General features: G+C 32.6%; 5 protein-coding genes across 5 annotated transcripts; 1 reads left to right on the top strand and 4 right to left on the bottom strand.

The window, feature by feature from the left end:
• Window positions 1-5,671: 5,671 nt before the first annotated feature.
• Window positions 5,672-15,225, bottom strand: LOC134275574 (uncharacterized). Its single transcript, XM_062757842.1, has 5 exons — window positions 14,862-15,225; window positions 11,983-12,115; window positions 10,701-10,886; window positions 8,950-9,147; window positions 5,672-6,893 (listed from the first exon to the last, which is right to left on the bottom strand). Exons 1-5 carry the CDS (start codon window positions 15,036-15,038, stop codon window positions 6,010-6,012), a joined length of 1,578 nt encoding a protein of 525 aa, XP_062613826.1. The 5' UTR covers window positions 15,039-15,225; the 3' UTR covers window positions 5,672-6,009.
• Window positions 15,226-16,822: 1,597 nt separating this feature from the next.
• Window positions 16,823-21,414, bottom strand: LOC134275567 (uncharacterized). Its single transcript, XM_062757836.1, has 5 exons — window positions 21,153-21,414; window positions 19,448-19,580; window positions 18,416-18,604; window positions 17,994-18,152; window positions 16,823-17,844 (listed from the first exon to the last, which is right to left on the bottom strand). Exons 1-5 carry the CDS (start codon window positions 21,354-21,356, stop codon window positions 16,928-16,930), a joined length of 1,602 nt encoding a protein of 533 aa, XP_062613820.1. The 5' UTR covers window positions 21,357-21,414; the 3' UTR covers window positions 16,823-16,927.
• Window positions 21,415-23,665: 2,251 nt separating this feature from the next.
• On the top strand, window positions 23,666-26,420 carry LOC134275581 (glycosyl hydrolase YngK-like). Its single transcript, XM_062757847.1, has 3 exons — window positions 23,666-23,790; window positions 24,281-24,339; window positions 24,443-26,420. Exons 1-3 carry the CDS (start codon window positions 23,732-23,734, stop codon window positions 25,858-25,860), a joined length of 1,536 nt encoding a protein of 511 aa, XP_062613831.1. The 5' UTR covers window positions 23,666-23,731; the 3' UTR covers window positions 25,861-26,420.
• Window positions 26,421-30,209: 3,789 nt separating this feature from the next.
• LOC134275580 (serine/arginine repetitive matrix protein 1-like) lies at window positions 30,210-34,111 on the bottom strand. The gene is made up of 2 exons (XM_062757846.1): window positions 33,806-34,111; window positions 30,210-32,725 (listed from the first exon to the last, which is right to left on the bottom strand). Exons 1-2 carry the CDS (start codon window positions 33,855-33,857, stop codon window positions 30,594-30,596), a joined length of 2,184 nt encoding a protein of 727 aa, XP_062613830.1. The 5' UTR covers window positions 33,858-34,111; the 3' UTR covers window positions 30,210-30,593.
• A 13,235-nt stretch (window positions 34,112-47,346) lies between these two features.
• Window positions 47,347-48,851, bottom strand: LOC134275566 (uncharacterized). The gene is made up of 2 exons (XM_062757835.1): window positions 48,605-48,851; window positions 47,347-48,145 (listed from the first exon to the last, which is right to left on the bottom strand). The coding sequence occupies exons 1-2, from the start codon at window positions 48,657-48,659 to the stop codon at window positions 47,610-47,612; spliced, it is 591 nt and encodes a 196-aa protein (XP_062613819.1). The 5' UTR covers window positions 48,660-48,851; the 3' UTR covers window positions 47,347-47,609.
• Window positions 48,852-53,586: the final 4,735 nt, after the last annotated feature.

Here is a 53,586-nt window from a genome sequence, read left to right as displayed (position 1 = left end):
AACCTGTGTCAATGCCCCTTTAAATTCTATCTACCTATTAAATTAAATTATCTTTTTATGTACAACCAATGTACAATTGAAATCCGTTATGCTTTTTCTTATAAAGCCCCCCACCCCCTCAACAAATTTAAAATAACTTAAAATGTAAAAAAAAATATTTTTATAAGAAAGTGTCTTCATAATCGCAATTCTAACTATTTCTAGCTTTATTTATGTAAGAAACATTATCCATCATGTGGGACGTCCAGAAATAGTCTGCCCTTAAGACAAATTGATAAGGGTTGAATTTATCGTGTTAAAAGGGACTTAAACAAAGATTTCGAGTGACTATTTTCTCAGGTTTTCTGTATAATATCACGACATATGTTACTTTAGCATTTCACACGAAAATAGATTAAAAACAAATTTTATCTGGATATTAATGCAACTGTGAACTTCGGAACGCGTCTGGTGGACATAACCTTGTAATTTAGAAAGTAAATTTAATTCTTTTAAAAGGTGGAATTTTTGATAATAAAAGTTTTATCCAGAAAATTTAGAGTTGAAATGCGAGGAAGCAAAACCAGCTCACCAGTATTGTACGCCAGTCCGTGATCAGTGATATGTACAGAGTAAAACAAATTGAACACACCCGGTGAAACCATTAAACAAGATGTGTTTGTGAAACACTGATGCCCCCGTATGGCAACTTAGCGAAGATAATTTTTTTCTTAATCAAATGCAAACTATATATGTTGAAACCCAAAGTAAGGTCTTCTCACCAGAAATACAATGGCGCAAAATGAAAGCCCTAGCATCATCTGTTCAAAAGTTATGGCCAAGGATAAGTTTTTGAAAGGTAGGTCAAACTCCAGGTTCAAGTTCAAAGGGTCAAAGTTGTTGGTTAATAAAGAAAGGTCTTGTCACAAGGATTATAAATGTGAAAGCCCTAATTATTCAAACGATATGGCCAAGGTTTAAGCTTTTAAAAAAATGTAGGTTAACCTCCAGTGTCAAGGTCAAAGGGTCAAAGTTCTTGGTATCAAATGAAAGGTCTTGTCACATGATTCAGAATTAACTATGTGAAGTATGAAAGCCCTAACCCTTAACTTTCAAAAGTTATAACCAAGGTTAAAGTTTTGTTAAACTGAGCTCTTGCATTTTTTACAAAAACATTTATGTTTCACCGGGTATGTACAATTTGTTAAACAATATAAATAATAAATATGAAGCTCTCCTGAACATTACTGTCGCAGTTACCATTCCTTATTTTCATGTACATGATTCTTCCTTACGACTGAATACCTCTTTAGGAATGAAATATTTGGAGATAACGAACAGTAATCAAGATCAAAAGTTCATTAAACAATACTTGGTGCAGAACAAATCACAGACGTCCAAATACATCACAGGTTGGATCAGATGCCATAGAGGAGTGAGCTTCTCCTGTCGACCGACCGTACCTGTGTGTGCTTCTTGTAATGATAGGGAAATATTGAAACATTCGTCGACAATTCAATGTGTAAATAATGAAAGTATGAAAAACGTCAGTACGCATTTGACTAAATGAAACAGTTGGATCTGTTGGACAGACTAGCATTACTTTGACAGCAGAACGACCAGGAATTTAAAATAAATTGTAATGTCTGTTCAAACATGGATTTAGTGTAAAAATCAATTTAGACCAAATTACTAGTATACATTGTTTAAAACACATACAGCAAATAGATAACAAAATTACTTTATTTTAAAAACATTAAAGAAATTTAAAAGATTGAGTATTTAAAAAATGTGAATTAAAATTATACCAGGAATACACATCACAGGAATATTAAACAAAAAAGTCATTGTAGTAATTTATAACAGTAAGTTTGGGACACGTTAAGTCAAAATCTTCCACGCCAATTTCTTGCGCCTTTATAAATGGCCATTCCCACACAAAGATTTTCTACTAGAAATACTAAATTCGGAATGATCTGCTACCCACATGTACATATCTGTTGAAAGAAAAAGGAAAACGATGGTCATTTAAAAACTAAAACAATTCCTCTGGTAAACTATGAAAAAGTTATCAAGTGTATACATAAGGAACACTGAAAAATTAATGAATTGTTTGCATGACCTCGATCATCCCTGCAGCGAAGTTAAATATGTTTATTATTTATGATGGTATAATGTAATGCTCATTTGTTGTAACTTCGTTTGTTTTAGAGATAAGAATTGCCTAGGTACATTTCTGTGAAATTCTAGGTTGAAAATAATATATATTTATCTACTTTAATTTTACGGTTCATCAAGAAATTTCGAAGGATTTCAGTTGATTTAAATTTTTTGATATAATAAAAATATGGCAAAGTTAATGGTTTGTTCCCTTTTTGCACACAATTGGATTTTGAGGTCTAGAAAATAAATGTAGAAAAACTGCTGGCCAGGGTAAATTTGAATGAAGAAATCCTACAGTGAAGTGGGGGAAACTATTGCACTTGATCCATGATGCAATCTTATATAACAAATTGAGGACATGTTAACGTAAGGAAAGGTGCAGATCTATGACAATTAATGTTATAATTTTCAAAATTATACTGATATATGTAAATAACACAACACATGTGATTCTCGTTCATCAAAAGAAATTGGCAACGTTTTAATTTGTGTTTTTTTTTTTTTGAAACTGCTGGTCAGTAATCTTAAGAAGCTGTTAATGATTTCTATCTACGTTTGAAATAGAATCTTATTAAACTTGTTCAAAACGGTGAACCTGTCTTTCTTAATTCTTAAACTGCCTTTAATTTAATATATCAAAAGACTGAAAAATTTATAGCAACTCTAACTCTTATGATATATTGTTCTTTCTTTTTGTATATGAAATATATGGCGAAAACGAACAGTATTCAACCTCAAAGGCCCATTAAACAATACAAAATAGGAGCAGAGCAAACACGGATCTCCGAAACATCAGATATTGGATCATGTGCCATTGAGGAGTGAGCTTTTCCTGCCGACCGGCCACATCAGCCGTGTGCTCCTTGTCACGATTAGGAAATAACGGATATTGGGTATTCGTATGAAGTGTCTTTTGTCTGTAACACAACTTTAGAAAATGCCCAACAGAAGATGAAAACTAAATGATAAATAAATCAGAAACGATTTCTCTATGTTTTATGTATAATTTAAAATAATAATTTTAATTTCTGATAAATGGACCAACCTTAAAAAAGTTTTCTAATATTGAAATTTCGGAATTTACAGGGTGGTAGTGAATACAAGAATTACAATAAAATATTTCTTGGCCGTCCTTCCCCTTTAAAATCAGTCTTCCTCTGATGAAAGGACATACCTTTTGAATTAAAAGTGATTTACGGAAAAACTGACAACCTCTGATAAAAAGACAAAAATCTAACCATATCTTTTTACCACTCAATCCATGAGGTTAAAACATGGTTTGTTGAGTAGCTTCTATTTTGGTAAATTAGAACAATAATCAAAAACATTCATTTATTATAAAAAATATATATATATATATATACAGTTGTAATATAAATTTACACGGACTTTTAAATAATTTTAACGTGTCAACACAGTAGATAATACTTCATAGTTTAATACATTTTAGGAATTCACAACATCACAGGAAGATGGAAAAATATTAATACACAAAAAAGGAATTCATAGCACCACTGGGAAAGCATCAAAGTAAGGACTTTGTTTTCTTCACAGTCTCTGTCTCTATAATAGTCTTGGAATACTATCACAACAGCAGAAAATTCTCTCATGGGCGGCTTATTATTAAAGTGATGCCCAGATAGATGAATATCTGCTGCAAGAAAAAGAAAGCAATGTTTATTAAAAATTAGACATTTATTGTTTTAATTGTCCGAGATTACCACGAACAAAACCTCAAGGCGTATGACGAAGATGTTTGGCACAATTAATTAATTGTTCGCTTTACGTTAATCATCCCTACAGCAAAGGTATATTATTAATGATTGTATAAATGAAGTTTTCATTTGGTAACCACATGTTGATTTTTTGAAACAATTAAACTTGATTCATCTTCTTTAAATGCTTAGTTTTATGTCAAGAAACGAAGGAATCTTATATGTCTTTGTTTATTTGCTGAAAATAAGCATTTAGGTTACGACATTTAATTTTTCCTACTTTATGAAATAATTTTTAAACAAATACTTGCCTCCAATTAATTTTTTTTTCCAAGAGACATGTTTTGTCGTTTTTACTGTTGATTCCTCCACGTGAAGTTCGAGCAGATATTTCTGTAGCATCCACGACACAGTCTACCATTGTATCGGAATAAAACGGGCACCTTGCATCCGGAACGAATCCTCAAATCCGGACATCGAAGGACAGGACAACCTCGATTCAAAAAAGTTTTGGAAATAACGGGACTCTTAGATCCACCTTTAATAACCATAGGAATCCTGTTCGAGGAAGAAAACAAAAATGGTGGGCGGGGCCTGCTAATAGGCTTCCGATTGACCATTGTCTTTAGATAACTGGGAAGTAAACTGTTTAATTTGGAAGGCGAGATTCTACGGTAAACTGGCAAAACGTTGGACCTAAATCCAGAATGTGACCCTGAAAAGAAAACAATGACATGTACATGTAAATACTTTATTTTTACCTAGTTTACATTCGGATATAGTTACATGTAGTAGAATTGAAAATTTAGAAAGAACACATTGTACATATGGCAAATACATGATTAAAAACTTCTGTCAGAAGGACAGAAGACTTTCAACAGTAAGAATTACAACTTTCTCTTGAAAGGTAAATGATGAAAGTAACAAAATGTTTGTCTAACTTAACTCATTCTTGAAACTAATATATTCAAAATTCAATTAAATAGGTGAAATTATTCATAACGCAAAAAAGAATATTGAATATCATTTATCCCTCAAGGTTAATAAATTAATTGATTACCTGAGGTTGGAATTGAAGAAGACACAAGACATAATAAAACCACACACCAGAGTGACATTGTGACAACTGGCTCTGTAAATGTTCAGGGATAAACTGCCTCTCTTTAAATACAATCCCTTATTAAACTATGTACGATACAACGTTAATAAATGTCAAGCTCTTAAGAAAATTAAAGAGCATGAGTGCAGTGATTGGTCAGATTTTGATTACGTCGCTTAAACTCCATAATGCTTAAATAAGATCCAGAGTTGATATCGCAGTAAAATCAAAGAAAATAAGTTTTTCCGTCATATTTCCCTATACTGGACATTCTACCTTTATTTCCTCACCATATAAATAATTTTCTCCCCAGACTGCCGAATGGTCAGCGACCATAAAAAATATAACGATACGGTGAGAAAGGTACAAAACAACAGGTTAAATCAGGAAATAGGCCTCGACATGCTGCCCTTCTCTCCCTCCCTCCCTCCCTCGCTCTTTCGCTGAGGTAATTTCCTCAAGTGACACAATAAAAAAGGAAGAAAAAACTATTTTTGTTTTTTTTTTCACGGACAATTTGGCTTTATCAAAATTAGGACAGAATTATTACCTTATAAACCAATATCCGTTTTATTGAATTGAATTCATTTTGAATGAAATAAAATCCTGTATTTGTAGGGGGGAAAGACAATGATTTACATAAATATTCAACCGATTAAAAAAGAAGATTTATTTTATTTCTATGATTGTAGAAATATATGTCAAAACATTAATGTGAATATAAGATTTATAGTCCACTTCAAAAATTATCATTTACAAACAAGAAATAGCAGGTAGTCATGCATCTAGAAACAAATAAAATAGGATAAATATGATATCAGTAAAAGTAAAGAAAGACACGCCATTTTTATTTACTGAAATCTTAACTTTTAAACTTCGCGTTTAATTTCTTTTTGTGCTGCTGTTAACAGAAGGAGTTGCTATCAGTTACAGTTAATTACAATGATCACATTATGAAATATTCATACATGAAGAACATGCATATATAAAAAAGAAAGAAAACATATGCGAGTAAAAGAAGGATTTCCGGTGCCGATATAGGATTTCAGTTCTTTATGATTTTGGTACGTGACCTTCTTTGATAAATTTTCTCAGTTTCAACACTTCAATCCTGGACATTCCAAAATCCGACGACATCAGTAAATCGTCCGATAAATCCATCAAAAGAGCGCCATCTACTGCCTGTTCTACAAACTTATCCACACAGTTAATTTTTAAAATCTTCAGCCAGTATGATACGTCTGAAATAGACATTGTCGGTAGGGCGCGCACGCGCTCTATGGCTTTATCTTTTGAATGGATATCTTTCGAGTTTGAATTTAACTGCCCAAACCTTGGTCCACTTTCACCGTCTTCGCTTCGAGCTTTCCTAAGTTTATGTAGCATGTGACCATCTGGTTTTTCGTTCTCTGCCTTCCTCAAACTTAAAAATTTCTTGGGTTTTGGCTTAGGGAGATCTGAAATAAGTATAGAAGCTTTCTGAAATTCCGGAGTAGGTGTAGTTTGTATTTTTGAGAAGTCATTGTTTTTTGACACCTCTGGTTTGTAATCTCTGGGTGTTGTAGCTGATTTTTGTTGCTCTGTCCCAGTTGAAGTATTCCAAAGTTCTCCGTTTAACAATGCCCTCCCTGTAACTGGGTCCCAGTTTACTTCATAAAGGTCACTTGTACTTTCACTTTTCTTTTTTGATGCACTTGTGAGTTTGGATTGACTTTCCGGGTTAGTGTCACATATCTGCTTGCCAGTTTTGGGGATCCAGATGATTTCATAATCAGTACGTTTCTTGTTATGTTTTTGTATTTCTTCGTACTTATGACTATCCCCTTGCTGGAAATCATCCGAGATTGCCACATAATTACACAAGACGGGGTGAGAGTCAGACAAAACAATATTTGGATTATATTCTTTATAGGGCGTAAAATCTACAAAAGGAGAAACAATAAATATTAGTTACTGAAAGTTAACGCAAATTAGAAAAAACAAATTTTGTACAAGTATGATGCTTATATTTCAAAACCTTTTGATTGATTGATTGTATATTGTTATACTTGTTATATTGTATTAATAAATATTTCACTTAATATATAGAGATGTCACCATATACCGGTGAAGAGCTTCAAATTTGACCTTTACTTAGCACTAACGGCCATTGATGATCGACTGACTAATCTTTATCATACCAACGTATACCGTGACACGGGGCCTTGGGTTTTTTTAAGGTCTGTTCCGAAGAACTCGCAACTTTCACTTCAATGTGCCGAGCGCATAACGAAAGGAACAGTTGCCAATTATCTCGTATCGACTTAGGCCAGTCGCTTCCGAGATTCGATCTCACAGCCTTCCATACAGGAAGCGAGTGCTCTGCTGACTTAGTATCATGACGAATCAGGTTGAATAATACATGTAAGCCTGTGGGTCATTCTTAAAAAATATATTCCAAGCTATATCATAAAATAGATGGAGATAACAAACAGTATCCAAGCTCAAACGTCCAACAAAGTGAAACAATACAAAATAGGAATGCGGAGCAAACACGAACTTCCAAAACATCCGAGGTTAGATCAGGTGCCATGGAGGAGTGAGCATCCCCTGCCGACCAGTCACATACGCCGTGTGCTCCATGTCATAATCGGGAAATAAGAGAAAGATCAGTTGTCAATTCAGTGTGTAAATAATGGACTAACAATTAGTATGAAAAAAATCAGTCTGCATTTGACTCAAAGATAAATTATATTTGCTGACAAGGTCATTTTATCTACCATACAACTTACGAAATGATGACCTTAAACGAGACTGCCGATATTCTTCTTTTTCAATAATTTACCTCGCTTTAGAAATACATAGAGCATGTTTCTTGCATATCGAATCAACTGAGAGATATAAACCCTGTATGCAGGTGATGAAGGTATATTGCTCCATAAGTAAGTAAGGATAGTTGATGATTGAAAAGTTAAAGTCATCACGTTTATCATAAGGCTTGGTTGCTAGATTACCATTAATGTCTTTTTCAAGTAAAATATCCAAATCAAAATTTATATATCAGATGATGATTTAGCATATGATGACGTCTATTTGTATTATTTCAGAGGTTTTTTTAAATATGTGTATTTTTACACTTCTCTTCAGACATTAATATGTTTTCATCAATAGAAGTTCAAAGGTACATTGCATATATGTAGATCGAAAGACTAAAAGTAGCTCTGCTTATAAATACACTTATCTTGATTTTATCTGCTTTTATATAACTCAAAAAACTTCTGATTTTGAAATATTTTTCTATATCTCTGTGGTTCGTTTTTTTAACCGTGTCATGATTTAAACAAAGCTTGAAACTTGTTCAATATACCGGTATAGTGCACTTTCGCATTAAGTATCTTTAATGGTCCGAATGTTTTCAAGATTTTATGTAAATATTTTAAAATAACTTCATTCTTGAAAGAGCTATGTGAATATCCAATGTAGAAATGCTTTATAAAAAGTAAGTTACATGTACATGTAGGTTGACATTGCCCATTGGCTCTCTCAAGAAGAAGCAGATGTCAAAAGTTACAACAAAGATGATAGGCAGATTTCACATACGTTCGCATAAGTTCTCATATAAAAAGAGCTGAACAATCTTTAAAATAGTGTTTTCCTAGCAATTTGTCTGGTGACAAAGTGAACATGTATTTTTAATAAAATCTTTTCTCTTTTCTTAATAGTCATTAGTAAAAAAAAAATGCTTTTCTTTCAGCAGAATGGGAATAAATGTAAAGTTACACAAAGAATAAAATAATCAAACATTTATGTTTAGCAACTTTTGTCAGTGAAATTCACTTGAGTATTTAGCACAGGAGAGCTAAATAAATTTAGTGATGTCCTTTTTATTCTGAATGTTTTATTGTTAAAAGTGACTTGCAGGCACGGTGGGGGTGCTTAAATTTATTTTATTAGCTTATTTGCTGTCGTAATTGAACATAGCATGCCACAATAATTAACCATATACCTATTTAGTTATAGTGTATGGTATGATAGACATTAGTGAATACATGCCTGAGTCCCCAGTGTCCGTTTGATGGGAGGCCAGGACATTAGATATGAGTCGGAGATACGTGGGCCACTCTCCTGGAACCCCCTCTATTCCTGTCACCACATTCAACGTGGGCCCACGGGAAATCTGCACCACTTCGTCACTAAGTTTAGTGACAGCTGCTAAGAAAACAGAAAACTGGATTTTTTTTTTCAAAAACATGTGCGATATATCTAGAAAAAAGACGTATTTTCGAACGTTCTGTTCATAAAAACAGATCATGAAAAAGGTTAGGTACCCGAGTGTCCATTTGTCTCAAGTGCTATAAACTATTACAGTATTTCATTTACAAACAAAGGAATCTTGTATCTTTTTGTGCAAAGAATGACATATAATATGTCTTCATTACAAGATTTGAACAGGACATGAGATATATGTTTTTCAATTTAATTTCATTCAAGACCATGTAATCATTGTATGATGTATCAACTTCCTCTTTTTTTGTAGACAATGAAGGCCAATGAACAACTGAATTGTATGACAATAGAGATAAGTTCAGTTTTTCTATCGTCGACTTTCCTTATGTAAGTAAGTAATATTACATAAAAACCTGCTAATAGTCTTTATGTCTCCCAACGTATTTGCTACTCGTGAGCTTGCTCTCATATGGGCAAGTTTAAAGCGAGGCATGCTATGCTACTCACTGATAGGTTGATGTTACAGGAAATTTTAAAAATCACGTTTAAAGTCAGCATTTCATAAATTTTATGATCGTTAAAATGACCTTGTAAGCAAATATAACCCTATCGTTGGGCCGTGTATAAGCTGACTTGTATCAAACCAATTGTTAAGGCCTTTGTTTTTATACTGAATAGACTACGGAAAATTCCGTCTACCCGATCAATATATTATTAGTTTAATGGATCACACGGCGGGTGTAACCAGTCAAGATCGGCGATACTTACTCCTCCCAGGCGCCTGATCCCATCTCTATAATTTCCCGGGGTCCGTGCTTAGTGCACTCTTCACATATCTATGGTCGATACAATGACCTTGTCAGCAAATACAATTTATCATTGAGTCAATTACTGACTGACGTATTTTAATGGTAATTGTTAGTCCATTATTTATACACTGAATTGACGACGGATTTTTTCCCGTTATTTCCGATCATGGCAAGAAGCACACGGCGGGTGTGACCGGTCGGCAGAGGATGCTCACTCCTCCATGGAACCTAATCCCACCTCTGATGTTTTTGAGGTCCGTGTTTGCTCTGTTCCTATTTTGTATTGTTTTATGGACTTTGATATTGAATACTGTTCGTTATCTCCATGTCCTTCATATCTGTATCGTTAATATATTTTTTTTAGTTTTGTATAGATCACTGTTCGTTATGTCTTCAGATCACATTTCCCCACAGAGTAGGTTCATGGAAAGGAAAATAATTATGCAAAATAACTTTGAACTAAAATATTAGGGTTAGGATGGATATTATAGAGCACTTTTAAGTCAGACATGTAATTCGGAAGAATGAACTCACATCGTTCCTCCAATAGGAAGAATAGAAAAAGAGACCAAATATGAATTATATGTTTATCTGTCAAATTATAGGTAAAATCTTACGAGAATGAGATGAACAAGTTGATTTATATTACAGGAATATTCCACCCAGATTGTAATAATTAATTTTAAAAGAATGTTTCGTGCGTTGATTAACAATGAGCTTGATATATACCTTCAGTGATAGGATTTCCGAGTAGATACGTTTCTTCGTGAGTTCCCCTCAGACGGAGTACTATAGTTTCCTTAATCTTTTTGTTTTCACTCAATTTAATCCGGAAATTACATTGGGGAGATACCATGACATCACAGGGGAATGTGTGCAAGTCTGAAAGTTCTTCCATGGTGTAATCAGTTGAATCTTTTAAACAGTAAAATGAAAATAATAATTCAATTCAATGTTATTTTTAGAATTGAAAAGGTTTGTAATGCATATAAATCATACTATTTCCATAAATTGCATGCATCATCTGATTAATTGGTCTATAGGCATTAATTGACAGAAAAGAAAACAAAATTCTGTGAATCGTTTATCAGAAAGAAATATTCTATCTCGCCCCTTATAATCTCCTTTAAGAGCTTTTATTCTTGGCAATACAAAATTGAAGGACATAGTCTGCTTTCGATAAGTGCCAAATTTGAAAGTTTGTGTGAACTTTAAAAATGTTTTGCATTGATGAGGTTTAATGAAAAAATATTTCTTGTATATGTTAAAGATATAATGGTATGAAGTATTATTTTCGGTAATGGAAATCATTGTGATCTTACAGTCAATTTGCCACATAGTTTATATCGTTGACACGAGTATCAAACTTATTCAATTGAGGCTCAGAGTTTTAGATTTTTTACTCTTGTATTTAAAAAAAAGATTTGTGATACTCATACTGAGAAGAAAGAGTATTGAACTAGGGTCAAAAAGTTAAAGGTGAACGACAGTAAGTGTTATTTATAAATTAATTAACACGGTTTAGTGAGGGAATATCAATGTTGTGCAATCCTTGAATACTGTAAAGGCAATGAAAAGAGGAAGTTAACGATTGTTTAAATAGGTAGGACGTTTCCACCTTAATTTGGACTTTCACTAAGGCGTGGCATTCTCGGAGCTATGTAATTAGCGTCTGTCAAATGGCGAAAAGATTCTCCTTGGTTAAGAAATTAATAAGATCAGCAACTTTAAATTGTTGTTGACAACGATAAGACGACTTAAGCTCCACCTCTTTGCCGGACGAGACAACGTTATTGGTTATTCGATACACTAATTGGCATTTGCCTGAATTTCTATCCCATGTATATTTAAAAAGTGAAGGAAAGCTGTGTAAATTTCATAAGCTTATAATGAAACGTCGAGAATGCCACGCCTTGCTGAAAGTCCAAACTAAGGTGGAAATCGTCCTATCTGGGATAGCTTGCTCATCAAAGTAATGAACACAGAATTTAACAGCAATTATCATACCTACCGCTGTCACTTCCGGCCAGGCAGAATCGGGCTGGATGAGAGAGAGGAACCGAGATCGTCTTACATTTCTTCCCTCTTTTCATAACTTCAGCCTTCATTCTTTTTTCTCGACACACTTTGTGTACGAAAAAAGTCTAAAATGTAAAAAAGAAGCCAGATAACAATTACAGGACCAAAAAGGGTCCAGAGATCCTAGGAAGAGAAAACAAGTCATTTTTTTCCGGTCATACACTAACGAGAAAGAAATGCAACAATTGTAAGTAAAACGTAACGTTTATATGATAAATTTGTCTCCCTTTTTCTATTCTGCTGCTAACAGCCATACTCATATAGTAAATACTAGTATACAACATTAAAAGTCTAAATATTAACTGTAAATTATACTAATGTTTTTTTTTTTTTGGTTTTATCTTGTAATTTTAAGACTTTTTCTGTAGACTTAAATTGAAAATGTGTTATGATCTCTTTATCAATAGCTCTTTTTGTTTGACTAAGGGCTCAGGAAAAATAACCTATCAGGGAAGATTTGAAAGGATGCTTGCTTACCGTAAAAATTCCTCACGCAATTTACTGGATTCTAAAGACGGCCATCTGGGTAAAATTGTAAATCGATAACACGAAAAATGACGTAAATATATAAATCTATTCTATAAGACATGAGAGCCGTCCTGACCAAATTAAATTTTAAAATATAGACGTACATGAAGTTATAAAGAAAAAAATCATTTTGAAAAATAAAGATGCAATGTAAAAAAAATCAAATGAGTTTTAAAAACCACCTATCTCAATAGATAATCTACAAAAATTCAGAGAAAGGGAAATATTTGTTTGACAACTCAGGTGTATGTAATCATTCCAACAGGAAATTATTATAATTCGATGTAAAGAACATTAAGGGAAGCCAGACTGTTCTGAATTATTCGTCTATTTCAATTGTATCTAGAAGATCTTTCAAACCATATTCTGAAGATTACTTAAATGTCTTTCACGTAAACTTGTCCATAGTATGCATGTTATCGCTAAATAAATTGTGTAGTATTGTGGCGTATTACAGCCTCTTAAATGCAAAATAATTACACTGCCTTGCAAAACTATTTAACATATAAGTACCCATCTTTTGATGAAATATATTAGAAAAAACGAAGGGTATTCAAGATCAGACGTCCACTTAAACAATACAAATCAGGAGTAGAGCAAAAGTTGACTTCTAATTTACAGAGTTGGGATCAGGTGCTATTGAGGAGTGAGTATCCTCTGCCTATCTGTCAAACTTGCAGTGCCCTTCTTGTTATGATAAAAAAAAATTTAAAAATCCATCGAGAATTCAGTGTGTAAATAATGGCTAAACAATAACATGTGATGTAGTGAATAAAAAGTGAATCACCATTAGACCTGATGAATGATTGTATTTGCTGACAATGTCATTGTTTCGGCTTTATAACTTAAAAGAAATCAGATGACTTCAAATGAGAACATTGATATTTTCGTTTCAACATGTTTGTCAATAACGTACCTTGTTTTAGACACTGTTCATACGTAGAACATGCTCTTGCGTATCGAACCAACCGAGAGATATAAACCCTATATACAATGCGGGGTATATGCTGCATAGGTAAGGGGAGTTGACGAATGAAAGGTGAAAGTCATCACGTTTATCATAAAGCTTTGTTGTTAGATTTACCATTAATATCTTTTCAAGTAAAATATCCTGATATGAAACAGATGTATCATACCCTGTGCTATCTTTTATTTCAAGCTTAACGGGATATATCGTATCGACATATGAATGGAAATACTAGTACGCATTGTTAATCAACAATACGTTGTCCATAAATCCTAACGTCTATAGCTAGTTAAAGGCCACAGCAAGTGTTTTTTAACAATTTTGAACAAATTCTGCTTCATATGAATACAAAAACAGGTCTCCTAGTAACGGGACGCAAATGGTACCCATGGGATTTTTAACAGATAAAAAATCACATAGATATTGTCCACACACATATTTTAATATCAATTTTAGGGCGTTTGAGTATACATTCAGAATGCTTACTGATTTAAATATGGATAATCTCTTAACGTGTCAGTGTATGAAATAATACATTCAAGATGCAATATATTTCTGTTGTTGTGTCAATAATGTCAACATGCAAGCTAATTTAGTTGACATGCGATATCATTATGTCAACTTGAATGTTTGAATAATTGAGTCATATGGCAAGATATATATATAGCATCTTGCGTTTATAATGTGTGAAACTGAAATTATTGAACAAACTTATCAATATTAAAATAATATTTGCTTAAAGAATTAGCAAACAGCATGTTTACTTTATTATCTTTCATATTGACATTTTTATTAGCATGTTGAGCTACTTACTCTCCTTTATATGTTTATATGCTCTGATGGAAAACACAAGAATGCATGAAAGTCCTTTATATTATGCATTATTGAAATCATCTATTTGATGAAAGAAAATCAAAACATGAAAGATATATTATCAAAAAATATTACTAGTATTTAAAAGAATGCATTCCCTTTTATTAAGTTTTATTGCGTACATCTCTAGGATATGCATTGAATAAATATATCTTAGCATACTGTTTAACATTGATTTGCTCAAAGGTTCTAATAAACAAGCTTTTTAAAAAGATTTTTATACATAAATTATGGTATTTTCGATGCTAACATGAAATATTTGAAACTGAAATGATTACAGCTTTTAATGAGGAAATGTGTCCTATTTAGTAATTCAATACAGAGATATTTCAAGATTGAGTAACCGTAAAAATCGATCTTCTCAACGCAGGGAAGCGAAATATTAATAGAATAATTATATCTCTTTAGAAAATATCAAATTATATGTAGTATGATATAATTACCTGACTTTTCACAGGTGTGACTTTTGCGTTTCCTCCCTTTTCTTCGCCCTCCTTAATCCTTATAATTTGGGGAATGTTTTTCTTGTAGATCCGACTGAAGTCCTCCACTGATATTTCAATATCCGAAATGACAAAACTTTGACATTTTTGTCGACTTTTTGCAGTCGATAGATCCATGCTTTTTCTCCTTTCTCCTTACTGATAAGGAAGTTTGCAGTGAAATCTTTACATTGAATGCTTTAAAGTTTCATAACGCGCTTTCGTATTGGTTTTTAATAAACTGATCTTCCTGACTACTTGAAAAGGCGATGACTTGTACAAACATGAAAATTCATGTACTTTTAATTTATATAGCTGAAACGTACCATGAAGCCTTAGGGTGTTTGAAGAAAATCGTAAATTCCTTTTTGTTGACAGTTTTATTTTAGTTAGTTATATAACATTAGCAAACAGGAAGAAATTTAGTCATTTTTTAAATAATGTTGAGGCAATATATTTTCCCATAGAACAGATTTGTATATTTATTAGTTTCTTTGTGCAGAATTGCAAAAACACATGCTTTTAGTGTAGAATTTTATTTCAGGTGTTGCAGCAAAATACCATCCCATACCATGTCTTCGACCAAAAAGACATTTTATTCTTTAGATTTATTTCTATATATAAATTACTTTACAAAATGGAACTAAAAAACAAAAATACTGTGATAAAGTGTCATCATAATCTATTTCATTGATGGGAGACCCAGTGCCCAAGAAATCAAAACAGGCGGCTCGTTTACATATAGGAAAAGAGGTAAGAAATATTCAGTGGATGTTTATATAATCTTTCATACACATAATTTACACTAAACACGAAGAAATGTTGTTATTATTTCTCAAATAGGCACTAGACATAAATTTATGACGTTTTTGTCTTGAGAGTAAAAAGCAACCATTTTTTCCTTGAGGAAGTGGTTATCTTTGAGTGATTACGATGTGAAATGAAATTAGAAACCGTGGAGTAAGATAAGTGCTCAGCATTAACGTATCGATCAGTTAGAAGTGGATAAAGGAAGTAGCTAGGAAAGGTGGAAGAAGTAGATGGTGTTGAGTCTAGTGAGATTTCACAGAGGAGGTACTGTTTTAGTCAAGTACGTGTATGCAGACAGTGAATAAAGAGAACATACAATGGTGAATCAAATAATAAGAAATAAAGGTTAGCGCTAGATCCACGCACAGAACATCTGTCAATGGTGAATGTAACGTTTTCCCTTAACGTAAGAAATTGGTAAACAGAAAATTATGAAGTAAAGATCAAAAAGGGCAAGGTAGTAGTTAAAGTTTGGTTTAGAATTGAAGGTCCAATGGAAAAGATAAAAGTGCAATAAAAAGTGAATTGCTGAAGGTCTACTGAATTGAGTAATCGCCTCTAGAAAATCAGGAGTAAATCAGAGCAATGACCATCACTTAATCTATCGGGTATTAGGTTCAAATCGTTGTCAACAGTTAGTCTCAGGAGTATCTAATGGTTAATCTAGGAAAAATACTAGTAGTCAGTAAGGTAGTTTGGGAGTAGTCAGAAGTGTGTATTGAGAGCATTCAGTAAAGGTTGTCTATGGAGTAGTCAGTTACTGGTAAGTAGTTTGGTTTAAGTCTGTAGGTCTTTTGATTCCTGTCAACATTGGCACAGGCTCAGAGCCATGACATTCTATAGCGGATATGCAACAATTGTATTTGTACTCCTGAAGTATTAATCGGTGACTCTAACTAAAATATTAAATTAAACTGATCCTACTTTGAATTTATACAAATGAAATATCTCCGGAGTTATGAAACAGTCCTTAGTCAAAAGCAGGTTCCGTGTCATGTGTGAGACTAAAACAACTCAATTGAAATCTAGAGGTAAAACAAAATTTGGAATTTGCAGCTGTAAGGAGAGACAAACATTGTTAGAGAAGATAAAAACTTGTGTATTCAATTGAATCATTCAATTTGTCATGATGGTTATGAGACGAAAGAGTTTTGAAGACGTTTTTGTAGATTTATTATGAGTGAAAGAAATTATTTTGCCAAGCACACTTTGAATGTTTACTGGCGAGGAATGTATCCTTCCGATATAAATTTTCGGAGTTTGATGGCATGAAAGCGAGACATTCCAAACTCCTTTTGCAAAATGCTATCATCAAGTTCAGAGAGGAGGACACCATCCACATCGTTTTCCTTGAAAGTGTCTGTGTACTGGTCCAGCTTCAGCACGCCTAACCAATACGTCACTTCCGACACGGACATAGTTGGGATCCGCATCTTACGTTCAGCAGCCATATCAGGCATCAAAAGCTCGTTGATCTCTTTGTTCCTGGAAGGTTTCTTCGGAATCGGTGGTAGATTGCTGGAATCTTTCGAACAGGTTGTTAAGGTTTGATTGCTCACAAAATTTGCGCTTGTACTTAGTACCCTTTCCAATTCATTTTTCATTTGAATCTGACTCCTCGACATTTGTGGTTCTTTTTCTCTATCTTTAAATTTCTGAATTCCCTTTGCTGAAATTTCATTTTCGTTTCTTTGAACCTCTGCTTTTTGTGTTTGTTGATTAGATATCTCATCTTCATTTCTAGGATATGTTAACTGGTTTTCCGTAGAACTTTCTATCTCTGTCTGAATAATTTTGGGAGGAGTTGGTAGCGGTCTTTCAGCATAACGTTTCTCCGTACTGGTATTAACAGGAAGAGACTTCGACAGTTGAGCTTCCTCCCACTTGATGTATCGAGCCTGTTTTGTCTCCTCTTCTGGTACAAAAACGCCGCTCTGTCTCTCCTTCACAACAGAACGGCCAATATTCGAATCCCAAATAATGTCATATATTCTGTCGGTCTGTTCCTTCTGTTGTAAATCTTCATAATGATGCCCCGTCTGTACACTGACAGCTGATAAACTTAAATAGGTCTCTGGGACAGCTCCCGAACTCTCAAAGGAATGTAATCCTGTTTTTCTGTAGATGGCAATATCTGAAATAATCATCGTTGCCATAGATCTATTAATATTTGACATAAAGCAATATCAACAACAATAACCAAGCTTTTAGTTTTAAAAAATGATGAAGAAAGCATCGAAGCCATTTCTCTACATTTATAATCTCGCTTGCTGAAAGTCTTACCTGAGTTTCCAAATTTTCCGGATTCGGGAAGTTTTGCCACAGACAGATTCTGTAGATATGATGACCAATTTGAGGGATAACCTAGAATATCCGTGACCAGTGACAGTCTTATTTCGTTCAGGTAAAAAGGCAGCAGCATTATTTCTTCGTAAATAGTGGCTATAAAAAGAAAATTATAAAATGCTATTGTGCGTAGGAAACCTAATTTTTTCCTGTTTTTTTTGGAATATAAATGATAGTTTTGATACCACATGTTGATATCATATTGACTTTAAGAGCTAATATTTTTCCTTATCATACATGTAAAATATCGCATCTGCAAACATTTTCATTATCATTACTTTTACAAAGATTTTTTTTTTAAACAAAATATTTTTAAGTCTCTGCCCTATATTTCCGGATCATTTTGTACAGCTATTTACTTTCAGTAAGGGGATTTCCAACCAAATACAATTCCTCATACGTCTTTTGTAGACTTAGACGGAGTTTGTCCGTTTCCATTCTTGTTCCCTCTACTGATACAAGATGGAATTGGTTGTTCGGTGAAAACCGGACAACACATGGTAGGCTGTACAAGCGCAGAATCTCAGCCAAAGGATATTCCTTAGTACCTATAAAAAGAGATATTTTTCAGATAAATTCAAGAAATATTGCATATTTAATTATGTCAGAGTTACAATGTACAGTATGTAACATAGTGGTCTTGGGATCTAGATCTGCTGAAGCATTTGAATGATTACCACGTTCTTTTGTTACTGGACATGCCTCCTTTTTTGCCTATATACACTATGTAACAATATTGTCTGATAGCCAAACCTGCCAATTAAGGAATTTCTGTTCGGTTTCTTGATGCGCCTCCCTTCCCCCAGTCCTCTTACAACTTTGTTTTGAAACTAGAAACTACTTCTTATGGCCACTGTGGTAACTAAAGTCTTAAATTGCTTAAATCAATAGTACCCTTCATTTAGAATTTTAAAAATTCAATGAACTCTCTACACCAGTTGAACATTTGAAATGAAATGAAAATTAATCAGAACAACTACTTGATACAAATAGAGCCAAATATCCATATGATACTTTTTATCCATTCTTAAAAATGTCAAGATATTCATTTTCATATTTGGTCCTTTGCCGTAATATAATAGTTTTATTAAAGCAATCATTATGGACTTTAACGTCACCAGCAATAATGTGTCAGGTAGGACTACATAGATATGAGGCAAGGAACAGTAATACGTGGAAGTACTCTGAAAATTAATAACATTTCAATGAACTCGAAACAATAGTCACCCAGGGTCTGCAATATCTGTTTCAACCTTAATATAATAATTATAGACGTTGGGGTCCTACTAACTACCGGGGTATTCATCGTTGGAATTTTATTAATTTCTACGGAAATCTTTGCTCTACAAACTCATGAAGCTCAAAAAGTTTTTCTGCACCAAAAAACTTACATTTTCCATGCTTTTCCACAACACAGAACCTGGCCCTGTAAGCCGTGGGTATAGAAATCTGACATTTCTCCTCCCCGGATATAATGTCAGCAACAACTCGCTGTTGTCTGCTTAACTTCTGAATGTATATTGCCTGAAAATACCAAGAGTTTCTTTTTTGTAGGTGAAAAACTTTCGTGTCCAATAAATCATTTGAAGAGAGAACAATTTATAAAAAAAAAAAAATCATTTGTTATTAATGGTTATTTAACTACCAAGCATTATGATAAACGTAATGGCTTAAACTTTTCAATCGTCAACTTCCCTAACCTTATGCGACAATATACCTTCATAGCCTGCATACGCAGTTTAATCTCTCAGTTGATTCGAGACCCAAAAGCGTTCTAGGAGGAACAATTTCTTAAACGAGGTAAATTATTGACAGTCATATTGTTGAAACAATGATATCAGCAGTCTCGTTTAGTTACCATTCCGTAAATTCTATGGTCGATACAATGACCTTGTCAGCAAATACAATTTGTCATTGAGTCAAATGCTGACTGATTTTTCCATACTGATTAATTGTTAGACCATTATATACACACTGAATTGTCGATGGATTTCCCGATCATGACAAGGAGCACGTGGCGGGTGTGACCGGTCGGCAGGGGATGCTCACTTCTCCTTGGCATCTGATCCCAACTCTCATATTTAAGAGGTCCGTGTTTGCTCTGCTCCAATTTTGTATTGTTTGATGGACGTTTGAGCTTAAATGCTGTTCGTTATTTCCATATATTTCATTGTTGTAATTTTGCTCTAGATCTGTTGAAGCATTTAAATGAAATTTTAAAATGACATATCCATTCTCTCGTTTATTATTGAACATAATAACTTACAGCATTTTCAAAGTTTTTATTAGATAATGATCACTAATATTAAATTTTCATATAGCTAGTTAAATGTGTGAGACTCGTGTGTATATTTTAAATTATGAAAATGTATTAAACGTGAAGAAAATGCCTTTTAAATTGATTCAGATAAGAAAGGGAAAAAAGGAATTGTCAATAAATGGGAAACATTTAGAAATAATCAACATATTTGTTTTTTTGGAACTGGGTAATCACTGATATATTTTTCGGGGGGGGGGGGGCTGGTTTTCGAGGTATGAATAGACCCACGAATTTATGTCCACCATGAAATATATATATATATATATTTCTTTTACAGATGTTACTACTCAACAATCCTCAGTCCTCGAAATGCCCATGAACCCATATTTTCCCCCAAACCATTAAAATTTGACCCCCACCAAAATATGTGATTTAACAGTAATTAATATTGACACTGTAATGAAGAAAGTACTATTTTAAAAAATCCATGTACAAAAATCGTTTTTTAAATGTATGAGATACTTAGCGAAAAAAATGAAAGTGTCAGTTATAATCAGTAATAATTTCGTCCTTATTGCATGTATGCTACGGGTTTCCATAATATTTAAAGAAATGTTTTGACACATTTGTTGCATAACGGCATTCCTTGAATTTTAAAATACTTCTTTACATTTGCTTTATCTCATTTTTACGACTTTTCTTTGCATGTTTTTTTTTCTTTTGTTTAATTGTTTCATTATTTCATCTAGTCATTTTCTGAACAACATGTAATTATTGATGTAACAAATTAAGGATTTTTATTTATCATTACAATTTAATTTATGCAAATGACATACCTGTTCTTTGCCGATCACCTCAATCCCAATGTCACCAAAGTACCCCTGGGTAACAATGCAAACACAAGGAAAAGTGGCGTGAAACTCGGAATAGAAGTCCTCTACAGTGTACTCCTTGTCGGACGCCACAAACCGCCACTTGTCTCTGGACGGCAGTGACGGGCGCCGCGGCGGTCTCAACTCTGGTCCATTCATATTCGTCATTCAGTTAACAATCCGGAAGTAAATAGTTATTGATTAAAAGATCACAGTGGTTCCAGACGATAAACAATATTGACCTTAATGTGTTAAATTGTTTGTATATAAAGTATGTATGTGTTATCTAACAGATAATGCCCTACACCTGTAAATGTGTCGCCTCAAATTTTATTTCTGCATATTCTAATACAGATTACTACTACTCGTATATCAAGATTGTTTTTGCAAATGTGAAAAGAGAAAGGACGAATTCGTTCCTTTCTCTTTTCAAATTTGCAAAAACAAACTCGCTTATTTACATAAGGGATAGCTTTAGATAAAAAAAAAGATATAATTTGTGGTACTTTCTGATTTCTTTTTATATCTTTTTTAAGTACGTCCTGGAATATCTATAAACACAGAGAGTTGAATCAGGTGCCTAGGGGGATTATTCATTCCCTGTCGGCCAGTCACACCTGCCTTCATATTAAGATGATTTACGGATTTGAATTTAGATGGCAAGGGCCAATTAACAGATAAATTTTATGACAAAACGAGATGATTCAAGTTTTTCAATTATCGTTATTTTTTCTTGTCTTTGTAGTAATATTCCACGATAGCCTGCTTAAGATTTGTAACTATGTTTCCAAACTTATATGCTACTCAAGAGCTTGCTATGAGTACGGTCAATTTTTAAACCGAGGCTTGCTACTACCGGATACGTTGACAAGGATTTCAACAAAACTCATTAAAAGTCAGCATTTGGTGAATTCTATGGTCGTTATAATGGCTTTTTTAGCAGCTTGAACCTACATGTATCGTTGGATCCTAATGTAAAACTTATGTACAGCGAGCACGCTTATAATAAATAAAAGCTTACAGCGAAGTGATTTTCATTCATTGATTGGCACTTCTTTATAAACGGGTGATACTGTATCCAATACAACCTCCGGAATTACCAAGGATTCGTGTTTTATACCCTCTTCGCATATTTGTTGCGGTTTTAGATTTTTTTTAATATCGATCACTGTTCGTTTTCTTTACTTTTTATATATTCAATTTACTAATGGGAATGAAAAAAATCCCAAAACGAAGTCGTTACACAAAATAGTAACGACATTATTTGCCCGAAAGCATAATTTGACTCTCCATCAGAGTTACCGTTCCTTTAACGTGTCAATGAAATGAAGTAGTATGTTTGCGTGTGTATAAACTTGGAGAAATCTGCTATATTTATAGACCTTTCTTTCGTATATCATTCAGGGAGAAAATAAATATGAAATACTGCATACTTACTACACTTTTATGCAAAAATTGAAGTTTCAAACACTTGTATTATGTATCCAATTAATATTTTTACCAATATTTCTTAGGAAAACCATTTCCATTCTTACGTCGATCCGATAGATGTGTCAGATTCTGTGGTATCTTTTATCTCAGTCTCACCAGGATTTGCTTCATACTTGCATATTTTACTTGAAAAAGACGTTAATGGTAATCTAACAACCAAGCTCTATAATAAACGTGATGACTAACTTTTCTATCGTCAACTTCTCTTACTTATGCAGCAATATACCTTCATCCCCTGCATACGAAGTTTACATATCTTATTCTCAGTTGATTTGATTCGCAAGAGCATGCTCTACGTATGAATAATTTCTACAACGAGGTTAATTATTGACAAACAAAGCAGGCTCGTTTAAAAGTCATCATTTCGTAAGTTTTATGGTCGATACAATGACCTTATCAGCAAATACAATTTATCATTGAGTGAAATGCTGACTGACGTTTTTCATACTAATTGTCAGTCCATTATTTATACACTGAATTGATGACGGATTTTTTCGTTATTTCCCGTTCATGACAAGGAGCACACGGTGGGAGTGAACGGTCGGCAGAGGATGCTCACTCCTCCATGGCACCTGATCCCATCTCTGATGTTTGGGAGGTCCGTGTTTGCTCTGCTCTTATTTTGTATTGTTTTATGGACTTTTGATCTGGAACACTGTTCGTTTTCTTCATATGTTTCACTTTAATCTGTCGGTAAACACCAAGAAGCATTTCACCTGTATAGAGTTGTTGATCAGAGGCTCGTCAAAGAAAATTACAGTGACGTTCCTATCAATAATTAAATATACAAAAGTAAATGTACTTTGTCCTATTCTATATAATTATGAGTATGGATATATATAAAACAATTCAATTTTTTTTTATTATTATTTTGTTAATATGAAAATGAAGCTTTCAGCTATGACAGAATAAAATAAAATATATAATCCTGTTCACGCGCATTATGCGTTAACTTAAACATTCTATGTTTGTTTTGATTACCTGGTTTTAATACAAGGCCATTTCTACAATGCACTATCTAGTCTAAGAGCCTTATCTGATGATATCATACCATGGAATATTGTACGCGGTCTTCAACGGTTTACCTGGCAGTTGGAATACCCTATAGAATGTAAGTCTAATCTTTTGTCGCCGATATTCCTTGTACAAGTATATTCACTAAATATTTTCTTTCTTAACTAGAGAATATATCCAAAGATATCCCATATTATATAACAATGAAAAACAGTAAATTCGAATACGCATTTATTTATGGACAAAAAACAACCCCACATACTTCATTTGGTTTATTAAAAGAAAATTACAATTTCATTAATGTACAAACATATATTAATACATGTTAGGACAGCACTAAGAATGATTAATTATTAAACTTACTCAAAATTAATTGTGTACATTCATCAACTAATCGACGGAAATGCGTGCATGTTGTTGAATTCAAGATTAACACTCAAAATTCTCTATGAAATTGCCTCTTATCAACATAAACTAAGAACAGGAAGTAAATAAGGTCCCTTATGAGTTGGCATTGCTAATATTTATCACATTTAAGGAAGTAAAACCGTTTTAATAAATTTAGACATTATCACATTCCTTTTCAGAATGATGACCACTCTAATTATCCTTGTCCTCGGCTTTCACTTGGGCCAGGCAGTTCAAGGTTTGTTACTTAATACGATACAAACAAAAAAGTCCACTTTTCAAGAAAATAGCTGGTTTACATATTTTTAACAAAGTAATGCCGAGCCCGACTTTGTTTACAGATGGTTCCCTGTGGCCAGTACGAGAATTCCGTGGAGCCTGGATAGCAACAGTCGCCAACATAGACTGGCCTTCATCTCACTCCCTGACCACTGCCCAACAGAAAAACGAATTAGTAACCATGTTGGATAAACTCCAGGCAGACAACTTTAACGCCATTGTTTTACAGGTTAGAACTTCCGGTGATACTTTGTACAACTCTTCTTTAGAACCTTGGAGCTACTATCTGACGGGAAAACAGGGGAGAGCACCCAGTCCCTATTACGATCCCCTTGAATTCGCTGTGCAGGAAGCTCATAGAAGAAACATGGAAATCCACGCTTGGTTCAACCCTTACAGAGCTAGAAGTGGGAGTTCTTCGACATCTGGACTAGCACATAATCATATGGCACACAGATTTCCACAATATACTTACCCGTATGGACACAATCTATGGATGGACCCGGGGGCTAAAGTTGTTCAAGATTTTATTCTCTCTGTATTTAGGGATGTAGTATCTCGGTATGACATTGATGGTGTTCATATGGATGACTATTTTTACCCTTACCCGGTATCCGGTGTACCGTTTCCAGATTCTCACACTTATAGAGATTACATTTCAGGAGGTGGTCAGCTATCATTGGCGGATTGGAGGCGCGATAGTGTAAATACTCTTGTTCAAGGAATATATAATTCTGTAAGATCCATCAAATCCCATGTTAAGATTGGAATAAGTCCATTTGGCATCTGGAAATCTGGTCATCCTTCAACGATTCGCGGTCTGTCGAGTTATGACTCACTTTATGCAGATTCTAAAAAGTGGTTGGAGCTAGGGTGGGTAGACTACATGACTCCGCAGCTCTACTGGCAAGTAGATCCACCACAGCAAAGTTATCCTGTGCTGCTGGACTGGTGGCTTCAACAGAACAAGATGAATCGCCATGTGTATACCGGAAACTACGCAAGTGGAGTTGTGGCCAAATCGTGGTCAGTTAGCGAGTTAGAACGACAAGTAAGACTGTCACGTGATAGACGTGACCATCTTAGTCTAGGAAATGTTTTCTTCAGTGCAAAAATATTTTCGCATAATACTCATAATATTGCTAATACGTTCACTTCGGGGGAGTATTCAACGCCTGCTCTACAACCTGAAATGGCGTGGCTAACAGCGCCAGCACCACCAACTCCACAAAATGTCCACGCGAGTGTAGACTCTAAATTGCATTGGTCCTCAGATTCATCAAGGACAGTCAGATCCTGGGCAGTTTACACCTTTAAAGCTGATGTATGGGAACTATTGAAAGTGCTGGACAGAGACACATTACAGTTCAGCGTTCCTGCTGGGTACTACGCCATTAGGAGTGTAAATCGTCTGGGAAAAGAAAGCGAAGCTGTGGTTATTCATGTAAATGGTGTATCAGTCAGTATTGTTGGGAAATAGTTATAATATATTTATCGTAAATTTTCATATTTTTTAAAGAAAAAACATGAGTTAGAAATCATGATATCTTTTAACGTTTCATTTCTCTCCAAATGTTCTCATTTATGAATTCAAAAATAAATTGCAATATTACTGAAACAATGTATAAAATCTTATGTTTTTTGAATGCTGATTATCAATTTACTACAATCAAAATCATACAAATAACAATGTATATTTAAAAACTACAGTCAAAAAGTGAAAATACATGCCGGGTTGATCATGCGAATAAATGAGCATAAGAGCTACACCAGAAAAATTGTTAAGTAATCATAGATCTTGTTTCACAATATGCAAACGAGGAAACACATGTACTTCAAATAAAAAATAATCATAGAATGTTCAATAGATATGATATTTTTAAAACCAATTAACTCACAAATTTTCACCTGCAATGTAAAAATCTAATAAAAAAGGTAGTTTGTCATAGATGAAAATGTTTTTTGAAATGGTGTTTGACATTTAATATTATAAAGTATTAATATTCATGAACAAGGTTGTTTTCATGGCGGAAATGACATTTTTTAAAAAGGTCTTAAAATCAAAAATCACAAATAAAATATAAACAAGTTTAGGAAACAAAAATATCAACAGTCTAAAGTGACTTTTTCACAAGCTCTGTGGTCGATACTATGAATTTTGTCAGCAAATTTTAACCATCTATCATTACATCAATTGCTGACTGACTTTGTCATACCAATTTTTAGGCCTTTTATATGCACACAGAATTTTCTACATTTTTTGGGTTAATCCGATCATGACGGATGTGACAGGTCAACAGGTATTGATTACTTCTCCATGGTACCTGATCCAATCTCTGAAACTTTCAGAGGTCCCTGTTTACCCTGCTCCCGATGGAGGCTCTATCTCAGTGGAGTTTTGTACTTGATAACCGTTCGTCATCTCCATTTCTCAAAAAAAGTATATCAAAGGCATGAAAATACCAACATGTGAAACCCTCAATGGTTAATTAGTGGTATCAATGTTTATGCAATGTAACGTTGATGAAAGTAACAACACTATATACTAATATAATAAACAAGGAAAGATTCGAAAGATATATTTTCTTTTTCTCGGATTTTTTTTCTCGTCACATTTCTTGCATCAAAATCTAGGTACCAGTTAATCCTCGGTGGGCTTTTTTATAATATCAGTTCTAAGCAATTGCTTTAGTACAGAAAATACAAGTTAAAACAGGTGATTAATCTGAATTTTTATTATTTCCTCTGAATTGAAAAACAAAAGAGAGAACAAGAAGTAAAGTGAAACTTTGCTGATCCCGTGTATTCCGAAATCGTGTATAACGTGGTGTAGAGTTTAAGTTTAAGTCCCTTGTAGTAAATTCAATTTTCAATGTAAATTTGAAATTTAAAATTATTAATGATGTCCTTTCCAGAACATTGTCTTATCCTGCGAATTTCTTGGGAACCAATGCATTTTGACCGAATGGGAAATCTTTCCCTTATCTACAATATCTGCAACTTTTAATACGATATTTTCGTTAAAAATTCTATGTCAGATCCCTTTTATTACAGGATCAACATTTAATTTGGAGCAGCAGAGTTTAAACACGGATCAAAAATTAAGAAAAAAACGGCTGAGAGTTTGCATGGATTAATTCATTTACTTTCAAGAAATCGTATGAAACACATTTTAAAGGTCTATCATGATCAACGGACCCTATATTTAATTATATATTCTGTGTAATGCAAATATTCTCCCATTTTCCCTACTTTTTATTAATCTGATTTCTTCTCTATTGAATTAGTTGTCCAATTTAGTTTTCATTCATTTGCAATGTATCCTGATGCTAAAAATAAACAACACTTAAGGACGGACGAGACGTTCCTTAATAATAGATAAATTTTTCTAAGAGTGTGTCATTGAAGAGTTGCTACTGAAACATGTTTACTCACAAAAAATTGAGGTACCTTACCAGGCATTTCTGCAAGATACCAGGGGTAGTTTTTCTTATACAGCTCAACAAACTTTTTAAACTCACATGGTTTTTCGCACAAATTAAGGTCACATTGTCATAATGCAAAATTGTGTAACGTGACAACAAAATATATTTTAAAAATGATTTATAGCTTAATTTTGATCATATTCCATTACTTTAAACATAATTTACACATAATAATTGGTAGGATTTCTATATGCTCTTGGATGATATATTATGGGAGTTTCCAATTGGTTTTTTCATGGTTTCTCTTCAAATGCAACCGTCTTTGTATGCATTCATTTTAAAACATACTTTTGCCTTGCCTTCATACAGAAACAGTGCAGTTCATGTTATTTCTGTATTTTCTGTACATTAATATGACACTAAGGCGCAAGATGATATAAGTATTTCTCATGTGTTCGACTGCTTTCCATGTTAAAAAGATAACATTTTTCAGGTCAACTTCCTGAAATCTAGCATCATGAAAGTTACCTACCAACGCATAATTCCAAAGTTTCAGACCATAAATGTAAAAAGAAAGTCTTTTCAATATTTACAATTTACTATGTTGAAAGATAAACAATACTTTATTATCCTATCTTTTCACATGATTTCTTTATGCAGTTTTCTCATTTTTCGGCGCTGCATTTCGACAAAACCATGACAAGTATTGAAAATGTGCGAATTACATAGAAAAATACTCATCTGTAAGAAGTCAATTTGAACATTTCAACAGAACAGTATTCAAGAAAGTTCGATTAATGAAATTTGTAAATACCTATGATAGAATCATACACATTTAACATCATATGATTTATAAACAAATTCCCTATTAGAACATTGACTCTTAAAACTTTAGATAATGATTTTAGAGAATATGCACATTTAACATGAAATATTTCATAATATAAGGCCTATACCTCGTACTGAAACTCGATAATTTTAAGTTTTATTGCAAGAAAAATGTGACTTTAATTTGTGCGAAAAACCATGTGAGTTTAAAAAGTTTGTTGAGCTGTATAATCCTTTGGGGAAGAAAAATAATTTTCCAATTTCAAATGTTTAAGTGTTTGGATTTTTTAAAAACGTCTAGAAACTGGTTTAGAAATCAGAATTTCATAAAAATTTTGAATATTTTTCATACATTACGAAGATATACAAAGCAAATTTGAGGAACGTCTCGTCTGACCTTAAAGACTAAAAGGTCGCCAATTGTCCATAAATCGTTTTGGTTATATTGCTTTTGGAATACTAAATTTAAACACAAGTTCTGATTCCCAAATAATCTGAATATGAAAATTGAAATAAATTATTTGAATTATTTATTGATCGTGAAATAAAGGAGCTAGTACCCTTCAATGTCTAGACTTTAAGAAATAAAAAAATCAGTTTGTATTTCTCATAAACATTTTCTGTTTTCATATTTCCCTTTTCTTATATGATTTCATAAAAGAAGCCACCGTTTCTTTTAATATTTCAATTGAATTAGAAACAAACGATCCCTGTCTATTTTTGATTTTTGCGCACCTCAAAGTTGGTCGAATTATTGGTATATATACAATTATATACCCATCAATTTCCTTGTTTTTGTTACTTTTTGGATATACTGCGTTAAGAATTTTTCTTGCTTTATTATGCTTTGTTTTATGAAAGAATAAAAACAATATAAAAATATAATCAGCTAACAATGGGAAAAATATGAACGTCATTTAAATGGAATGAGTTTATTCCATGTTTTAAAAATCATTGTAATCAAGGAAAAATTGTCAAGTCGTTTTATTTTCTTTATCTCGTATATTTAGTTGATTCGATACGGAAGAGCATGTTCTATGTATGAACAATTTCTAACACGAGGTAAGTCATTGACAATCAAGTTGATGAAGCAATACTAGCAGCAGTGTCCTTTAATGTGTTCAAAGTCATCATTTTGTAAGTTCAATGGTCGATAAAATTACCTTCTCAGCAGATACAATTAATCATAAAACTAAATACTGACTGTCTTTTTTCATACTGATTGTTCGACCATTACTTACACACTGAATTGTTTACGGATTATTTTCGTTACATGTATTTTCCAATCAAGGAACACATGGTCGGCAGAGGATACTCACACCCCCATGGCACCTGATCCCATCTCTAATGTTTTGGAGGTCCATGTTTTCTCCGCTCCTATTTTGTAATGTTTAATGACTTTTGAGCTCGAATAATGTTCAATATCTTAACATATTTCATTACTATAATATGGTTCAAAATCAATACATCGGTCTATATATAACTAGGATTTAAAAGATAGGATTTTTGGCAGAAAATCATAGAAACACGTTTACACTATAATCGTGTACATTATCAACACTAAGACCTCCACAAATACATTATTTTTAAAATCATTTATTTTTAACAACCCCATAAATTATTTCAAAACAACTATGTACAGACATTGGTAGACAAACAATAATTGTAACAGCATATATAAAACTTGGATACACGCTGTTCATCGTGATAAACAGTGAACTAAAACAATATATAACTTGGACGGTAAAATACTGTGAAAATTTTCGTATCATTGTAAAATATTACACGCTTCTGTGAAATTAAACAAACTTACTTTTCGAGAAAAAAAAATCATGAGACATATCGAAATATCGCAATATGAGATACAATTTTATATTTTTACAATATACATAGTTAGATGATGAATTAGTTTAATTAACTGTTTCGGTTATTGGCGAACGCTTTAATTAATGTTTTGGAACTAAACTCCTCCCAAACCCTGTTGTATGGGATTTAACATATTATTGAACCAGTTACTTCCAGCTAAGTCACTTCCACTAGGGGGCGCCTGGATGTTACCAGGAGACCCACTGAGTTCTTGTTGGATTGGCTGCACCATGCTATTTAACCAGTTGTCCACAGTTAATTGATTAGCTCCTCCATTTGCTGGAGGAGAATTGCTCACAGTTTGTTGTGGATTGTTTGCCACTAACTGGGGACTAGGGTTTGGTTGTGTCCTGAAATTTGTACCACCACTTAGCTGCTGCCAGATTTGCTGAGAAGCATTCTCTAGCCACTGAGTTAATTGTGTATCGGCCCCACCGACATTATTTTGGTTAGCGACATTTGGTGCAGTTGGGGATGTACCTCCTAAAGCTGAGTTTTGAAAAGGATTTAAGTTCGGAATCTGAGGATGTATCCGATTTGATGTCATGCCTGGTGGCATCACCTGATTTGCTGACTGCCTACCAGCTAGAAGTTGTTGTTGTTGAAGTGCCATCTGTTGCAATCGTTGTTGAAACTGAGCTTGGACTTCAGCTGGAACTTGTGGTGTTTGTTGGTTTGGTGGCTGACCGTTTCCACCTAGCATCTGCTGAACTTGTTGTGCCATTTGGTTTAACCATTGGTTTTGGTTTTCTTGTGGTTGCACTTGACTGCTTGGCGGTGAATTTGGTTCGCCTAGGGACTGCTGAATAGGCATTGTCATTTGCTCTAACCACCTGTTTATCCCAGCTTGTTGATCAGGATTAACTGTTTGGACAGTGGGTTCGGAATTGGAACTAGAGACTTGGTCAGCAGGAACATTGTTTGCAAATCTAGTGGCAGCATTCTGATTTTGTGCAGGATTCAATAAATGGAATGGCGGTAAAAGATTAGGGATGTTATTATTTCTCAAAGGAGTTGGTTGTGCAGCATTGTTTGAAGCTGCATCTGGCGTAACGGTGCTAGAGGGGCGATTAGCAGCATTTTGGTTGAGGAATCTAGCTCTATTTAACAGAGCCATTTGCATGAAAGGGTGCATATTATGGATAAAAGGTATCTGTTGATTCAATGGTTGTCTGTTGTTATTTGCACTACCAGTTTCCATGTTGTTATTTGCACTACCTTGAGATGCTCGCTGCACTACTCTTGTAAAGGGAGATCCTTGCATACCTGGAAAAGGGAAAGGGAACCTTATAAATGGCATTCTATTTGTTAAAGCATTGTTTCCAGAAGGTAACACACGATTTGGTATCTGTGTGTTTCGTTGGTTTTGGTTAGATTGTTCATTTCCTTCTGATTGGGAACCTTGAAAAATCAGACGGATAGAAGGTCTTGTTTGCCTCTCAGTTCGCCTTCCATGTGAAGGAACGGATGGACTTTCAGGTTTTACTGCATCCGACTTTTCAAGAACGTTGCTTTTTGGGAGAGGATTTGAACTCTTTTGTTCATTTTCTTGTTTCTTTTTGCTTACTTTGTTGTCATTAAGAATATCAAATGGAAAAAGAATATGAGCATCCTTCTGGTTGTCAACCTGAGGAAGCTTCTTTTGAGACTTTGGTGGTGATTTCGTTGGCTTCTGTGGTCTTTTAGAGGGCCTACGACGACGAGGACCTCTGGAAGGCCTACCGCGAGGACGTCCAGGGCTCCGAGAAGAAGACGGTCCTGAAGGCCTTCGAGAAGTAAGGTTTTCCGGATTCCCTCGAGAACCAGGTGAAGGACGTCGGCCGGGTCGCGGAGGGTCAACTTGTATAAGTACCCCTCGCTCATTTCCGATTACAACACGTGTTGATGACGAGGTTGATGTCGAACTTGATGATCTTCTATTTTGCTCTGGTGTCCTTTGATCATTATTTTCTTGCACTCTACCATCACGTGCAGCGTTTGAAGAAGCTGTATTTTCCTCTCTCTGTCTTGTAGGAGAAGATGGATCGGTACATCTGTTCCTCGGACAAACTGGACATCGTCGTCCATTAATCATGGAAAACTGAGGTTGTATACAATTTGGGTCTCGAATAAGACGACAGTGTATAGGCGGAGGGCAGGATGGATCAACACCAGGTATATTAATTCCTTCCGGAAATTCATGGCGAACAAAACTTGGTGGAAAGAAGAATGGAGGAAGCATTTGACCTGGCAAAGGAAAAGGTAACATTTTGTTATTTTCATATTATTTATTCATTGCTGATTAATTAATTCATATATCTATTTATTTTGCGTTTCAAGATAAACTATAAACACGGCAATTAGAAACTTCTCTGTAACTACACTATGTAAATCATTTTCTGAAATGTGTTTTTTTTTTAAAGTAGGTAAATGGCCCTTGTTAGTAAATTTACGTAGAATTTTAAATGTGTATTTATTTTAAACTTGTTTGTCACATGATGATGAGTATATCACAAAAAATAATTTTCCTTTAGTAATCATTAAATGTCATTGACAGATAACGACATTTGTATTCCTATCACGTTTAACGAATCATGGCTTGTTCTAAAAACACTCCAAATTACATGGCACCTGATCCCACCTCTCATGTTTTGCAGGTCCGTGTTTGCTCTGTGCCAACATTGTATTGTTACTTTTGAGCTTGAACACTATTCGTAATCTCCATATATTTCATTTGTAATATTCTGCACATTAAGGAGTTAGTAACCTTTTCAAATTTTATTCGTATTCTTTGAAATATTTGAATTCCAAGCAAAAATCATACACCGTAAAATTATCAAATCTGATTTTTAATCAGTATTCTTAAAAGGAAAAGGAAATAACATGGCAGTTAAAGTAAAAATAAACAATATATAAAACACAACCTGGTTGACTCATGATTTCATGGTTAGACGGACCACAAATTTGTTAACATTGTGTAGTGCAGTTTTGCAGGTTCTTCATATAAAACAACAGGAAATACACGTGCAATTATCAAATGATCCAAATGCTTAAACTTAGAATAACAAAATTTCGAAAATTGGCAATTTAGCGTCCATTTAAAACTAACATTTTTTTTTACATTTTACATCGTTTGTACAAAATTTAACATATAACAGATGCGATATATAATTCAAATATTATTAAGATTTAAATATATCATGTACTTTCAAAGTATATATTTGATCCCGCGAAGATCTTGTTTGATTTTTCTCATCTGAAAATAAATTTTATATTTATTAATGTGAGCAAGAAAAAACAAATGTTCGAGAATAGTGTATTACTTACCTCTCACCAGTTTAAACAGTGTAAATAAACTCCATATCATGAATCTCTTCATCCTGCTGATCTTAGATTTCAATTCTTCAGCAGATTCCAAATATTGTATGCAACTTCCACGTCAACCAAACCGCCCCGGCTCTTAATTAACGGTAAAAACAGATGGAATCAAATGTTAATGTGTTAAAACATGCTGGAAATCAGTCAAGCATAAATCTTGATTATTACATCTAAATCTGTACATCATTGCCTTTAATTTCCGTCGCTTGTCAAGTATTATTATTTCACTGAGAAAATGTTTCTATATTGAACTTATTCGTTGTTACAGAAGAAAACTAAGTGAAAACAATGACTGCTCGCTCTTATTTTGTGAGGTATTCTCTGAGCACGTGACTTTAATTAAATTGGAACCTCCGTTTAATTTACATGTGATAAGTTGTTAAAAATAAGGTTTAAATATTTTTGACATTTTTTATCTACAATAAACTTTGATATAAAATGTTACCTTCTTGTATTGACCATAATCCTCACGAAATGAAGACTTAAAAAGAGACTGTTGATATTTCTGTTTCATCAACTTGTTTGTCATGAACTAATTTTTATTAGATAGAAAATATTATCTTATTTAAATTCAGAAGAAAAGTGACCAACAGTCCCGATCTGTTACATTGCTGAAACAAAAATATGCATATCATTTCTACAAATGACTGAACATTTTATTAATAAAATAAAAATTTAGAACAGTCAGGAACTGTACAAAAAGCATTACTATTTTGACACATAGTTTCGGTTAATCTTGCAGTTTTTGAACAAAAATTAAACAGTTAAACATTCATATACTTTATGTTTGTGAAACATCAGTGAATAACAATCAAGATGTAAATATATTTGGTAACAAGATGTCACAACATTACATTTTGACCCATACATTGCAAATTCTTAATAGAAAAAACATCCGAGAACAGGTAGCCACAGCTTGAAATTTTTTCGACTAGATTACTACATGGCAATCAAATATATACAAATAGCAAGGCAATAATCACAACCAAATATAACCGTCACTACATATTTACATAAAAAAAAAAAATTTTACACAGTAGTTTACTCCTGGCTCCAAGACCATCAACTGAAAACAGATTTTTAGTTTTGTTTAATGTATTTGCTTTAAAATTTGCTTTTTTTGTAAAACATTGAAATTCTAACACATGACGAATATTTTGTTAAATTATCAGAATTATTTCAAAAGCTATATTGATGTGTATTTTTAATTAAAGTCAGAATCTCAAATGGTTGAAAAAAAAAATTATATAATACCAGGATACATTAAAAACATATATTTTAGAGTTGTCGCAAAGATCCTAAAATATAAAATTTCGACGTAATGTAGAGAAATTTAAAAAAAAAAATTACATATCAAAAACTGCCTAGTATTGAAAAAACATGCAAATATATGTTAACAATCTTTAATATAATATAAATAATATAAATAATTGACTTGAATGATTTCATAACAATTATAAATGCGATTTTATGTTTTACAAGTAATATTATCTCTTACCGTGCGTTTGTCGATTTTCTTACATACTCTTTACAATGTTTGTTTGAACATTTAATAAAATGTAGTCATAATTGTCATATTTAAATGTGAACAAATAAAACAGAGGCTGTGAAAGAAAATCAAGATCAGAGAGGATATATATAGACGAAAGGAAATAATAATTACTGTGTGTCAAAATAATAATCATAAATCACCTTATACCGTCTTTCTTATCAGATGAGATCCTATACTGGTATGTTTTTGTCCAAATATAGACTATTTACGTACAAGTTCACTGATGTCTAAATAAATTGTCAATCACGATTTTGTCCTTAACAAGATTTCAAAATCTATTTTCAAAAAAAAACCCATGTAATTAAAATCTATATATTATTGAATGAAAATATTGATCATTATTCAATATCGATTATAATTTCATTTTAAATCTAACAAAATAATCTTCGCTTTTTTAAATCAGCCCAATTTATGATACAACCTTCAAAAAATAAAAACTAATGACAATTTTACAATCTTTAATGAAATAAACGCCATTGACAGTGTGGACTAAGGTAGAGAAATGTCATCTTTGACCAAAAAGACGATATGATCGATTTCCCTGCGTCATTTATAAAAACAATCCCTCCCATATAATTATAAACATTAGAGATAGAGAGAAGAAGAGTGTGTCTTTGGTTCGTTGATACACAAGAAATATTTGTGGTTTATTGGAATCATGAGAATCCATTAATAAAGAATAAAGAATTAATTAAACAATCACAAAAGAAAGCCCACTTTTATATATATGCATATTAAATGATTATACAGTTAACATAATCAAAGTAGAAAATGTACTCAACTTTTCAAACATGTAAAATTTTTTAATCATCAAAGTATTTCTGCCTTTTATTTCACAAAAAATATCCTCGATACATGTAGTTCTACTGAGATTACTTCATGAGTGCAAAGATATTTTTAGGGTTTCAAGGGTCCCAACATTTGATGTATATGGTAGAGTGTGGGTCTATCGTATGTTTTAACTATTTATGCAGTGGATGTCACTAAATGGGTAATTTTTTCAAACACGTCGTCACAGTAGCATGAAAGTGAAAAGTAAAATAATATGGATTAAATTTCACTGTAAAAACACGGATATTTAATGTATAAAACATATGGTGTGATAAAAAAAAAACCTGTGATTTGTGGTTGGAAGTGCCTTTTATCAGACACTTTGTATTTTTTTTATCCCGTCTCCAAGGTTTGGATAGAGCAAAAACAAGATAATGGTTCGGACTTTAAATAACTGGCAAAATCATGATACTGGCGTTCGAGATAATAAAGTTCATTAAAAGTTTTAAAAAAAAATGTTCGCAACAACGAACATACATATAGATATCTGTACACAACATGCCGAACAAATAGAGAAGGGTATATATGCAATGAAACATATGGAGATAACATACAGTATTCGAGATCGAAAGTCCATAAAACAATACAAAATAGGAGCAGAGCAAACACGGACCTCCAAAACATCAGAGGAGGGGTCAGGTGACATGGAGGAGTGCAAATATTTTAAGCTAAGGGTAGAGTTCTCCTAAGTTTATAGTTACTCTTCTAATGATTAAAGGAGATGAAGAGAATGAATACATTTATCTCCTAAAGCTAAAAAACCTAGGAGCAATACAAATCTAAGAAAATGGCTTAGAACACGGAACTCCAAAATTTCAGAGATGGAATTATGTGCCATGGAGGAATAAGCATTCCCTGTAAACCGCCACAACCGCCGTGACCCTATGTATCCATCAGGTAATCGGGGTATTCCGTGGTCAAATTAAGTAAAAAGCTGAACGGGTTGGTATATAGTATCTCAGACAAAATACGAAAAAATGAAAGGATATATTTGCTAACAGGGTCATGATTTAATCCATAGAAAAAGGGTGGAAATGTTTTCATAAATTGTTTGAATCGTATAGCTGAATGCCCTTAGAAAAACAGTTGCTTTGTCAAATAGTTTATTGATTTCACGGAAATTATTTTACATCAATTAAGGTCAATGGTTTTGAAATAAAGTCATAAATCGTTTGACAAATGGGGTTATATCATGTAGAATGTCAACAATCAAAACAGTTTTGCTTTAGTGAAATTTCAAATGCATAATTATCTGTATATAACATATTCCATATATTGATGTATCATAATTAATTTACCACCAAGGTTACTAAATTCATTGATTGGGTCAACCCGCAATATTATAACATTTGTACTAGAATTTGTTTATGAAAATTCTATGAAAATGACATAATTCAGTTTTAAAAAACAACATAATGAGAGAAAAAATTGAAGTTCCTTGATCCGTTTTCAATCAAAATCAAATTAATAAGGAAACAAATCCATTGATTTATCGAGTGTATGTACAATTATTTGGAAAAGTATTAGAAATTATACAATTAACATATTTTTTTTTAAAACAGTAATTATTAATGAGCTAAAGATTTATAGAACGGGGTAAATTCGGTGTGTGTTTACTTAGAGGCAGCAATAACAGATTGCATAATTATTAATTATTGTTGCATAAAAAATATTTAGTCAACATCTCAGATAAATCAATAATTTTTCCTGGAAAAGTAATCTGAAAATGATTAACAGCAATAAGACATATATTACAAGAACAGTCACGATGAACAAGAATTGGAGAAAAAAAATTAATCATTAAAAACATTGACTTGAAAATAAGAATGAGAAATTGGCGGCAAAAAAGTAATGCATTAAACATAAGCAAAGTTTATTTAAAAAAAACACACAAAAAGTAAAAATTAATTTGAGGAAAAAATCCGTTCCCACGGATTAATAATTCATTCCCTCGATATATAATTCGAGATCAAAATCAAATGAATATGGATAACCAATTCCCCTCGATTTATCTAGTACATGTTTTCAAAATTATTAATTCGGAAAACATTAGTCTAATGATTTTGGCAATCAGTGCTCTCGAATTCCATTACATATATATACGAATATATGAATCAAAGCGTTTTTTTTGTTTCACAACCGGCACCTCTTTTATAACTAAGTCAACGTATATTTATTTTAGAAAAAAATAATAACAGATAGAGGACCCATATTTACTTATACTAGGGCTTTCACTGATTCTAATATACCCGTAACTCAAACACCTAAGACCTTTTTATACTAATATCAGTACTAGCATATGGATTTGAAAAATGTTCATGTAATTTTCTCATTAATATGTAATAAAAATTACTATTCATTAAACAGTCCATATCCGATATGTACAAATAAATAATATTAATGAAAAAAAATTAATCATTAAAAACATTACAATGAAAATAACGGAATGAGAGAAATTGGTAATTCGTTAAAAAAATAATATAACGGATTGCACAACATATTACAGCAAAGTTTCCAACATCAAACAGCGTATGGACACCTTTAAGTTAAGAAAAGTCTGACTTGGATATATAATTATCTAAAACCTTAAATGATTAACAGTTTCCGCAAAGGGTCGAGTTTTCCATACAATGTCATTTCATTTTTATCTATTCAGAAGTCATATGATGGCTGCATAACCACAAAAGTTGAGTTGACCTTTGACATATAGATATTTTAGTCAGTATTAATTATAAGGTAAATTTTAGATTCCTACAGGTTTTCCCCCAATCGCATCTGTTATTAGAAAAAAATGTATACTTTGCTATATTCAACTACATTACTCTGAACTCAAGAAGACGACAGAAAGGTAATTTATATGAAGATTGTGTGCTCTCATGATCATGACTTTTCCTTTTCATTGCTTTTATGTTATGTCTCCGAAAATGAAATTTCAGAAAAATTTAAGTTAATAATAATAATAGTCACTAATGATAGTATCATAATGTTTTCTTACATCAGAATAGGCGTTTCGTAATAACAGACACAAAGCCATTGCTACGCTCGAAAAACAGCAACCTTTCTCAAATGTTGTTACGAAGAACCTTGATACCTGATTTTTGATGGCAGATATGATTTAAGTTTTTGGAATTATTCGTAAGTATCGTCTAGTGAAGTATACTTTTTAAATCATTTATCAAATAAATAAGATTTTGCAAAAAAGACGAAATCAATTTTTAATTAAATAATCAAATGATTTGACATTTTTAAACTTAAAGTGGTGATAAAATTACGTGTTTTGCAGATTTTTTTACTTAGTTTGGAACGGTTTAGTGTAAATGAAGATTGTGTTATTATTAAAAAAAGATGAAGGAGTCACTCCTTATTAATTTTCAAAACTTAGGTGAATAAAAATTACTCTGATTACAGCAGTTCATTGCAATTCTATGGTTGCTGAGTTATAGCATGCCAAAACTATTGCAGTTAAGGAGCTGAAAGACTAAAACATGATAAAATCTTTCAGTTAAATATCATGGCATTTTATTTTTGCATAATCAAATGTAGACTCAATATTTCACATTAAAATCGAAATAATAAGTCCATCACATTTCCTGTTTGAATGTCTTACTTAATATAGATGTAAATATCAAAGCTTGTTTTTCAGTTTGTTGAACTGAAAACTAATTAAAGAGAATTATCTAATTTTCTTTTTTACAAATATTATTTAGTATTCGACAAAATATGGAGTTAACGAACAGTTACCAAACTTAAATGTCCGTTGAAAAAAAAGAAGTAGGGAACTTAGCAAAAACGAACCTCTAAAGGCCTCTAGAGCGAGATCAGGGGCTATTGAGGAGTAAGCATTCCCTGTCGAGCGTGCTTTTTTGTGTTAGGGCATACAGAAAAAAAATCTATAGAAAATTCAGTTAATAATGATCTTACAATTTGTAAGAAAAACGCACGATAACATTTTACTAAATGATAGATTGTATTAATTTTCCGAACAAGATACGGACATTGCGAACTATTAATTTTAAACGAAACTGTCGATACCGTTACATGTATTTCATCAACTTGCTTGTTAAAAGCTTGCCTCTTTTTTATAGCATTCATTGGTAGGGCTCATGCGTTTTTATAGCATTCATTGGTAGGGCTCTTGCGTATCTTATAAACTAGAAGACATTAACTCCATATGCAGATTATAAAGGAAATAAGGGAAGATCGTGATTAGAAAAAAGAAGATTTTTAAAATGTAGTCAACACGTTCAACATAAGTTTTTTTTTTTAAATATTATTTTCCCCATGAAGATATTATAATATAAGTTATACAGCCTTTGTTTTATGTATTTGAAATCTTTTTCAACAGTCTGAAGCTCAAATTATATCAAAGCCAATCAATAAGTAATCAAAAAGGTATCATAAAGGAAAACGACTGTCTATTTTCTACTTTAAAAATGTTTGTTAATCAGTCATGCTGCATGTACGTACATCCTCAAGCAACTTGAACTGCTGTGATTGTTATGCATTTTTCTTTACTTTATTATTCTTACCTCTTAATTTTTTTTAAAGTTAAGTCAAATATTATTGTATGTGTTCTGTCCATTATTTAATCACCCAAATCAATTTTGACCAATTGCTTTCTGTTATTGAATTTTTTTTCGTTGAAATTTTTAGTGCCTAAAAATTGGTTATTTAATTATATTTTTCAGAAACTAGTGAACCAATTAAGGCATTAGAATTTATAAACCTTAGGTAAAAGAATAACATTTTAATATGAGCCTTGAGGGCCTATAAATGTATTTTTTGGAAAAAAAATATTGTTAAAACGGTCAATGTGTAGGAAGGAAATATCTTTCGGATAAAAAAAATATTACATCAATTGTAAATCGAGGGAGAAAGTAGATAGATTTTTTTTGGGATAAAAATGTATAAATTGGGTAAGGAAGGTCGGAGTACATCTGAGAAACATGCTTTGAATTTATACTGAATCATCAGAAGAAGAGGAAGCAAATAATATTGTGGCTTTTCTTCCTTTTATTCAGATGTGATATTACAAGACGATATTACAGAAAATACATAAAAAATCTTGGGAAGAAAAAGTAAAATATTTATGTACCATATGGCGCCAACAAAAGTTGATAATAATATAGATTATTATGATTACATTTTGTATTTGTACTCTCTAAATACTTTCAGATGTATCAACGTTATGCATACGCGTCATGTTAAGTGATAGCAATGAAGTGTAGATACATTAGTATAATCCACTGACATACATCGTGTATGCGTGCAAGTTTCTGAGTTGTTTCTCTTTTTCTTTGAGTACATTATGATTTAATTATTTTTCATTCTGTGGATCCCTGACAGATTTGTATCACACTCAGGCGACCGTTAAGGCCCCATGGCCTCTAAATGTACCAGACAACTCTTTATGTCACCCACACAACATTATGTGTTGATTTAGAAGTCTTTACCGCCCTCCTCCTACTTGTGAATGTGTTTACTGTCGTGTAAATGTCGGAATGGCTTGAATTTTACAACAACGCTCCAAAATAACGTCTTTATTTACATCAAGCGCCGTTTGATGTCGGACTCTAACATATAATGACAGTTTTTGTCGTAAAGCAGAGTCAGTATTGTCCAGCTCTGTGAGCGAGGGTTGAAATTGGCGTCACTGGGAACAGAAATATAGATGTGTCCCCTTTCTCTTTGTTTGAAATTTTATTATGAAGATTAGTTCCAAATCACCTTTGAAATGCAAAATTGTTTCTTTATGTCGTTTGTCTACTATAAATACCCTTTCTGCTTTTCCGAGAAAAGACAAACATACTTCTCTTATTGACATTATCTACAATGTAAAAAGAGTACAGTCTGATATGACAAATTCTGCTTTTGTTACTAGGAATGGGTAATTCTTTTAAGATAAATAGCAAAAATACTTTACTTGTGTTTTGAACGTCTTGCAGACACTTTTATGGCTACTCACTTAGAAATACAAGTATTTTAGAAGCTATAATATTCTATTATGAAAAGTTAAAAAAAAAAACATTGTTGATTAAAAAAAATGTTTTGTTTTCCTTGGTCAATAGTTGCAAAAAATGTACATAACTAACATTTTTCATAATGTTTGGAATATTTCTTTGTTGTACCTTAATTTTTTCATCTGGTCAATTACTGCTGTAACATTGTCAAGCATCTTTCAAAAAATGACGGAAATGTTCTTAGACGACAATTTAATTCAAGAAATGATCAGTTCGTGTTTAACCACCAATAACATATTTAATATTTCCGATGTCGTTAAGGACATTCTTATTATCTAAGTAGAGCTTGCGGCAATTAAAATTAAATTACAGACCATTTATGTTCTAGTCGACAGAAGCGACTTTGCTGGAGACGCCTATGGTACACAGATTGCCGAAGTCGAAATCGATAAGTGTTCATGCACTTTAACTTTGAAGTTAGATTGTAAACATGCCACTTTGATAAATGATTAATATCATTTTCTTAAAGCGAACAACAGTTTTTTCTCTCCATAGCTTGCTATGTAAATAACAATCTAAACTTTTGTTTCCTAGGAATGCTACTAAGCAGATTATTCGTTTGATGCTTATTAAAACAGATGAGGAAAGCAAAAGTGACCGAACTTTAAGAAACCCAAAACAATACAATTTTCAGAAGAGGGCATAAATAGGTCTTATTAGGGCTAAGATTATAAGCAAATTAAAAGTATGTATTCCTACAGCGAGAAAATAATAAGATTGTAGGAAATTATGAGAACTAATTATTCCTACTGCGAAAAGAAATTAATTGACAATATATGACCGAGATTTTCAAAAATATATTTTGACAATAGTTTTTTTTTATTCTGAGCTTTTTTTCTTTTGTAGATTGAATTCCAAAATTAACTGCAAGGTGATGTTCTTTATAATTAAATTATTGTACACTGCTGATATACTAGTAAAGTGCATGTTCATTTTTCTTAAAATCTCTCGATTCTCTGCTAGAGAGTATTTTGTTTTCTATACGACGTCAGATTATTTCATTTCTTATTATTTTTTTTTTTTGGAAGTAAAATCTCCACCAATACTAGGTGTTTTTCTTTTAAGGACATATCAATGTCGTTTTGAACTTAACTTTCTTTCTTTCTAGGTGATTTGAAAGCTCTAAATATTGAAGGACATTTTTGTTAATTTTTCTAAAAAATAAATAAATAACTAAATGGATTTTATATCAGGTCAAAACTCCTCGTAAAGTATGCTAATTTTAAGTGAAGAACATCTTATGTTTGTATGATTTAAAATTGAGAATATTAAAATATAATCAGGGCAAGAGTTTGTGTACGTGTACGTTGCATATGTCATTAAATTATGTCACTCGTGCAGTTTGTTAAATCAAGGATTTTTTAAGAAGTATGTTTTGGATAAGTACTCATATAGTATGACTCAAAATCGCAGAGAAAATAGGGGGTCAGTGTGCATCTTACTGAGCTACGGTACAATTAAGTTGACCTTTTTGCACTTATATTTTAAGTCTTTGGTAAATTACTTTAACCTTTATCATATTTAATCAGATATAATCAGATGTAACAATGGCAAAACATATAATCATATTTTACCCAAAAATAGTTTAAAGAATATTTATCGTTGAACAAATCTTGCAAATTAATGCGCGTAAATTATTATGTGACCTTTTTGCACTAAAAAGTAACATATTTGGGGTATTAAAAAACTAAACAGGCAATAAAATACTTTCATATATCAAACTTTTTACGACTTAAGTGCTGATCAGTCAAAGGTATCGACTAGTTTAAAATAACGAAAGAAAAGTTGGGGTCAGTGATGTTAATTTTGAAATATTGGTCAAAATACAGTCAAACTTGTTTTAAGAGGCCACCTTTGGGAAGTCTGGAAACTGGCCACTTAAGACAGGTGGCCTCTTGTTCCAGTTTGCCCTCGAAAAAGACATATTCGGGCAATGAATAAACAACATAAAGCACTACAGTTAAATTAATGAAATAATAAAACAGGTCAATTTAACAAAGGCTCTTTATGTGTATATATATTAATTCAAGCTCATTCAAAAAACTATTAAGAATTAGAATTTTTTAAGGTTTTGTGCATGTTTCTGTCCCTACATATTAGTTAAGCAAGAAATACATACAGTGCCTGGCTATAATTATGCTTTTTTTATAAAGAAAAAAAAATACACAAAAATATAGTTTAATGGCAAAAAAAATAAAGCATAGAAATTTAAGTAAGAATATGTCAATAAAAATTTCAAAAATCGTCAGCAGTGTAACACCCCCCCCCCCCCATTAATTCATTGGCAATTAACTAACTTGCTGAAGTTTTAAAGTTTGGTAAATTTTATTGTTTATAAAGCTATCAGAATATCTATGTTACATAAGATACAGAAATAAAATTACCCAGTTGACCAGAGAGATGTATTGACGCAGTTGAAAATCATACCATAACACAGGTGTCATATGCAGTAGAGCGTGACTAATCCCTATCGGTTGTCTGTTGATAGTGAAATTCACGAGATAATCATGCCACATGAAGCACCTTTGTTTTCACAAGGGTAGCAATTAGGGCTTCTACATGGAATCAAAATTCAAAAGGTGTGAATTTCTTTAGGTAGAGGAAAGTATCAATTGTATTTAAATTATTTTTATTTTTCCATCGGCGATCTTGAAAAATAATTAAAAATTGATCTAACAGGTTTTTTCATAAATGCAAACAGAGTTTAGTGTATCTAATAGTTATTTGTTTAATTGCATTAATAGCTAAGTTAAATTGGCTATCGGGATATAATTACCCAAGCGAATGAGTTTAAAGGACATAATAGAATCACAGCAAGTGACGAAATGGCCGCCTATTACAGTGTCAATAGGGCTGTGGGTAGGGAATTTGAGTGGCCGCTGGCCGCGTTACACAGGTGGCCGTTTATTCCAGTTAAAATATATAGTAAAATTCGTCGGGGGGAACGGAAAGTGGCCGCTGATCGCGAGTGGCCGTTGATTTCGGGTGGCCGCTAAGACAAGTTTGACTGTATGTGATTTTCAGGCACAGAACGGTGTAAATTTTATCTGAACTTCATTTCTCGGCAAAGTTTGTTGAGGGAAGGTGTAAAATTTGTTCTAAAAATATAAATTGAGACCTTTAATAAATATTAGTACATATCATTACGGAACATATTCCCCGAGTAAAAGTATGTGAGGCTAAAGTTCCAATATATTAAATTTAACGAATGTACAGATTTGCAGAATTTTCTGCTAAATATCCTTGCACAACAATAAATCTTGCTTCTTTGTAGATTTTTAAGCAGTTTTTTCATTGAATGTTGAATAATTTTCATTTTTGAATTTTAATACGTTATAAAAATTGATTATTTTATAATAAATAGTTTTGAAGTAAGAGGTTATGCGTGAACTTTTCTAAAATGCTGAGGAGTGACATACCTTAAGAACATTTTACCTATTTTATACAATATTTTACGTCAATAAACACTAGTGCTAATTGTAACGGGAACCGTTACAGATGTTCCCCAAACGCTCCCCAACTCCCTTTCGGTGCCATATTACCTGTAAGCTTCATTAAGTAAGACAAACTCTTGCATTTTTGACTTTAACAACGGTTTCCCAGAAGGATACCAATTATATTCAATTTTTAGCATTGCACCCAAGCGCATGTGAATGCATGTGCGTTATGACCATATCATCTTGTCTACACTATTTATATATTTTAATATACTATATATTAATGCATTCAGTCCAAAAGTAATAAAAATAACTCATTCAAGAGTATTTTTAAATATACTCGTTTCAAATGCACGCACGTGCGTGCACGTGCATGATGATCATACCTTCTTGTAGGAGTCCCTTACATCTATCTATGTTCTAAATCCCATCCTGTTTGGTTGAAAAACAAGGGAGTTATAGCCATTTAAATTTTCAGCCAATCAGATTGCAGCACACGTGCATGCGCGTAATTTCATGATTTTTTTATATATCATTTTGTAAGATATCCTAATGCATGACTATTTTTTAAATTTCAAAGAATTTCGTCAAAAAACAAAGGAGAAATAGCCATTCAAAGTTTCAGCCAATCAGATTGCAGCACACGTACATGCGCGTGATTTCATGATTTTTTTTCTATATCATTTTGTAGGATATCCTAATGCATGACTATATTTTAAATTTCAAAGAATTTCGTCAAAAAACAAAGGAGAAATAGCCATTTAAAGTTTCAGCCAATCAGATTGCAGCACACGTGCATGCACGTGATTTCATGATTTTTTTTCTACATCATTTTGTAGGATATACTAATGCATGACTATATTTTAAATTTCAAAGAATTTCGTCAAAAAACAAAGGAGATATTGCCATTTAAAGTGTCAGCCAATCAGCTTGCAGCACGCGCACATGCGCATGCTTTCATGAAAATTCTTATTTATCATGCGGTAGATTTTCATAATGTAGGACTATGTTCAAAATTTCAAAGGATTATGACAAGAAACAAGAAAGTTATTGAGACTTTAGTTTCAGCCAATCAGAGCGAAGCGCACGTGCATGCGCGTGAGATCTTGCTATTTTGACCATGCTATCTTGTCTATACTACTAATGTATCCTTACATTATGAGTTTCAAAAAATTTCATCAAAAAATAGAAAAGTTACGGCAATATCCATTATATTGGTAATTTCACCTGTTGCACGTGCGCGCTCTTGCAAGCACGTGCGCGCAAAATGACCTTTGTTTGGCAACTCTACATAACTTGCCTACTGACCCTAAAAAGGTTTCACCTAAGTCGGATGTGTAGTTTACAAGATCACTCGTGGACAAAATTTTCCCAGGAAGAAGAAAAATAATAAGAATAATAATAATAAGAAACAGAGTAAAAACAATATGTTCCCCAACTTCGTTTGGGGAACATAATAATGTTTTTTTTTTTTTATTCTTAAAAGTTTGTCATCAATAATATTTTTATGTTGATATTTTACTAAAAAATATCAAGACATTGTTTATTCCTTATAAGGTTTTTAATCTTTAGAATTCATCTTGCAGGTAAGACCTGTAGTGCTGACATCTATAACACAGAATTGCATTGCATTTTATGATTTTCGTCACGATTAAAGTGAAACACTTGGAAAGTCACGACAAAATTTGACAGTGTCAGTGCTTGGTCATGTACACGTGTCCTTTATGATTACTGTCTTTACAAAAGGATATCAACAAATAAATCATATCACATTACATTTATTACAATCATATTTCCTGTCCAATCATACAAAGAAAAGGCATTTGATGCCGTAGAAAAAATACAGATAAACTTCATATAACCAAAAGAACATTTGGAATTATCACGATCACTATATATATTCTGTAGGTGAATCAAAACAGTGAGCCCGTTATCCAGCTGTTTTCCGAGCCTGGAGGCAGACGATCAACATCAGAAACTGATAACATTTGTTGAAAAGAATTAGAATGGGCCAATTGTTCTGGACCCTTCCTGTTTCTGCTAAAAAGCCATCTCTTTTCAAAATTGAACGGATTCACAGAGATTCTTTCTTCGATGGCTCCATCTGTGTTTATATTTGACCGATGAAGAGGCATTCGTGCGCTTTCCCGCCTCTTCTTTACTTTACAAACGTCCACGTCACATCCCATGCATCTTTGCCCTTTGATGACGTAGTACACAGATCTACGACACCCGGGTTCTATTGTATCAGAACACTTGTACGATGGGCAAACAATTCCTGTTTTTGTATGTTCAACATTTTCTGCTATTGATTTCCTTGACTTTGGTTTGGTTACTGAAATTGCAAAGTCCATCAGTTCGTTCATTTGTCCTAGAATATCATGGAGACCTCTCTGGCCTTCTTTGCCTCTTGTATTAACAATCCTTTTACTAGGAATAAAAAAAGAATCTGAAAAAGTATATAATCATATTAATTTAATCAATGATTTTTGCAAAAACAAGCAAAATAATAAGAGTAATTGTATTTAAAAAATTGATAACAGAAAATAAAATGTACGTTTTATCTGATACGGGTTAAAGTATTAGGGTAGAATGGTGTTTCAGAAGTCAGTATTGTAGATAGGTAATCTTATTAATGCAGAGGATTCCTAAGAAATGTATTTCTTTACTAAGTATTTATCAGAAACTGTATGATTCTGTACCTTGTTTCTGAATGGGGACATAGAATTCAATTTCACTCAAATAATAATTCTAGCCTTAATTGCAATTTGATGTAAATTTAAGAAAACTTTTTAAAATTGTATTTTACTTAAGCCAAGAAAGTATTATAGCATTTTTTAAAATTAAAATTATCCTTAACGATGCCGCACTTAGTATTAAAGGCCGGTATTTTTAATTGCACGCTTACCTACTAAACATCCCGTCCATAGCCAGCAGAGAAGTGCACACACTACAGGCCGCATGGTTCCAGAATTGATAAGGAAAAAAGATTATGTTTGTAGTTTTATACCTACAAACACTTTCAATAAACAAAAAAAATGTTTGTAGTCCTATAAGGAACCATGAAAAGTGACCAATAGCGTGAACACCGAATACTTTTTAGCATAACTCGCGTGATGTCTTGTGTGTTTTTATCAAATGACGGACAAACTTGATTGACGTTCAGGAATTCCCGTGATTGGCAGCTCGAGGCAGGAGAAGGTCTCCTTATTAAAGTGGACATCAGTTCGGAGTCGTATCAACAGTAGTGGGAGTCTAGAGGTGCTTCTATGATGGATGAGAGATAATACCGAGCGAGACTGCAATAGGTACTAACAGGGCATTGGGGATGAATGGGGTTGAAGCTTCTTGAGTAAAAATAAACCAGCTATAATGATGGTAAAGCAGAATATTCAGTAGAAATGATCGAGTAGTCTTATTTTTTCATTTTTAAAAAAGCTGTCAATTTTATGAGGATAACATTTTGCTTTACTTTGATTAAGTTAACGAGAATTGCTTGAACTTTTTTTTTTAAGAATTTAAATACGCACAGACGTCGCGCACGGTGTTGGTGTCAAAAAGTCAATAATTACTATTACGGCGGCATATGCGCTATTTCCATGATTTTAAAACAATTCACTATACATGTATGAAAACTATATATCATTCGGTCGGTAATTGTATACTAAATACATTTTAACAAAAATATTGATCAAAAAATTCCAATTATCAAATATATTAATTCGACTATTCAATTAATTACGTCAAAAACGCATGTAGACAGGTGACAGGAGCGTCGCACACGCAATAACAAAATGTTGATAATTTCCATAAAACAAACAATACAAACATAAAATTTAGCAGAAAAGTTTAAAATATGATGTAACTGATTTTAAGTTTTACAGTTGTGATTTTGTTCAATCCGAATGCTGTGAACGCGTTGTTCAAAATGCAAGACAGCGATGTAGATAAGTGTTATCCGAAGAAATTTTGAAGGAACATGAGAAATGTCATCGGTAACTTAAAAAAGTAATTTCATGGGCAAAATCAATTTTGAAATGGCATGTCAATGATCCTTTTTGTGTGCAAGGAACTGTATTTTATATTAGACTGATATTTTGTGTCGATATGTATGTTGGGTTTCTGATATTAAGCCGATTTATTGTGAGGACATTGACTAAGATGGCGTGTCACAAAGTTTAGAGGTTCAATGTCGCAAAGTTTTTAAGATTCGTAAAATGACAAATTTTGTAATGCTGGATGAAAAATTGATGTTGGAAATTATTTTAAATTCTACAAAATGTTGCCATGTTATTAAGGAAAAGTTCTCTGGACAGAATTTTAACTTGCGGTGCCTTAAATTTTAATAACAATTGCCGTCTTACATATATGTACAACATGTAGCTATACGTCACAATTGAATTTGACGGCAAAAACGTCACGTTTAAATGCTACACCTCAGAAATGACCTACATTTTAGTAATTTATTTTTCTAATTTGGCACCAAACAACATTTAGTACAAAATGTGCAAAATCAAAACTTTATTTAGGTATGAAAATGAACTGATTCTTTAAAGAAGTCTTTGTTTCATAGGCTTTTTACAATGTCAACATTAATGGCACACATTGTCCAAAAGTAATCAATCTTACTATAATTGTATAAATGTGGTAACATTGATCATATGTGTAGTCATTGAAAATAGACATATTGAAAATTAAAGGATTTTTATGAAATGTGCATCTTTTAAAAAAGTCATTGGTATATTCCAAAATAATTTCAGTAGAATGGTGACAAAATCCTAACAAAATTTAAATGTCAACATAAATGTCACAGACGTGAAAATTTGGCGTCTTGACGTTATTACTTATTAGGTTCAATGCATAAAAGTCATGTAAACCGTCAAAATATTTATCTCTCTATCCAAAACTTACTCTCAATTGCTGATGAACCTGATATGGATAAAAGAAAAACATACCAATAATGATTAATTAGAAAAATAATTTTAAGTTTTAAAAGTTGCATTTATATATAAAAGTAAAACATGTGCAGTGTATACTTGTACACTGTATCGGTATATATCCCTGTCAGAATCTGTACAAAAGTACCATTCAGAGTTCAAATTAAGACACTAGAAAAAAATCACAAAAACCAAAATTTCAAGGATATGATTTCAAATTTGAATTAACTCACAGTAAAGTGTGTCAACTCTATTTTATGCTGTTATAAAATGTTCTATACATTGCGCGTTTACATTGAATAGTCCAATATTGAATAAGGGTTAGGTGTTGTCGGAGGTGAGTACAAATATATCAGATTTTCGTTACAAGATGGGATGGGACTTTGAACGAAAAAAAAAATTCAATGCTAAATCAGCAAAATATCTACAATCGTACAATTTACTGAAAACAAAGGACAGGTTCTAGGGCCTACTGATATGGAATTTATCTCAGTAAAATAAAAACTGAAAGCATGTGAATTCAAAATGCGATGTTGAACAAGTTTCGTTATTTCTACCAAGTTTTTCTTTTAATGAGGCAACCCATGCTCATATTTTCCTCCTGCAATATGCATGCAAAAGGGTGCAGACAATTTAATGACACGCCTTTTCAATTACCTGCATTATATGATTGGCGGCATTGCTGGGTTTTTATTTTTCCTCCATAAAAAATGTTAGCAAAAAAGTAACGTCAAATAAATTTTCTAAAACTTCACGTAAAATAACGTCATTTTGACGTTACCGAAACCGACACCAACACCGTGCGCAACGTCATAGCAACAGTTACTTAAATATTTGCTGACACCAATTAAGTACGTCCAATAAGGAAAGATTTAAACAGATATCATTTAAAAATAAATCAGCTTTAATTTAATGGCAGAATATTTTTGCAAGTACATGATTTATAATGAAAATTGATTTTGGCCCAAAAATTTAATCTCTTTTTTAGATCAATATATGGAACTACGATTTTAATCGCATTAAACGTGATGTATAATATTTTCAAGGACGTGACATAATATTAAAAATTAGATCAAACAATGTAAATTCGTAATTTGTTTGAACCAGTGCTAATTCGACACAAACAGGAAGATATAATAAATTACAATATTTTTTTCTGTAAAAAAAGGAAAAAAAGGTATTTTTCATTAAAAACTTACTGTTTATTTTTCATTAAAAGCTTACTGTTTTAGACATTTTTATTAAGGATATTTGTAACTTACTGAATAATCAAAAGGTGCGGTATATAGCAACCGCTAATAATAAAACGCTGTATAATGATAGAAATATAATTAAGTATTGCAATACAACGCTTAATCTATTAAATACTAACATTATAAGCTGGCATTCTCTACCTCTTAATGATATTTAAAATTCCTTCACTAAGCGGCTTTTAAGCATTAGCAGTTGCTACAACTGTATTCACTTTGTCGGTACGACCAGAAACTGTCAGGTGAAAAAATAAAATTAAAAATAGAATTCATTGCTGATACACGAATCGCAATGTGACGTTTTTGTCAACAAATCGCAAAAAGATTGGAAACAAGATTTTTCCACTTACTTCCTTATATAAAAGAGTATAACATTTGAATAATACATAAAAATGTAAACTTTTCAAGTGATATAAGTGAAACTTCTGTTCCACAACACGGCAATAAATTATGTCAACAGTATAGGTTGGATTACTTCCCTTGCAAACAAAGAAATATCAGTTGTAATATCTAGATTTATCAACTAGAACAATATCAAACTGTTTATGCAGTCTTTTAATTTCTTTATCGCTTCCAGAAAACAGAAAGATACATGTTATAACAACATTAAACCAGCCATAGAAATAAAAAAGTTGTTTTAAAAAAGTACCTTGATGTTGTTTACATTACACATTAAACTAAGATACAGTGACAAATTTGTAACGTTTCTTATTTTAAGAATATTAAAAACTAGTAATTTTGAATAAAGAGTAAAGGAATGTGAAAAAAAAATTGGTTTAGGAAGAATGTAAGACATACAAAATCAGGGGAGGGGTTGCTTTCCAAAAATCCCCAAAATATTCTTTTTTTCAGAAACAATAATAACACAATCAGACATCTAAACTAGGAGTCAAAAATCAGATAAACCCTTACTTATTGAGGATTGTACTAAAATGTACTTTCTAGTGCTTTTAATGAACATAGATGGAGTAATTGGGAAATGACTTATCAGATAATTCCTTTTCAAGAATAAATTCATGCTATATCTGGAAATCAGGGATGGGGGTAGGAATTTTAAATCCTATTATAGTCAAGGTTTTTTTAAAAACCAAATGTAAATAACAGGAGGAAGAGCATTTTTAAAAAAATGTTATAACAGAAACGAATAGAACATGCAGACAGACAGACAGACAAAGAGGTGATCAGCCCTTATGCCTATCCGTTATTGACAGAATTTTTAATAAATATAAATTACTGTTCTTTTGATCATTTACATTTATAGGGCAACGCTCTAATTGGTATGTTGCACATGTATGTGACCTACAAGAATTATCATTTATGTTCCTTAGTTCTCCTGCCAGACAACTGTTTTTTGGTTAAAGCAGGCAAAAACAAACAACATTATTGAAGTGGAAAAATGTCATTTATTGAAGTAAATCTATTCTTATCTTTCTTATGTCGACTCGATATATTCCTCTGAACTTGAAATAAAAGGTACCACGGAGTCTGGCACATCTGTTTAATACACGTATTTGGATATTTTACTTGAAAAAGACAAAAATGGTAGTTTAACAACCAAGCTTTATGATAAATGTGATGACTTTTACTTTTCAATCGGCAACTTCGAAATTCCCTTATGCAGCAACATACCTTATACCCTGTACCCAATTGTACCTTCATCACCTGCATACGGGTTTTATATCTCTCAGTTGATTCGATATGCA

The sequence above is a fragment of the Saccostrea cucullata genome, unplaced genomic scaffold (genome assembly GCF_032062105.1).
Source record: "Saccostrea cucullata isolate Sc308-1 unplaced genomic scaffold, CSIRO_AGI_Scuc_v1 ctg461, whole genome shotgun sequence".
Lineage (NCBI taxonomy): Eukaryota > Metazoa > Mollusca > Bivalvia > Ostreida > Ostreidae > Saccostrea > Saccostrea cuccullata.
The sequence above is the reverse complement of the archived record's forward strand: the minus strand, read 5'-3'. Positions and strand labels throughout refer to the sequence as shown.

What these genes read in the sequence shown, in the direction of transcription:
- LOC134275574 (XM_062757842.1), bottom strand. Translation starts at nt 15,038, where the DNA reads ATGGATCTATCGACTGCAAAAAGTCGACAAAAATGTCAAAGTTTTGTC. An exon ending in TCACACCTGTGAAAAGTCAG is followed by an intron (nt 12,116 to 14,861) that starts GTAATTATATCA and finishes TTTACATTTTAG; the next exon opens with ACTTTTTTCGTACACAAAGT. An exon ending in CCTGGCCGGAAGTGACAGCG is followed by an intron (nt 10,887 to 11,982) that starts GTAGGTATGATA and finishes ACTGTTTAAAAG; the next exon opens with ATTCAACTGATTACACCATG.
- LOC134275566 (XM_062757835.1), bottom strand. Translation starts at nt 48,659, where the DNA reads ATGCGGCCTGTAGTGTGTGCACTTCTCTGCTGGCTATGGACGGGATGT. An exon ending in ATGGACGGGATGTTTAGTAG is followed by an intron (nt 48,146 to 48,604) that starts GTAAGCGTGCAA and finishes ATACTTTTTCAG; the next exon opens with ATTCTTTTTTTATTCCTAGT.
- LOC134275567 (XM_062757836.1), bottom strand. Translation starts at nt 21,356, where the DNA reads ATGACGAATATGAATGGACCAGAGTTGAGACCGCCGCGGCGCCCGTCA. An exon ending in TGTGGAAAAGCATGGAAAAT is followed by an intron (nt 18,605 to 19,447) that starts GTAAGTTTTTTG and finishes CTCTTTTTATAG; the next exon opens with GTACTAAGGAATATCCTTTG. An exon ending in CGGAAAATTTGGAAACTCAG is followed by an intron (nt 17,845 to 17,993) that starts GTAAGACTTTCA and finishes TGATTATTTCAG; the next exon opens with ATATTGCCATCTACAGAAAA.
- LOC134275581 (XM_062757847.1), top strand. Translation starts at nt 23,732, where the DNA reads ATGGAATATTGTACGCGGTCTTCAACGGTTTACCTGGCAGTTGGAATA. An exon ending in GTTGGAATACCCTATAGAAT is followed by an intron (nt 23,791 to 24,280) that starts GTAAGTCTAATC and finishes ATTCCTTTTCAG; the next exon opens with AATGATGACCACTCTAATTA. An exon ending in CTTGGGCCAGGCAGTTCAAG is followed by an intron (nt 24,340 to 24,442) that starts GTTTGTTACTTA and finishes CTTTGTTTACAG; the next exon opens with ATGGTTCCCTGTGGCCAGTA.
- LOC134275580 (XM_062757846.1), bottom strand. Translation starts at nt 33,857, where the DNA reads ATGAAGAGATTCATGATATGGAGTTTATTTACACTGTTTAAACTGGTG. An exon ending in ACTGTTTAAACTGGTGAGAG is followed by an intron (nt 32,726 to 33,805) that starts GTAAGTAATACA and finishes TTCCTTTGCCAG; the next exon opens with GTCAAATGCTTCCTCCATTC.